Here is a 51,101-nt window from a genome sequence, read left to right as displayed (position 1 = left end):
GAGAGAAAGAGTGTGTGTGTGAGTGTGTGTGTGTGAGAGAGAGAGAGAGATTGTGTGTGTGTGTGAGTGTGCGTGAGAGAGAGAGAGTGTGTGTGTGTGTGTGTGTGTGTGAGAGAGAGAGAGAGAGAGAGTGTGTGTGTGTGTGTGTGTGTGTGTGAGTGTGTGAAAGAGAGAGAGAGAGAGAGTAAGTATGTAACAGCCTGCCACAAACTGGTGTGTGTGTGTGTGTGAACGATAGAAAGAGAGAGAGTTTGTCAGCTAGAGCACAAGATGTGCGGGTGTGATGGTGTGTGTATGTGTTTATATCATAGCTGATTCTGTTTTTCTATAATTATAGATGTGTAGATTGTCCAGCAGTCGGATCTCTCTTTAGGTCTTTTGGCAAGATGTCTCTCCCACAAGACTACAATTTCCTCAGAACTGTCTGGTCTGTTTGTTTGTTCTCAGACTTGCCTCCATATGCCCTAAATGGAGGATCATCAGCCGCGGACCTTTTTTTCTTTGACAGGTGAGAAACAAATAGACATTATAGAGGATGCATCCATGATTAGAACACAGAACTAACATGAAAAGTTAGTTTGTAATTGACTACAGCGCTTGCTAACAGGTACTATATGTGCCTGAAGACAACGCGTAACTTAGTACTCGATTTCCAAGAAACAACGTTATCAAAGATGCTGTGATCCATTTTACAGCTGTTGTACTCTTATTTATTTAGTGGGATACAGATAAATGGCCCTGAATCATTCAGTATAGACGAGAGCATACATAGCATTACAATCTTTGCAGCGAGTTACGCTGTAACTAGCGTAAAAGTGTAGGAACTAATGAATAATCATATTCACATAAGAGACTACTAGTATTACTATATGTGATTATTCAGAGTAGAGCATGGCTCATCAATTAAATAGTGTTATGCAGTATCTGTTGATTGTCCATTAAGGAAGATCAAACTTATTTACTAGTGCTTTAGTCATATAACAAATAGAGCAATACAGTTACAGGTGCGAGCGAGATAGTGGAATAAAAATTGAACATTATCATTAACTGTAATAAGAACATTCTATAAGTGTAATTTCATTCAGAACTCGATCGCCGCGTGTTACATCCACCTAGATTTATCCATTAGGAAGTATAAATCTAGTTGGATGATTATCATACATGTCTAGTATAATTATATGAACAGATCTGCAGTCGGCGAATTACAATTCTCACTTCAACGATTACGTTTCAAAGAATGCTGTTCAACTACTCGACTAAAGAGTATTAAAGTCTGTCGCTACACCCGCCCACTGTCATGTCCATAGGAATGCAGGCAGCGCAGGATCGCGGATCAAAGCTGTTGTAACCAGTTACTCCAATTTTAAGGCTGTGCACCAACATTTAACAGCTACGTCAGTCTAGCAGCTGAACCAAACAACATGCACACGCCATACTGATCACTCTAAATCTTTGCGAGATAACCACAATGCCCAGTCCCGAACAGACTAGAGAATGTACTTTCTTACAACATTGCATAAGATGCATCGTTATTCACTAAGAAGTGTCTTTGCCATTTCTTCTTGTTCTGGCAATTAAAGAGTAAATTGTAATGCTCTCCCCAAAAAAGGTTTTGTCAATTAAACATACGGTTTCATCAAACGGCCTGTTTGTAAATGTTCTCAGACGTGTTTGTAAATTTCCAGACACTGATATTAACTCTTCAGTTGCACCTGTATTGATATATTTGCATACAGTTGTAATTGTTCCTCCTCTTTTGTAAGTAGCTTTGTAAAATAATAAATAGTGCTTATCACATCCCAAAGGTTTCTGTAAGAAACACACATTTGGCTCTTGGCTGCTCATAAATGAATCCGGATCGGCTAACAGTAGGTCATTTTAGTCATTTGAACAGAAAGCGAGGGGTTAAATGAAGAAGAGAGGGGGGGGAATGCAAGCAAATTGATTTGTTTTTTTGATTGGGTTTGTTTATAAGAAGCCAGAAGCGGGACAGGGACACACACAAAAAAAAAATACACTCTCTCTTTATATTAAATAATTCAGCCTCATTACATTTGCATAAACAAGACATTTACAAGTTCTGTGTGTGTGTGTGTGTGTGTGTGTGTGTGTGTGCATCTCATTCTAACATACTTTCATGTCTTATTTTTTTATCTAAAGTTAGTGGCTGCAAAATTATAGTGTGTGTGTATGGATTGCATACTTATTGAAGTCTTTGATTCATTATTTGTTTTTAAGACATTATGTGGTTGTGTTTTGTGTTTGGTTTGCACGGTTCCTTGTTCATATTTTCTGGTTCTTTGCTCCATCGATTTGGTGATTTGTTGTGTATGTAAAAAAAATAACCTCTTATTGAGGTTGCCGTGGATACTAACAGCATCGGTGTGTTTGTGTTATGGATGCAGAGGGTGATGTTGATGTTTCTAAAGTGATGTTTTTGTTTTTTAAATGTGGATTTGGTGTATTTTGTTATTGAGTTTAATGAACTGCTGTTGCTGCAGAAGCACTTAAGAACATACACACACACAATCAAAGCACACTTCCCTACAAACACACACACACACACACACACACAACACACACACACAGCCACACCACACAAAACACACCTGATAGCTAAAGGACAAAAGTCCATTAGCTAAAGCGGAAGCAATCAAATTGATTGACTGACTTAAAGGGATAGTTCACCCAAAAGTGAAAATTCTGTCATTAATTACTCACCCTCATGTCGTTCCCAAGCCATAAGACCTATGTTCATCTTCGAAACACAAGATATTTTTGAAGAAATCTGAGAGCTTTCTGACCCTGCATAGACAGCAACGCAACTGACACGTTCAAGGCCCAGAAACACAGTAAGGGCATCGTTAAAATAGTCAATGTGACAACAGAAGTCTTACAAGTTAGTTAATGACACAATTTTCATTTTTGGTGTGACAACAGAAGTCTTACAAGTTAGTCACCAGCAAGTTATTACCCTCGTCTCGCTAACTGAAACTAAAACTGTGAAAATAAAAAAATTAATAAACTTTAATTGCTATAAAATATGAATATAAAAAAACTTTTCAGCAAGTTGCTAAAGCAACATGTCTCATTTTTATTTAGTTTAAATTGAATAAAAAAAATAAAAAAAAATTAAATACTATAGCTATTTAGGGTTAGGGTTTACTATAGTTATTTAAAAAAAATGCTATAGATATTTAAAAAAAAAAATTAGAAAAATTACAGAAAAATTACATAAATTAGGTTTATTTTAGTTATATTAATGTGTGTTAAATGTATTTTAATTGAATATAAAATGAAATAAAAAAAATAATGAAAATTAAAATTTTCGCCTTGGCTAGCTGAAATAAAATAAGTTTAAGTACTAAAATAACAAAAACTAAATAAATGAAAATGAAATACTATATAGACATTCAAAAAAAAAAAAACCTAATACAAATTACCAAAAAATTATAAAAATTACAAAAACACAAAACAAAATGACTAAAGCTTTAAGTTAATTAAAGTGAAAACCCCAATTAATAAATAAAAATGATCTTAAATTAAATGAAAATGAAAAATGTTGCCTTTCCAACCAGCTGAAGTAAAATAAGTTTAAGTACTAAAACAACTAAAACTAAATAAAAAAAAACTTTATAGGCATTAAAAAACTTATAAAAGTGACAACAACACAACAAAAATTAAGTAAATTTTAAATTAAAGTAAAAACTAAATAAAATGTAAACGTATGCATAAAAAATAAAATATGTATTTATATATATCCATTATGTACAATCTTAGAGTTTGCATTGCAAAGTTGAACATGCAATCAAAATATACTCTATTTACACTCTTAATGCATGTTCCTGGTCTTATTGTGCACTTTTCGTTGGTGCTTTTTATCAACTAATTTATCAGTATTTATAAAAGATACTGAGAATGATTTGATTGTCACGACTCTTCACCTGCTGGGGCGAAACACTGTTATAACTGCTATATTCTGTACATAATTTATGTGATTGTCTACATCGTCTTAACTGGTTAGGCAAGTTACAGTGAAATATATTTAAGTGTTACTCAAAATCGTACCAGATATAGTCCAGAATATGAAGTCATGTACAATGCATTAACACTGTGTGTGTGTTTAGAATTGAAAAGAACACTGTGGGTAATTTAGTTGTAAAAATGATGGAAGGCCTTATAGGGAAAGTAGTTCACAAATATTATAAGACTTAATTATATGCTCAGAGTGTTTTTTAAAAGGTTAGAGTTTTTTTAATTTTTTTTATTCTTCTACAGTCTATAAAGTTGCTTTTTTTGTAGTGGCAGAAAAGTAAATTCATTGTGGGTTTTTTTCTTTTTGCACATTGTTGTTAGACTTTTGCTGATTCCTTTTGCTTTTGTGTACTGTAAATTGTAGGTTGTTAGTCATTGCACTGCTGTGGGCATTGTGGGTAATGTAGTCTCTCTCTGTGAAGTCTGTGCAGTGCACTGTCAGCGGTTCCTCATGTCGCGGGTCGGCGAGGACTGGATTTTCCTCATCTTGCTGGGACTCGTCATGGCTCTGGTCAGCTTTGTTATGGATTTCTGCATCGCCCTTCTTCTACAAGGTGAGTCTGTGTAAGGTCAAGTTGTCAGGAATTGTTGTATGATTTTTGGCTGTAAAGGAGTTTTGAGTTGTTATATGGTTCTTTTAGAGGTTCTTTAAGTCAGTATTTTGGTTTTGGATTTCCCTAAAGAACCAAGGACTTTTAGAGGTTCTTTAAGTCAGTATTTTGGTTTTGGTTCTTTTCTAAAGAACTTAAAATAGTTTTAGTTACTCCAAATAATACAATTTCTTAGTCAAATTAAATGTCTATATCAAAGGTATAAGTAGTTTAGTACAGTTTTATTTTTTTATTCTGCATTTTCAGTTACTTTTGTATTGGCAGAAAAGTGTAATCATGTTGTTTTGTCCTTGTGCACATTACTGTTTCCTTTCTTAGGTGTGCAGATTCTTGTTTTTTTTGTGTGTTGTGTAGTCAGAATATTTTCAAACCTCAAATTTAGATCAATACAGAGTTTGGATTTTTTTTTTAACCTTTCTAAGTTTGAAGAAAAAAAAACTTAGAAAGATTCAACGTTTTTTTTTCCAAACTTATAAAGGTTCAAGGTTTTTTTTGACACACACACACAAAAAAAACTTTGACCATTTCTTAGTTTGGAAGAAAAAAATGTAACATTTCTAAGTTTATGAAAAACTTAAACCATTTCTAAGTTTGGAAAAAAACTTTGAACATTTCTAAGTTTGAATTTTTTTTTTTTTTACATTTCTACATTTGAAAAAACTTTTAACCTTTTTAAGTTTGGGAAAAAAAAATGTAACATTTCTAAGTTTGAAAAAACTTTGGAACCTTTCTAGGCGTTTGGAAAAACTTTGGGATCGCTTTCTGAAGATTGAAGAAAAAAAAATTGACATTTCTTAAGGTTTGGAAAAACTTGAATCTCTTTTCTAAGTTTGGAAAAACGTGGACCTTTCTACATTTGGAAAACTTTGAAACCGTTCTAAGTTTGGAAAAAACACTTTGAAACTTTTCTAAAAAAAATTTTTTACACGTAAAAAAAAATTAACATTTCTAAGTTTGGAAAAACTTTGAACCTTTCTAAGTTTGGAAAAAACTTTGGACCTTTCTACATTTGGAAAAACTTTGAACCTTTCTAAGTTTGGAAAAAAAAAATAACATTTCTAAGTTTGGAAAAACTTTGAACCTTTCTAAGTTTGGAAAAAACTTAGAACTTTTCTTTGTTTGGTTTGGAAATGGATGGTTTATTTATTTGGATTTGGAATTTGATTTGAACATTTCTACGTTTGGAAAAACTTTGAACCTTTCTAAGTTTGGAAAATCTTCTAACCTTTCTAAGTTTGGGAAAACTTTGAACCTTTCTAAGTTTGGGGAAAAAAAATTAACATTTCTACGTTTGGAATAACTTCAAACCTTTCTAAGTTTGGAAAAACTGAACCTTTCTAAGTTTGGAAAAAAACTTTAAACATTCTTAGTTTGGAAAAACTTTGACCATGTCTAAGTTTGGAAAAACTTTGAACATTTCTACGCTTGGAAAATCTTCGAACCTTTCTAAGTTTGGGAAAACTTTGAACCTTTCTAAATTTGGGGGAAAAAAAATTTAACATTTCTACGCTTGGAAAAACTTTGACCATTTCTACGTTTGGAATTTGTTTTTATTTTATGTTTTTAAGTTTTTTTAAAACTTTTAAATGTTTAGAGTTTTTTATTGTTATAATATTTTTAGGAAACTGTTTGGTTTTTGTTGTTTAAAGTTACTTTTAATAAGAAAATCTTATTGTCTTTTAAATTTATCAGTTAAATTTTAGAAGCGTACAAATAAATGTACTTAAGTACAATATAAATATGCTGACTTGTACTTTGACTAAAGTATGTTTTTGTCTAGATTATTTAAAATTTTGTAGTACATACACCCTGTAATTGTTTTGTGTGTTTTCTCTCTACAGCACAGAAGTGGATGTACGGTGGTTTGGACAGTAACGTAATCCTGCAGTATTTAGCTTGGGTCACTTATCCTGTGGTTCTCATCAGTTTCTCTGCAGGCTTCACACACATAGTAGCACCTCAGGCCGCTGGTGAGACACGCTTACATTCACACACTCACAAAAGATTTGTGCATTTCTTCATTATTTAGCAATGGTTCCCCGGGTTTCTCTCTCATCCAGGGTCTGGTATACCTGAAATGAAGACGATTCTCAGAGGAGTGGTGCTGAAGGAGTATCTCACGTTAAAAACATTTGTGGCCAAAGTCGTTGGACTGACCTGTGCGCTGGGCAGTGGGCTGCCTCTGGGCAAGGAGGTGAACACACGGATTAACCCTTGAATCTCATTAAGAAACTCTAAACACCTTTCGCATTCTCGGGTCAATTTTGACCCGGTGAAACATAAGCTTATATAACAGTTATAACTTAACATTTTTCAACTAAAATTATATTGTATCTGATCAGTAACTTGTCATTATTGAGGAAATGCGTAAAGATTTCAAAGTTTTGAATGTTACCGTGTTTGACTGTTATTACTATATTTATCTCCTTTTTGTTAATTAAAAATATGAGAAATTTTTTACAATTTTCAAATTTTGCAAGACAAAACCCATTTGGGCTGTAGGTTATTAGTTGTAGTTTATTTGTTTTGTTAGTTACATATTTTGTCTTTTTAAAGTGTCTTTGTGTGTACATATTCAAATTTACCAACAAAATCCAGTGTGTGTGAGATACCGGAAAAAAGCTGAATGTATTTTAGAGAAGTAATTTGAGACAAATCTAACTAATAGATGTAAAAAATCAGTATAATTTCATGTGTAAAGCAAACCCGAATGCGAAAGGTTCAACAGTTTAGTTTCAATTGTTATATTTCTTTTAAAAAAATCTGAAAACTATAAATGTGTATTTTTGTATTTCTTAATCCATATGCAATTTTTATAAACTATGCATTTTGGCGTTTTTTTATGTACCGCTTCCCGGTCTAAACTGTTTCACATGATTCAGTGCTGTTGTAATGTCTTTAAAGAATCCTTACTTAGTTTTAATTAATCATAAGCCTTGTGTGTGTGTTTTCTATCCTGTAGGGTCCGTTTGTGCACATTGCCAGTTTGTGTGCTGCTCTTCTCTGCAAATTCATGTCATTCTTTGGTGGAATTTATGAGGTAATTATAACCTGCACTTTTAAGCAGACTCCACTAATTATGCAAAATACATGACAATCTCTGTCAAGATCTTGGGTCATATGGGGTTAGGGTTAGGTTAGGGTTAGGGGCCAAGTATTTATGCATTATATTTTTTACTGTCTTTTATCTATTCTAAAAATACAGTACAGTGTTTTTTACTGTTATACAGTAAGCACTGTTTTACAGTAATGAGAAAAAGCTGTTTGAGAATGAGAATTACAAGAAAACTATTAGTTGAAAACTATTTTGGTGTAAGAAACTTTAACATTATGAGGAAAACAAAAGATTACAAAAGATTGTGTGTGTGTGTGTGTGTGTGTGTGTGTGTTTCCATCTTAAACCAAAATGATTCCTTTTTTTGTTATTGAGTGAAAATGAAGCTTGAGTAAATTTGATCTCTGGTCAAATTTTATTATTTAAGTGAATAATGAACAGATCCATGGAAGTCAAATGTTCTTGTTATTTGTTATTTTCATTTTGGATTTATAAACATGTTTTTTTGCAGAAACATTTAATTTATATCAAGTATTGTGCATCAGGAAACAAATGGGGAAAAAAGCATCAGCTAAATGCATAATTGTAAATTGTAAACCCGATAATTTTTCTTCCTGGGCAGAGTTTTAGCTGAGCGTAAGTGTGTATGTGTGTGTTAACAAAATCAAATCATGTGTATTTTTGCATTTCTCTTGATGAAGTTTTCCTTTTGTGAGGATAAAACTAACAGCGATAACCATCTTTAAATAGATTTACCAAACACAGGTGTGTGTCTGTGTTTGTGTGTGTATTTGTTTGTAGATAGCGTGATAGATGGTGTGTGTTTTCTATAATTTGTGAGTCTGTACAAGTGGATTTTTATTGTGCTTGATTGTGTTGGTGTATTGGACAGTCCTGGATTGTGCTAGTGTGTTTGTACTTCTGCTTTTTGGTTCTGTGTGTGTTTGTGTGGAAATAGGCTAGGTTGTCTGCTGTTGTATATTACATTTTCTCTTGTGTGTGTTGAACAGAATGAGTCCAGAAACATCGAGATGCTTGCGGCTGCCTGTGCTGTTGGGGTCGGATGCTGCTTTGCTGCTCCAATTGGAGGTGAGAAGTGTGTGTTCATTTGGGATAACATTTGCAAAGAGAAACTGAACAACAAGAACCAAACAACCTTGTATGGATATTCAAAATTTAACAGTTTTCAATTCATGAGTGTAACTCGTTTTCTAATTAGACACATTTCTCTGAACTAAGATCAAAACTGTCTAAACAGTAAACGGCCTAAAAAACAATTCAGTTTTGCCATGCAACACTTCTAATTATTTCAGACAGTTTTATGTCAGAGAATATCTGTAATCTATAAGGTATTTTGTAAATTACAGCTTTTTGGGAAATGTTCATCCGCCATGATTATATAGTCTAAATTTCTTTTTGCATTTTAATTCTAAAAAAAAAATTTGGGTTAAAAAAATTTAATTCCATGAAATTAAATAGAACATTTCTGAGTTTGAAAGTACTTAGAAAATTTCTATATTTGAAAAAACTAAAATGTCTGTATTTGAATATGCTTAGAACATTTTTTTATATGTTTAAGTTTGAATTTTTTTTGAACATTTCTAAATTTGAAAATTAACTTAGAAAAGTTCTGTAAATTAAAAATAATTAAATAGTCTGTATTTGAATACACAGAAAATTTCTGTATAAAAACATAAAATTTTTAAGTTTGGAAAAAATGTAGAACATTTCTAAATTTGAAAAAACTAAAATGTCTGTATTTGAATATGCTTAGAACATTTTTTATTAAAAAAAAGTATGTTTAAGTTTGAAAAAAACTTAGAACATTTCTAAATTTGAAAATAAACTTAGAAAAGTAATAATTAAAGAAAATAATTAAATAGTCTGTGTTTTTTTAATAATAGTAGAAAATTTTTGTATAAAAATTATTTTTTTTTTGTTTTTTGAAAATTTTTTTAGATCACTAAATTTGAAAAAACTAAAATGTCTGTATTTGAATATGGTTAGAACATTTTTTATTAAAAAAGTATGTTTAAGTTTAAAAACTTAGAACATTTCTACATTTGAAAATAAACTTAGAAAAGTAATAATTAAAGAAAATAATTAAATAGTCTGTATTTGAATTCACATAGAAAATTTCTGTATTAAAAACATTACATTTTTAAGTTTGAAAAAAATGTAGAACATTTCTAAATTTGAAAAAAACAAAAATGTCTGTATTTGAATACAATTAGAATTCTTTTATTAAAAAATTACATATTTAAGTTTGAAATAAAACATTTCTAAATTTAAAAAAAAAAAAATGTAAATGTCTCTATTTGAATACATGTAGAAAATTTATATATAAAAACAGAAAATTTCTAAATTTGAAAATAAACTTAGAAAATTTCTATAAATTGAAAATATTTAAATAGTCTGTATTTTGAATACACTTCCATATTAAAAACATTAAATTTTTAAGTTTGAAAAAATGCAGAACATTTCTAAATTTGAAAAAAAACTAAAATGTCTGTATTTGAATACACTTAGAATTCTTTTAAAATACATATTTAGGTTTGAATTTTTTTTTTCTAAATTTGAAAATAAAAAAATAAAAAAATGTAAATGTCTTTATTTAAATACACTTAGAAAATTTATATATAAAAAAAACAGAAAATTTCTAAATTTGAAAATAAACCTTGAAAATTTCTATAAATTGAAAAGATTTAAATAGTCTGTATTTTGAATACACTTAGAAAATTTCCGTATTATAAACATAAATTTTTTTTAAAGTTTTTGAAAATGCAGAACATTTTTAAATTTGAAAAACAAATTGTTGATTTTTTTTATTATGATATTTTTTTTTTTTTATTTATTTTGTGTTTTTTATTTATCGAGGTCACCTCCACGTTTTTCTTTAGAGTTTGGAAATTATGTGGTGTGTTCTTTGCTGCTACGTTTAGTGCCTTTATCTTCAGAGTTCTGGCCGTGTGGAACAGAGATGAAGGTCTGTGTGCATTAATACGCTTTAGAAAACACATGATGTGTATGTTGAGAGTTAAAGGAATCCCTTCTCTCTCTCTCAGAGACGATCACAGCTCTCTTTAAAACGCGCTTCAGACTGGACTTCCCATTTGACCTCCAAGAGCTTCCAGCTTTTGCTGTGATCGGGTCAGTTCTGCTTTGTTTATTTTCCTCTGGTTTCTTTGCATTTGTCGTGTAACACCTCTCACCAGTGTAAAAATCTTTTTCTTAATGTATTTGTCTTGGTTTCCAGTTAAAATGTCCCCTTTTCCAGGCAAAGTATCTTTTTTTAAGGATATTAAGATATTTTTTATTTGAAAACGAGACAAATTATTGTTTGCATTGAAAAAAATCTTGATTAACTTCTTCTGTTGCTTGCAATATATTTCTGTTGTAGTTTATTTTATTGCTTGCTCATATAATAAACGTCTCCAGTTAATTTATTTTAGACACTTTGTACCCAGCAGATATTTGATGAGAGAACAAACAAAATCATCTAATGAACTGTATCATGAATAATTTATTCATGAGCGTTTTTATCCCACTCATAATAAATATGCATGATGTCACTCTCTCTGCAGAATCGCCAGCGGGTTTGGTGGCGCCTTATTTGTGTATTTAAACAGGCTTATTGTGCAGTTTATGCGGAGAAAGAAGAATATTATTAAGTTGTTTCTTGTGGAGGTAGTTGTTGTTAGATTTATAATTGTTATAGTTAAATTAAAATGAAATTTTTTTTTTTACTTGAAGTAAAAGAAAGATTAACTGAATAAATAAAATTGTACATTTATTTTATTTATTGAGAAATATTTCTCATTTTTATTTAAACTTATACACTGCAAAAAAAATATTTTCTTACTGTTTTTGTATTTTTTTTTTAGTATAAATATATAAACATTCTTTAATCAAAATAAATTTACTTGAGAAGCAAATTGACTTATAAGATATTAAGTCTTGTTTTCTGAAAAATAATCAAAATTTTGTTAGTTTTTGCTTAAAACAAAAAAAATATATTTCCCAATGGTGTAAGAAAAATAATCTTAATTCTTAATAATTCTTAAGGGAAAACTAGATAATTTTTCTTACCCCATTAGCAGATTTGTTTTCTTGTTTTAAGCAAAAACTAAAAATTTGACTAAACTAAAAAACTAAAAAACTTCACTAAAATTAGATGTGTTTAAAAAAATACAAAACACAACAAAATTGCTAAAACTAAATTTAAAATAAAAATGGAAAATAAAAAAATAAAAACTAATCACAATCCTGTCTCAATGATACTGAAATAACACAGATGTGTACTTTCTGAGTTTCTCTGCAACTGACAAAAATATATATTCTGGGATGATTTTAATCCCTTTTTTAATTAAGAATGTAGCTAAAACTCTTAAAATGATATTATTTTGTACTACTTTAAAAAAAGTTTTTAAAAAAATGGGCCAAACAATATCTTAATTGAAATCTAAAAACCCCCAAAGGTTTCTGAAAGCAATTGAGTACTTAAATATTATTTTACATGTAACTTAATTTCAAACACTGTTGTCTGTTGGCAAATTTAGGTCTATTCACATGTTTAATGTGTCTGATTGTGTTTCAGGCGTCTGTTGTATCCTGCACTGGTGACTGTACTGATCTCAACACTCTCTTTCCCTCCGGGCTTTGGGCAGTTCATGGCCGGACAGGTAACACACACACACACACACACACACACACACACACACACACACACACACACCACACCACACACTCACTCACTCACCTCACTCACACTCACTCACTCACCCAGCACACACACACACACACACACACACACACACACACTCACTCACTCACACTCACTCAAAATCAAACACACACACACACACACACACACACACACACCACCTCACTCTCACTCACACTCAACACACACACACACACACACACACACACACACACTCACTCACTCACACTCAAACACACACACACACACACACACACACTCACGTCACTCACACACACACACACACACACCCCTCACTCACTCACCTCAAACACACACACACACACACACACACACACACTCACAACTCAAACACACCCACACACACACACCTCACACACACACACACACACACACACACTCACTCACACTCACACACACACACACACACACACACTCAAACACTCACACTCACACACACACACACATACACACACACACACACACACACACACACACACACACACACACACACACACACACACACACACCACACACTCACTCACTCACAAACACACACAACACACATCACACACTCAAACACTCACTACTCACACACACAACACCCAATACACACACACACACACACACACACACACACACATACACAACACACACACATACACACACATACACACATACACAACACACACACCACATCACACACACACACACACACACACACACATAACACACACAATAACACACACACACACACACACACATACACACATACACACACACACACATACACACACACACACACATAAACACACACACACAAAACACACACACACATACACACACACACACAACAACACACCACACAACAAAGAACACATCACGACACATCTCGTTTTTCTTTAATCAGTGACTCAGAACGAGGCAATAAAAGCTCCATTAGCAGCGTATGACGGCACTCTTGTGCAACACTGCAACTAATCCTTTCTTAATCAGTGTTTTTATCTTGTTTTGTTGTAAAAAAACATCTTAACATCTCTAAAAAGGATGTTTACTTGAAATTCACATCATGTTAATGTTCGTCATTTCAATAGAGCTTAACACAACATAGATTGTTTCAAAGCAGCTTTATATTAATAAACAATCAAATAACTGTTAATGTTGGACAATTCATCAATTAAGAAACAAATTCAATTAAATTCCATACAATTCAGCTGTAAAGCAGCTCTGAATAAGATAATGCTGTCATTTATTCAGCTCAGTTCAGTTCAGTGTTGTTTTTATTCACTTTAAAGTTGTCAAAGTTCATTTTTATTGTGAATTTTTTTTGTTTTAATTATAGTTCAATTTCACTATAAACAGCTCTATGTAATTATTTAGTTGTTTAATTTTTTTGATTTAAATAATTTAACAACACGTATGCATGTTCATATCATTATTGTTATATATATATATAAACAAAAAATGACAAAAACATTACCAAAAAGAAGCTGTTAAAATTATAACCAAAATGAAAATGAAACCTGAAAATTTAATTTTTTTTGGAAAGATTATTAAAATAGAGTAATAGAATCTCAATTTTCTTTTTAGTAAGTGTTTTTTTTTTTTTTTTTTTTTTTTTTTTTTTTTTTAATTATTTTAATTTGACATTTTTATGATTAATTAATTATCAGCTTTTTATTAACTCACAAGTGTTAATTTGGAAATCCTGGTGTAGGATAATGATAATTTTTTTTTATATCGTACATTATATATCATGATTTTTTTTTCTTGCCTGTATACCCTATTAACAATTTATTTATTTTTTTCAACATAAAACTAACAAAATATTGAGAGGTTTATGTTTAAATTAAGAAAATAAATACCAGATTTTCTTGTTATAATATGTATTTTTTTTTTATAAAGCTTACACAGAAGGAGACCCTGGTTTCATTTTTTGACAATCGCACTTGGACGAAGCAAGGAATGACGGAAGACTTTAATTATGACATTCACTCGGCCGCCTGGAAACATCCGCAGGCTAACGTCTTCGTGATCCTCGTCATCTTCATCGTTATGAAGGTAAATAAACACACACACACACACACACAAACATACACAACAAAATATATAATAGCATATATTTAATTTTGTGTATTTTTTTTTTTTGTTTTTTTTGTTTGGTGTATTAGGTTGAAGTTTTATGTTCTGTGTTTGATTTTCTGTCGTTTTCTTTTAATGTTCAGTCACTTACTGTTTTCCCTCCAGAGCATTTATTTAAAACATGAGCTCATTCACATTTGCATATCAACATCTGTCCAGTATTTACAGCTTCATCTTGTCAGATGAATGAATGAATGACATCGTGAAGGCCTCAAAAAACAAAACAAACCCAGCTCTTTAAGTCACTGGTTGAGGAAAATAAGTGTGTGTGTGTGTGTGTGTGTGTGTTACCTGCATGAGTGTGTTGCCCTGGCAACCTCATCAGAACCCGTTCAAGACCTGTCACTGCACAGGAAGTGATGTCGTCAGTGTTGCCATGGGGACAAGTGCCCTGCGTGTCCTTTTGCTGGTGTGTGTGTGTTTTGATGTTATGGGGTAATTTGTGTGTTATTTGTTTTTGTTTAACTTGATTATGTTTGTGGGGTAATTTGTCCCCGGAATCAAGCTAAATTTGACAAAACCTGGCTTTCGGGATGTCCGGGGATGGAAGTACCATTGATAAGTAGTATGTTTTTTTTTAAAATTTATTGTATTTTCTAATTTTTTTATGGGTTGGGTTAAGCTTATTCAATTATAATTAAAATTAGATTAATTTAAAAATGATAGAAGTCTGTGTTTTTGTTTTGCTATTTTTGTGAGGTTTGAACTGTTCTCACTAATAGTAAAAATGGTTGAACTCTTAAAATGGTCATAACAGGTTTTTAGAAGCACAAATTTTCTAACTAAATTAAATTATATAAATATATTTAACAAAAATATGTGTGTGTGTGTGTGTGACTATATAAATAAATAAATATAATATCATAAATATAAAAAATATATAAATTAATTTAAATTTATTAATGAATTTAGAAAATTATTCATTAATTATTTCTGAATTATTTACATAAATTTTTATAATATAATGCAATGCAATTTATAATATAAAGTATATAAATTAAATATATTCTAAAATTTATTTAATTTTCAAAGATATAGATATATATATATATATTCAATCTTAATTTTATAATATTCATTATATATAAGTGGGCAGGGTGTGTGTGTTTATATATATATATATATATATATATAATCTGAGACATAATAATAGAGAGGTAGTAATTTAAGGAATGATTTTGGGTGGATGGTGGTAGGGTGGAAAGTAGTAGAAGCACAGATTTTGGACGTATCTGTCTGTTTTTCAGTGCCAGGAGAGAGCGAACGAGAGGAAGGAAGGAGAGAATATTATGCAGTGATCTCACTATCCACCCACAGCTTTCAAACACTCTCCAACATAATTCTCATAACACTTACGTAACATTCGCACTGAATCCCACCTCTACGTCCACCAGGAGCCCTTCTGTTCTCTCAGGAACCATCGATTGTACTGTGTGTGTGTGTGTGTGTGTGTGTGTGTGTGTGTGTGTGTGTGTGTGTGTGTTTGCTTTTCTGCGTGACTTTCTTAATTAACTCCTCTTCCTCTTGTGTGATCAACCAATAAAACCACTTCACTAATTACGCACAGTTCATTTCAGGATTCACCTCACATTCAATACCAAGTGACAAGTGGGTGTGTGTTTTAGCTTTCTTTATGTGTGTGTGTTCATGTGTCTAATTATCAAATAAACAGAAATGCTATTTCCAGATTTATTCAGACTTGTGCATTTGTGATGCCATTTGCTTAATATTAATTTACTTCAAATAAAAAGAGGGAATGGAAATCTGACTTTATATTTTCTTGTGTTGTTCACTAATGAGATCTCTCTCTCTCTCTCAGCACTCGCACACCCACCCCACACACACACACACCACACACCACACACACACACGTACCACACACACCACACTACACACAAACACACACACACACACACACACACACAAATACACACTTTTATTATTTTGTTTTGCTTGCTTTTTACAAAGAAGTTTTGTCAAACTTCTTATTAAATGTATTTGGAGTTTTATTAGTTGTATTAGTTTTTCTGTTATTGTAATTTGCAATTCTAATTATAAACAATACTTTATCATTCTAAATAAGAATTTAGAAATTATATTTAGAATTTTTAATAACATATTAAGAATTTATAATTATAAGAATTTTAATAAATGTATTAATATTTATGAATATATTTATATAATTTATATAAACCTAAATTTAATTATTATTTATTTCTCAATTTCTTTTTATTCTTGTAATGTGCCAAATAGTTGATTGTGGATGAAATTGTCAGAAGGTAGCTTTTGGTGGACATGAAACTGTTGTTTTCATGCTTATTTTTATATTTACACATTCATGTCTGACATTTATTTAATTTTCTGTTTTAGTCTGATGAGGAAATTGCAAAGTCTAAGCATAAAATGTCATGCAGATGACTGGCGTGACAGATTTTAGCGCTGATCTGTGCGGATATTTGGGGATTTTGATGTGTTGTGACGCACACATATGAATATCACACCCCTCTGGTTTGTCATATGCCAGGCTGTTTTGTGTGGAGAGACAGGCAGCTGCAGACTCGCAGAAAGGCCTGTTGCGTGAGCTACCCATCTCACATAGTCACTGCCATAAACAAATGATACTATATGTATGTAAATTATCTTTGAATCTTTGAATCTGTTACTATTAAACCCTTTTTTTTGGTCTTAGCTGTTTTTTAATTTTACTTTCATACAGGTGTGTCCCTGCTATTGTTCTGTAATAACCAGCAATGTAATTTTTTCACACTACACCACAAAATAGCTTGTTACTGGAAAATTCCTGTCATGCTACTGAAAAATGAATTCTATCGAGTAAATAAATCCCTCAACACTGATGATATTATTGGTTAATATTGTTTTTCTCCTTTCTCCTTGGTTATATAAGAAGAGAAGTTGTTGCAGGGGTAGAGCAAGCTATTAGATTTTGATGAAATATTACGAAAATGGTTTTGTTAATGTTTAAATGAGTGTTTCTGTTGTCTTTTGTGCAGTTCTGGATGTCTGCTTTAGCCACAACTCTTCCTGTACCATGTGGAGCCTTTATGCCTGTTTTCGTCATTGGTAAGTGTTTGCATGTTTATTATCTTAAAAAAATTTTTTTAAGGTGAATTCGGTCAAATATTTAACTGATATATATCACAATGCTTCCGCAGTTCATTAATTACAGTACATTAAATTACAGTACAATTGTATTACAAGTTTTCTGAAATGTTATGTTTAAAATGAATTAAATTTGCAATAATTTACATACATTTCCAGAGTATAAATCTGAACTTTGGAAAAAGCCAGGTTTGAAATTTTTATTTGATTTTGTTGGTATATTAGAGTTAAAGTTTTTTACAGAAGGGATTTTGAATTTGTCTTTTTAACACTTCATAAATCAGAAAATAGTCAACAACCAGAAAAAAAAAAAAAAAAAAAACATTTTCGCCATGTTTTTTAGGAATAAAATGTTATATAAATCATTGTGAATGATATATGAGCAAACCCCTCAACAAAACTCTTCAGAATATAGAGAGGAATAAAACTCTAAGTTTTGGTGTATGCAAATGTTGCTGAAGTGGAGAAACAAACTTTTAAAGATGCGTATTGTAATTGAAATCTAAAGACGCAAATAGACAAAGTGCCTTAATAAAACCTTGTGAATGATAATCAAACCCTTCAGTAAAAACCTTCAGAATATAGAGAAGTATAAAACTCTAAGTTTTGGTGTATGTAAGTGCTGCTGATAAAACCTTGTGAATGATGACCAACAAACAGTTCGATATGTAATTGCTGCTGAAGTTGAGAAACAAACTCATTTTCACAAAACTTCCTTTTAAATATATGTTTATTTTAATTGATATATACTTGTGAATAATAGTTTGAGTGCAATAATATAAGTCTTAAACCTTCAGAATATAGATAGGAATAAAACTCTAAGTTTTGGTGTATGTAAGTGCTGCTGAAGTGGAGAAACAAATGGACACACATAGATAAAGTATAATAAAATAATCACTTAAATGCTTATTTTGGATAGTTTCTGTCCACTTTTCTGAAACAAGACATGTTATATGAGCAAAATAGTCCTGAAGCTCAAAATTGGCAAGTGCATGAAAAAAACAATAGTTTTTCCCGTAGTGTACTGCCTACGTGTTAAAAATATTTTATGTAACGTATTCATTAAAATGTGAACCTGTGTGTGTTTCAGGTGCTGCATTTGGCCGCTTGGTGGGTGAAAGTATGGCGGCGTGGTTTCGGGGGTGGGCAGAGTTTTTTGGCATTAATATGGGTTGAAGGGAACGGAACCATCTATCCCATAGTTCCCGGAGGATACGCTGTTGTGGGTAAGAGACAGATGTTCTCATACACCTGAAGAGCTTCACACACATACGTTCATCACAGCTGATTACCTTTTATGGCAATTGCTTCAGTGTTCCCATAGTGATTTTGAGAGGCATTGATTTAGTTTTGTTGTGTTAGGTCGTGGATTGTTTTCATTGTTAGTCTTTGATTAGTAGCCACTGGATTTAATTATGATTAGTAGCCACTGGATTTAATTATGATGTATTTATTTATGATTTTGATTTATAATTTTTTTTTTTTTATTTTTTTGTTTATTGTTTTGTGGGGTTTATAGTGAAGGGTTTAGAAAAGTGTATGTTTTTATTAAATATTTTAATTATTTAAAAAAAAGTATGTAAAAAATGAAATATTTTTAAATATTGTTTATATTTTAAAATATTAAATACGTTTTTGTAAATATTTTACATAATTTGATACATTTTATAAATGTATAAAAGGTATTTAAAAAATTGTAATTTAAAAAAAAATATATAAATTTGTTCAATATGATCAGTTCATTTTTACATACTATTTAATTATATTTAATGCACATCTAAGTAGCCATGTGACCATGTTTCACAGAAAATTTAAGTTCGTAAATAACAAATAAATCTTGAATCATAAAAAACAGTAATACTAAAAAAAACGAAGTGTGGATATCAATTTCTTTCATTTTTACTGTGTAGATATGTTTTTTGTTTTTGTTTAAATGATTACATCAGTGTTGAGCACCATTGATTTTGATCTGTGCGACTAAATTGCAATTGGGTAAATATCTCTTCTTGTCAAATCATGACTTTTGAATCGGCCCAATAGTTTGTGTTCCTTTAGTATTTTGTTTTTCCCTTTGGTTCATTAATTTCTAATGAACCAATGTGAAGTGTTTTTAATGTGTTTTTTTTTATTTTGTCTCTCTGCAGGAGCGGCGGCGTTATCCGGAGCGGTCACACATACGGTTTCCACAGCCGTGATCGTGTTTGAATTGACGGGTCAGATCAGTCACATTCTGCCCATCATGATCGCTGTGATTCTTGCCAACGCCGTTGCTCAGAGTCTTCAGCCGTCCATCTACGACTCCATAATCCGCATTAAGAAACTGCCTTACCTCCCCGAGCTCGGTTGGGGCCACCATGAGTGAGTCTCTCTATCTGTCTATATAGGTGTACATCTTATATTGTTTTTCTTCCTCAGCACAGTCTGCTTTGAAGGGGTGTTCATCTTATATTCTTTGCAAGACACTCTATATAGGTGTACATCTTATATTGTTTTTCTTCCTCAGCACTTTCTTCTTTTAAGATTAATTTTTTTTTGTAACTTTTAACATTTACATTTTACAACATGTTTAAGGTTTGTGTAACTCATTTAATACTTGAGTAATATTCGCCACGGTTCGTATTTTTACTTGTAAAACTAAATCCTCACATCGAACAACTCACTGGAACCATGGTTATTATAGTTATCTGAATCTAAAACTAAAACTGAAACTAAAATTTAAGCCATTAAAACATGTCAGTTACTTAAAAATTATATAAATAAAATAAAAGATAGGGAACTTTATTTTTGCTAGCAGCCAAGGCAACATATTTAGTTTTAATTTCGTTTAAAATAACTAGACCTAAAACTGAAATAAAAATGAAAAAAACGATGTAGCCATTTAAAAACAACATAAACGACAAAAACACACAACAAAATTACTAAAGCAGAAAATAGTAAAATAAAAACTGAAATATTCATACAAAAATAATAGTATTTCAGTGATGGTAAAATAACGAAGAACTTGAGGCTCAAATGCCGATTCACTTCCAGGTTTCAGGACTAATTACTGAACAGCTGAAGTTGCTAAAGAAATAAAACAATTGGCAAATGCTTATTTAATGCAATTAAAATTTTTAAATGATTTATTATTTTATTGTTGCATTTTTTTTTTTTTAATAAATACATTTTTCCTTCAGTTTATTAAGTAGCACTACACAAAAAAATGCAATTTTCTCTTCATTAGTGTAAATGGACAAGGTCTAAAGTCACACACACACACACACACAGCACACACTGCACCTGTGCTAACATGCTGTGTCCTGTGCAACACATTAGACTAATGGCAAACTGTGCAACACACACATCAATCTTAGTTTCAGATGCTTTCAGATTTTTAGGGTTACGAAGTTTCAGATTTTGTGTGTGTGTGGAGTTTTACGAAGTTGTGTTGTGTGTGTGTGTGTGTGTGTGTGTGTGTGTGTGTGTGTTGGAAGCTAGATTTTTGCTGAGTTAGAATCTGTGGAAAACTCACTTATCAGCAGTGTGAACACGCGCACACACACACACACCACACACACACACAGGCACACTCTCCTCTCTCTCTCTTCTCTCTCGCTCTCAAACACTCTCTCTCTCTCTCTCTTTCTCTCTCTGTCGATTCATTTTTAATTTTATTTTTTTAACACAATGCTGCCAAAATATCAATCAATACTGGAACAAAATATGTTGTGAATGCCAACAAAAAAATAATCATTTAAATTAAAAACAATGGAAAGTCTGTCTTTAACACAATGCTGCCAAAATATCAATCAATACTGGATAGTTATAGTTTGCTAAACTTTTTTAAACCCATAAAGGCAACATTTAACGGGTGATTATAGGTAACTGAATAATACATAAATAAATAAATATACACAAAAGTGGACAGGATTTTATTTTTAGCTAATTGCTACTGCCCAAGGTAACATTTCTTGTTTTAATTACCGTTTAACCTGATGTCCTAAAATAAAACAAAACGTAGCAAACTGAAATAAAAAATAATAAAACTATATTAGACATTACAAAAAAAAATTTACCCAAAATGACAATGGATATATATAGATATATATATATTTTTCACCTATTATTATATTATCTTATATATATAGATATATATCTATAATTATAAATATTAATAAAAACTATATAAATAACGTCTCAACCTAAATACTAAATACACACTGATTTGCAATGTCGCAAATGCTTAAGTCTAGCACAGAAGGTCTAGATTACAGTATGTGTAAAAAAAGGAGCTAATTCATTTTAATTTAATTTAACTTGATTTACTTTATGTATTCAATTTTTTACTAAAATAACAATAGAAAGGGTAAAACTGAAAAAATAAAAAACTATAGACATGTTTAAAAAATAGAAACTTAAAATGGAAAATACAAAACAAAAGCAAGTTAAAAAATTAATGAAAACTATAATAGTGTCTGAATAATTCTAAAATGATATGGAAAACCTGCAAGTCTCATGGCTTCATGTTTTCTGTCTGCAGGAAGTATAATATTCGTGTGGAGGACATCATGGTCAGAAATGTTCGTTACATAAATTTGATCTGAACTTAAAGTGAAGTTAATTTCGTTTGTTTTTTTTGATAGCATAAAAACAGTGGCGCTGGTGGAGTCTGCAGGTAAACACACACGTTTGCTCTATATGGACATCATATAGATACATTTACACATACATGGTTGGTTTGTCTTTTTGGTTTTGACTTTTTCGAAATGTTTATTTTGTGGTAATTAATACATTTATATTTGCTTTAAAAATAAAAAATTCTAAAATGTTAGTGTTTTTAGGAAATATGATCAAACTAATTAAAAAGGTTGTTATTGATGGCTGTGTGTGTAAAAACTGAAAAAACTGAATCTCGTTTTAATAAATATTATAATAATTAGGAGAGGTACAGACATTTGATGTGTTTGAAAAATATATTATGTACACACACACATATATATGTGTGTGTGTTATTTTATTTTAACAAGATGCTATTATAGTTTTTTACAGAAGAAGATTAGGGCCAAGCAATAATAAAAACATAAAACCACCTCAAGATTAAAATCATAATAATGTGAGGTTAAACTTGTTAACTTTAAAGAAAAAAGTAAAAAAAAAAAAAAAAAAAAAAAAAAGTGGTGAGAATAAAATCATTAAATTGTTTAGTTTATTCTCAACATTTTCAAATTTTTTCCTCTAAAATAACAATGAATTTATTCCTGAAATTGAATGAGTTTATTCTCATTTTATTTAGACTATTTTTTCTCAAAAACACGTTGAGTTTAATCTCACAATATAATGACTTTTATTATTGCTTGTCCCTAATCCTCTTCCGTAGTTAATTAAAACATTTTTTTAATTAGGTTTCATTTTTAGAATTTTAATTTTTTTCGTAATTTCAGTTGAAATTTTAGTAATTTTGTTGTGTTTTTGTCATTTTTTTTTTTAATTTTTTTTATTTGTTTGTTTTGTTTTTATTTTTAGTTTTTATTGTTTTTTTTTTTATTTTTAGTTTTTTATTTTAATATTTTAAGAATAGTATAAATGTTGAGTTGGAATGTTGATTTGGAAACTACCTGAATATAATTATATAATATATATAATATAGATATATATGAAAGAAGTATCTTCTGCTCACCAAGGCTGCATTTCTTTTATTTAAACAAACAAACAAAAAACATTAAAAATAGTGAAATATTGTTATCTAAAACAGCTGTTTTCTCTGTGAATCTCTGTTAAAGTGTAATTTATTTCTGTGATGCACAGCTGTATTTTCAGCATCAATTAACCCAGTCTTCAGTGTCACATGATCTTCAGAAATCATTCTAATATTGATGATTTGCTGCTCAAGAAAACATTTCTGCTTATTATCAATGTTGAACACAGTTTGTGCTGCTACATCTTTTTGTGTGGAAACTGTGATACATTTTATTTTTCAGGATTCACAGATGAACAGAAAGTTCAAAAGAACAACATTTATTTGAAATGGAAACCTTATAAATCTCTTTACTGTCACAGTTGTAATCATCCTTGCTGAATTAAAGCATTAATGTCTCTGGTCTCTAGAGTCTATGATCCTGCTGGGCTCTATTGAGCGCGCTCAGTTGCAGGTGCTCCTCTCGCAGCATGTGGGTCGCGAGCGGCGGCTGGAGTTCATACGGGACGCTGAGAGGAAACGCGTGTCTGTCGTCAGCACTCCCAGCAGCGAGGAGGGGGGTCCAAAGGTCAACCACGAGGTTCGCTTCCAGGTCAGAAGGCAAACGTTTACTTGACTCCCTCGTCTTAATTTTTTATACTTAGTTTTGTCAGTTTTTGAGACGTGATCTTGAATGTTTGTGAGTGTAGATCTCCACAGAAGAGTCATCGATCACACCGGCCCGTCCCCTCTCACCTAAACGACATCTCAAACCTGCGGGGGCTGAAGGGGACGGTCTACCCGCGGCCGACGAGAAAAACATCGAGATCCCCACAAGTAATATCACACGTTATATCACAAAGTAATCATTTGTGTACTATTTTTTCGTTGAATTGTGTACTTTGTTGTTTTTTTTTATTGTTTTTATATACATCATATACAGCTTAAACACTCAAAACTCATCCCGTGAAAACCCTTTTGAAATCAGACATTGCGTTACCATGGAAATTGAACTTTTTGTTTTTTTGTGATATCAACTTCAAATTTGGAACATAACTTAGTTAGACATATGGCTTTGATTGCATAGCATTTTTAGATTCCAAAATGTCTTCTAAAATATTTGTTTTATTTTTTCAGTACAATACATTTCCTTTACAGTAAACATATATCAACTTCAATTTATTTTATTTTGTTGCATATTTTGTGACGAGAGATTTTTGCTGTCGTATTTTCACGGTGCAATTTTATTTTATTTTGTTTTATTTTGTGAGAGTTTTCTGTGTTTTTCAGGTCCTCAAGATTCTGGCATTGGCTTGAAGAAATATTTTTTTTGATATGTATTAAGTTTTTTGGTGTGTATGTTATGTTCTCCCTCCCCTTTCCTTACGGAAGAATAATATCATGGAGCACACAGTCGCTCCTGACTTCAGGCCGCTCAAACGCGTCAGGATTTCGGTCTTGGTAAGAAAAAATAATTAAATAAAAAATAAAATGCGGGCATTGGTCACACAGTCGATATCATCGTGTCATTATAATGTGGTATAGTCATTTCTTGTTGTTGCTAGTAATCATATCATAAACGCCTTCCTTGTGCCTGCTCTGACCTTTGACCTGCTGAACCGCTGGATGCACAAATAGAGATTAATTTGATATATTTTTTAATCGTTTGATAAACTTTAAACTCACAGTTTTGTTGCTTTGATCAGTCTGCAAGGGTTCAAAGGTCAGAAACGGAGTAATCTTGGTGGAACATGGGAGGCGACCAAGCATGAGTAGCTGTCAATCATCAGCATGATTTTTTAGATCTGGAAAATTGGTCGTTAGTGTGTGTGTTGAATGTGGGGTGGGCGGGTGAATTGTTTTGTTGTGTAATGTTATTATTATTGTTGTCTGAGTTTAGGTTTTTATATTTTAATTGTTAAAGGACAGTTCACCTAAAAATGATCATTCTGTCATCATTTACTCACCCTCATGTCATTTCAAACCTGTATGACGTTTTCTTTCTTAGGTCTTCATAATAGATTAAAGGTGTAAAAGTGCGTTTGCGTTAAATAGCTAAATATTAAATAGTAAATTATTAATATAATAAATTATTGGTAAATATAATTATTAATTTATCTAAAATATTACCATTACTAGTTATTGTTGCAACTGTTCCAACTTGCTCAGTAACAACATTAACAGTTTTTTTTTTTTTTTTTTTTTTTCAGTTTTTTTGTTTTTTAGTTTTTTATTGTTTTAAAGTATTATGAATTAATGATGATTATTTGTTGTATTTTGTTTTTAAGTAGGAAATCTCAGGGCTGCTCATTTCTACAATAGTGATTACATTACAGTAATTATACATTAAACCTATGATATATTATTTATGCGTATCTCATTATATTTTATGTAAATTAGTTAATTTCTACAATAGTGATTACATTACAGTAATTATACATTAAACCTATGATTACATTTACCTGCATAAGTTCTTTAGTTAAAAGTTAATTTTATACTTTTTTACGTTATTTATGAAATTATACTTAGTGAAATTAACTTTATATTATAATACGAATTAATTAAATCGAATATCTATATTATACATTATATTACAATATCAATAATTAAATTATAGCTTCTATATAATTATATTATACTTATTTTTAAGTGAAAAGTTTTTTCATAAACAGATTTTGGTAGCACTTTACAATAAGGTTTAATTTTGTTTAAATTCAGTTATATTGTTTTTAAAGACATTTTTTAATTTTAAATTCATTTTTTTTTTTTATTTTTTGTTATTTTTTATTTTTTGTTAATAGTTGTATCTCTGTTAATGTTATTTAATGGACCTGAGCTGTGAACTAGCAATGACCAGTTTAATTGTTATTACCATTAACAGCATTGTTAGGTAATCTTAGTTAAAGCTCTAACTAAAGGACCCAGATTTCTGTGTGAATGATGTACGTTTATGGCGTCAGTGAATGCAGCTGTTAAATGACACACATCTTGTGTAAATGAATCCAGACTGTTTGTGCAAATATGATTCTAGTATGTCAGTAGTGATGTCACACAGTTGCTATGGAAATGCACTTGCGTACTTTGTATCATGATGAGCGTATATTAAGAACAGCATAAAGGCTACATAATGATAAACCCGAACCTTCATCATGCAGCTCTGCGACAGCAACAGAAATCCGTATTACTCGGTTCATGCTGATTTTACTGTCAAAATGACTAAATTATGTATGTTTAAAAATATTGTTTTTAAAGAGAGAGAGAGAGAGAGGAGAGAGAGAGAGAGAGAGAGAGAGAGAGACCACAGTGCAATTTTTCCAGTTATTTTGTGCTGACTCTTATGGAAATGGTTAAAAATGAAATTATGCAAGTTTAATAAGATTTGTAAAAAAAAAAAATTATGGAAATGGTTAAAAATGAAATTATGCAAGTTTTTTTAGTTTGTTTCAATAGTAATTTCTATAGTAATATTTTATTTTATTTTTATTTTATTAATTATATGATATTATATTATTAAAGTATTTATTATACAAATGGTCAGTGCAAAGAAAAAAACTGGAAACATTTACATAATTTTTTCCTTTTTTAAATTAATTTTTAACATTATTATATTATATTATATTATATTTATTATATTATTAAAGTATTTAATTTTATATTCTATATTTTGAAACGTAAAAGCTGTTTTCATAAATAGATTTCAGGTAAAAACAAAAAAAAGTACAATAAGGTTCCATTTATTAACATTAGTTAACTACATTAGTTAACATTATATGGTTCTTGCTACTTTAAATTAAAAATTAATTAATAAAAAAAAAGAGAGAAAGCCATGCATTTTTTCAATTGTTATGTTTTTTAAATATTATACTTTTTGTATTATAATATATTATATTATATTATATTCATAAATAGATTTTGGGTAAACTTTTACAGGAAGTTTCAGTTTGTTAACATTAGTTAGCTACATTAGTCAACATCATTTGGTTCTTGCTGCTTTGCTGATTTTGTTGTCAAAAATGACCAGTTTAGTATGTTTAAAAATACTCTTAAGAAGAGAGAAGCATGCATTTTTTTTCATTCATTTTGCACCAACAATTTCTATAGTAATCTAAATAATATACTACAGTTTAGTTTGTTTTTTATTATTTAAAATAGAAAGTCATGCAATTTTTCACTTTTGTTTTTAAATATAAAAAAAGCATTTTTAAATTTATTTTTTTTTATTTATTTTTTTACATTTTTTATTTTATGTTTTATTTTTTTTATTATTGTGTTATTATTGTTTTTATTAAAGTTTTTTTTAGTATTGTTTTAAGTTTTGTTTTATATTTGGTTTTCCGTTTGCTGATTTTGTTGTCAAAAATGACTTAATCACGTGTTAAAAAAAAATAAAAAATAGAGAAAGCAGTACAAATTTTTCCAGTAACAGAGCAACAGGAAAAATGTGCAGGGCTTTCTCGTCTTTAAAAGTCTTTGACGATTGTCAAACATCATCAGGTGTGTCTCTCTCAGGTAGTGGAGCAGTGAAAGGTTGTGTGAGCCGCAGGCCTTCTGTCTGCTCATTACATTACACTCACATTTCTACAGAAACCAGCACTAATGGATGGATGTTTTATTAATGCGTAGAGTGCTGCAAAGATTTATACACCAGTGTGTGTGTATGTGTGTGTGTGATACTTGTACAGAGAAAAGTGCAACTGCAAGCTGATCTCATCGATTAAATTTAGCAAGAGAGAGATGAAGAGGGAGGAAGAGGAACTCGAATCTGTCGACTGCCAAAGCGGCGCTCAGAGATATTGATCAAACCACACAACATATTAACATTACAAATAATAATCACACATCAACTCAGATCTAAGATATATATATAGATAAATTTGGATTTGGAGAATAATGTTGATTTAGTTCAGCGTCTTTTTAGAGGGAGAGCAACAAGAGAGGGCTTTTGTTTTCAGGCATGTCCTGTTTCTTATGTAATGTTACTGCAGAGCACTGTATCTGAGTGACAGCGTGTGTGTGTGTGTGTGTGTGTGTGTGTGTGTGTGTGTGTGTGTGTGTGTGTGTGTGTGTGTGTGTGTGTGTGTGTTTCAGGAGGATCCAGACGCAGAGGATGACATGACTCTTGGCGAGGTGAGGACCACTGCAGCTGTAACAGCACGTAAAATCCTCTCATAAACTAGCTTTACCTTTGCCACATTAAGTTAATCTCCGCTAGTTATTACTGAATTCTGGAATAGATCATCTGTCCAGTTCACGCACCACTGATGACAAGTGGGTGGTGCTAACAATAATGCAGCACTGCTTGTTTCCACCCACAAGGAAAAAATAAAAATAAATAAGAACTAAGAATACAAAAGGTCAATGCAACTTCTTATTTCCCGCTGATTCCGAGATTGTCGTTCTTGCCACTCTCACTGAGTTTTGTTCTTGCAATTTGAGATGATTATATTTCACACTTCAGGACGTTTTTTCTAGCAGTTCTGAGAGCAAGACAGTAAGTATTGAGATATAAACTCAGAATGGAAGCAAAAACTCTGCCTTCGGTGACGAAAAGACAGATCATACACGAAGATCTCTGCATTACACTGACTCCAGTCTTTAGAGAAACACCACCCAGCCTGAGCCTAACCCTTCTTAACTAGGATGACCTAATACATACTTACCGGTAAAATATTGCACGTCTAAAGTACAGTAATAAAAAAAAAAACACACGTTGCATTAATTTTTAATAAATATGTTTATTAATTTTAAATAAATATGTTTTTATGATGTTATTAATGTGAAAAGTCTTTTTCTCTTAATAAGTGATGGACTTCAGATAACAAAACTGGAATTTCAACAAAAATAGCTAGTAATAATGATGAATATTAATTTCATCAGTTATTATCATCAACGGTATATTGATTGATTTATTTACAGAAATGAAAGTTCAGTCTTGAATACATAAAATATGGCATTCTAAATATATATATATATAATGTAATTTGCTATGTTTACTAATAGTGAATATTTGTTATATTTGCATAATACTTATTAATAGTGGAAATTTGTACATTTGTCTACTTAAGAGGAAGATTTTCTATTATATTTATATAATTTTGTATTACTATGATTATTAGTGGCAAATTGCTACTATTTTCTACTAATAGTGACGAATTATTTATTATATTCTTACATTTAACATTTATTTACTATTATTAATAGTGCAAATTTAAGCATTTTCATTTAAATAAAAAATTTGCTATATTTACTAATAGTGAATATTTAATACATTTAATTTTTATTTATTGTGATTTGTTATTTTTTTTAATTGAATAACGAAAAATAGAGTTTCTATATGTACATTAATTAAAAAAGTATTTTTAAGTGCAAGGCTACTTCTAAAAAAAAAAAAAAAAGTGCATTAATTTGGAAACAAATTAAAAAAATCTGTACTTTACATTACATTTTTTTTTTATAATGAAAAGATTTTCAAATAGTGCAAGTGCAAACTGACAGAAATATAAACAGATGACATTAAAGAATTAAGAAGGAAGCCAAGCCAAAAACCATCTACAATAAGGTTTAATTTTGACACAGCTTGACTGAATTTAGCATAGTCTATATAAGATATAATTCAGCATTTTAATAATCTTAAATTCATATTTAATTTAAATTTTTTTTTGCTATCACGTTCTTAAAAGTCAATAGTTTATCTGTAATATTTATTTAATGCCCCCCTTCTTAGGCTAGCAAATAGCCAGCTGCACTTTACTGCGCTTAGCATTTAGGTATCTTGATTCAGCTCCTAGCTAAGGTTGTGTGAAGTTTACGTTTTATATACAGTAGATGTCAGCTGTTAAATGGCCACACATCTTGCTGCCAAATGGATACTGTTTTGGCCTTAAAATATGATTCCTAGTATGCTCAGTAGTGATGCACACACACACTATGGGGAAATGCACTTGCGTGCTTTGTATCACTTTGTTAGGCGTGCTCTAAGAACTCTTCAAGGCTACATAATGGTAAGCCAGACCTTCACATTACCTGCAGCTCTCTGCGTGTAGCAAGAATGCTGTTTACCACACTGGATGCTGATTTTACCTGTCCGAATATTTCATTATGTAAACCTAAGATAATATTTGTGTTTTTTTTACTGAGAGAGAGAGATTAAGACCACAATTACAGTGTATGGCATATAGAATGGTTAAAAAATGAAATTATACGGTTTAATAAGTTTGCCAAAAAAAAAAAATAATAATAATAATAAAATAAAAAGGTTTTCCAAATTTTTTGGTTTGTTTTTAATAAGTAATTTCTATAGTAATATTTTTATTTTTATTTTATTTTTATTTTATTAATTTAATATGATATTATATTTATTAAAATTATTTATTATACGATAGGGTCAGTGCAAAGAAAAAGAAACGATAACAATTTTTTCCTTTTTTGAATTAATTTTTTGTATATATTTATATTTATATTTATGTTATATTTATATTATATTATATTTATAGTATGTTATATTTATATTATAACTATTTTAGACTATATATTATATTATATTATATTATTTGAACATAAAAGTGTTTTCATAAATAGATTTCAGTAAAACATTTTATTAGCACATTTAGTTAGCTACATTTACAAGTTAGCATTATATAGTTCTTGCTACTTTAGAATTAAAAATTAATTAATAAAAAAAAGAGAGAAAGCCATGCATTTTTTCAATTGTTATGTTTTTTAAATATTATACTTTTTTGTATTATAATATATAATATTATATTATATTCATAAATAGATTTCAGGTAAACTTTTACAGGAAGTTTCAGTTCTTTAATTTTTTTTATATATTTTTGTACATCATTTGGTTCTTGCTGCTTTGCTGATTTTGTTGTCAAAAATGACCAGTTTAGTATGTTTAAAAATACTCTTAAGAAGAGAGAAGCATGCCATGCATTTTTTTTTCATTCTTTTTGCACCAACAATTTCTATAGTAATCTAAATAATATACTGCATAAAATTAAAAATTTATTTTTTTCTATAGTAATCTAAATAATATACTATAAAATTTTTTGTTTTTTTTAAATGATGAAAAAAAGCATTTTGTAAATTTTGATTTTTCTACATTTAAAATGTTAAATTATTTAGTTTGTTATATTATGTACTGTATTGTAAGGATTAAAAGGGTTTTTATAATATAGATTTTCAGCGCATGTATTTTAACATTTTAGTTATTATGTGATATGTTGCTGATTTTTGTTGTCAAAAAATGACCTTAATCACGTGCTTTTTTACAAAAAAATTAAAAAAAGAGAGGAACGCCAGTAAAATTTTGTCCAGTAACAGGAGCAAAAGGAACAATGTGCACGGCCTTCTTGTTTTTTAAAAACTTGACGATTGTCAAACATCATCAGGTGTTTGTCTCTTCTCAGGTAGTGGAGCAGTGCATGGTTGTGTGGAGCCAGCAGGGCCTTACTTGTCGACTTTTAAACCATTACACTACTATTTCCCCAACACACCACCTTCTACAGAAACCAGCACTATATGGATGGATGTTTTAATTAATTGCGTAGAGTGCTGCAAAAGATTATTAGCCCAGTGTGTGTGTTATGGGTGTTGTGTGTTGTGTGTGTGGGGTGTGATACTTGTACAGAGCAAAAGTGAAACTGCAAGCGTGATCTCATTGATTTAAATTTAGCAAGAGAGAGATGAAGAGGGAGGAAGAGGAACTCGAATCTGTCGACTGCCAAAGCGGCGCTCAGAGATATCGATCAAACCAACCAACATATTAACATTACAAATCATCAACACACCCTCAGATAACACACTATATAAAGACACATTTGGACAAGCAGAATACTGTAGATTCACTTCAGCGTCTTTTTAGAAGGGAGAGCAACAAGAGAGGGCTTTTGTTTTCAGGCATGTCCTGTTTCTTATTGTAATGTTACTGGCAAGAGCACTGTATCTGAGTGACAACAAGCGTGTGTGTTGTGTGTGTGTGCTTGTGTGTGTGTGGTGTGTGTGTTTTGTGGTGTGGGTTGTTGTGTGTGTGTGTGGTGGGTGTGGGGGTGTGTGTGTGTTTCAGGAGGATCCAGACGCAGAGGATGACATGACTCTTGGCGAGGTGAGGACACTGCAGCTGTAATAGTGTAAATCTCTCATAAACTAGCTTTACATGCACATTAATAATCTGCTAGTTATTATACTGATCCCTGAATCTGAACTTATTTAGATTTTATGTCCAGTTGATTGAACATGTGTGAGTGTAAAATAGATGCGAGGATGCTTTTCAGATGCTTGTTTCCACCACAGAAAAATAAAATAAAATAAAATAAAATAAAAAAGGTCAATGCAACTTCTTATTTCATGATTCGGAATTTGTTCTTGCACTTCTGAGTTTTGTTCTTGCAGTTGAACGATTATATTTCACAATTCAGACTTTTTTCTCGCAGTTCTGAGAGCAAAGTCAGAATTGAGATATAAACTCAGAAATGCAAGAAAAAAATTTGCAATGGGGGGAGGGGGGGGGGGGGGGGGGGGGGGGGGGGGGGGGGGGGGGGGGGTGGGGGGGGGGGGGGGGGGGGGGGGAAAGGGGGGGGGGGGGGGGGGGGGGGGGGGAGGGGGGGGGGGGGGGGGGGGGGGGGGGGGGGGGGGGGGTGAATATTGAGGAAACCCATCACACTGATTGATTATATCCTCAGTTCTTTTAGAAACACCCCCACAGCTAGTTGACTCTTAACTAGGTACTATAACATACTTCATAAAATATTGCATTCTAAATGTACATTAATTTTAAATAAATATGTTTTTATGATGTTATTAATGAGAAAAATTCAAATGTGCAAAGCCTTTTTCTCTTAATAAGTGATGGACTTCAGATAACAAAACTGGAATTTCAACAAAAATAGCTAGTAATAATGATGATAAAAATAATAAAGTGCACAATATAATTTCATCAGTTATTATCATCAACGGTATATCAACAAAAATAGCTAGTAATAATGATGATAAAAATAATAAAGTGCACAAAATATGGCATTCTAAATATATATATATATATATAATGTAATTTGCTATGTTTTGTTTTAGTGATATTTTTGTTTTTTTTATTAATGCATAATACTTATTAATAGTGGAAATTTGCTATATTTAGTTGTATTTTTTTTTTATTTTTATATTATTTTCTTAATTTGTTTTTTTTTTTTTTTTATAAATTGCTATATTTACTATTATTTTTTATTTATTATTTTTAATTGTTTTTTTTTGCTATTTTTGATAGTGCAAATTTGCTATATTTAGTGATAGTTTGTTATTTATTACTTTTGGATAATATTTATTAAGATTTATAATTTTTATAAATAGTGCTAGGCTACATAATATAAATGAATAACGAAAAATAGAGTTTCTATATGTACATTAATTAAAAAAGTATTTTTAAGTGCAAGGCTACTTAAAATAAAAAATGTGCATTAATTGAAACTGAAATTAATAGAAATCTGTATTTACAATTTTTTTTATAATGAATAGATTAAAATAGTGTAACGTGTAATTGACAGAAATATAAAACAGATGACATTAAAGAATAACAATAACAAGTCAAAAACCATCTCTGGCTGTGAGTGCAGATCGAGGAGTGGGAGGAGTCACACGCTGTTCTCCTTTGCACGAGCAGGTCGCGAACTTCAACAACTGCAAGATGACCCCAGCCCCTTCCAGTCGCGTGTCGGGACCTGCGCACCTTTCACTGCACAAGAGTGAGTGTGTGTGTGTGTGCTTGTGTGAGTTATGTGATTTATATACTGAATGCGTCAGCTCGGTCGAATGTCAGCTCTGTTTATGCTTTTAATAAAGGGTTCTGCGCACACACACACACACACACACACACACATACACACTCTCATACAAATGCTGACACTGGATTTATCATCTGCATTTGCAAACTCACTTGTGGCAAGAGCACAGAAGTCTCACACACACACACTGCGCAGTCTGGTGCACACACACACACACACACACACACACACACTCCTGCGGCAGCTGTGAATGTGCTTAATGCAGTCCATTCACTCTCCTCATACATGTTTTGTGTGCATGCATGTGGTCAGAATGTATGCGTTTTCCACTTGCAATCTGTCAACTAAAAACAACACTGTGGATGTTTTTGGTGCATAAAAACGCAGTTTATGTATTATTATTAAACACATTTATTAAACTAATGAATTAGTTTGCATGCTGATTCTCTCGTCTCTCTGACAGACTCACACCATCTTCTCTCTGCTGGGTTTGGATCACGCTTACGTCACCAGCATCGGGAGACTTATCGGAGTAGTTTCACTGAGAGAGGTGAGAGTTCACCCATCACACTTCTGAAAACATCATCTCACTTTATGCTCACTGAGGCTGCATTTATTTGATCATACTGTAACAATTTTGAAATATTATTACTATGTAAAACAGCTGTTTTCTATGTGAGTATCTGTTAAACTGTAATTTATTCCTGTGATGCGCAGCTGTATTTTCAGCATCATTACTCCAGTCTTCAGTGTCTCATGATCTTCAGAAATCATTCTAATATGCTGATTTGCTGCTCAGGAAACATTTTATGCAAGCTTATTTCTACCACAAAATGAAAAATGCATCTGTGCTGAATGACACTAGCGTTCGTCCGTTAACCCGCTCTCGTCTGTGCTGCAGCTGCGTAAAGCCATCGAGGGCTCGATGACGGTGAAGGGTGTGAAGGTTCGTCCGCCGCTGGCCAGTTTCAGAGACAGTGGCACCAGCGGCACCAGCAGCGAAAGCGAAGCCACTGAACTCCACAAACTGTGGGACCGTCACAGCGGCCTCAGCATTCCCCGAGAACAGCAGCCCAACGCCTCCGACTCGGACGACAAGTCACAGTGACCCCCGACCCCACGCACAGACTGCTTCACGCATCCAAAAATCCTCCAGCTCGCTTTCAGGTCTTCCCACACTAACTCACTTTCCCTTTTGGAGAATCAGGGACTGTCTGGACTTTTTTCTGAGTGTGCGTATGTGTGCATTTATATGTGTGTTTGTTGCTGAAAGAAACAGATAACTTTATTTTGTACGTTGCCTACCATTCCATTTTTCACTTTTTAAGAAATGTGATGCACAGGATCTGTTTGAACGCTTCATCTGTTGTCTTTCGTGCTTTTTATATTGGGGAGTTTATAGCTCACTATTTATTTATTTTTTTTGCAGTTTTTTTCTTGAGTTTATATGCCACAATTCTGTTTTTTTTTTTTCCTTGCAATTCTGGCTTTTTTACTGCAATTATGACTTCTCACAAATATGACTTTTCTTTTCTTTTCTTGCAATTATGACGTGTTTCTCAGTTATGACTTCGTGCAATTATGACTTTTTTTTTTACGATGACTTTTTTTCTCACAATTAGCTTTTTTCGCAATTATGACTTTTTTTCTCACAATTAGCTTTTTTCGCAATTATGACTTTTTTTCTCGCAAATATGACTTTTTTTCACAGTTGAATATTTTTCACAATTATGACTTTTTCTCGCAATTGACTTTTTTTGCAATTATGACTTCTCTTCATACAATTATGACTTATTTTCTCACACTTGGCTTTTTGGTCGCAATTGTGAATTTTTTCTCAATTATCAATTTTTTCTCGCAATTATGACTTTTTCGCAATTCGTTTTTTTTGCAATTATTAATTCTCTTCTTACAATTATGACTTTTCTCACAATTGCCTTTTTTTCACAATTGACTTCTCGCAATTATGACTTTTTTCTCGCAATTATGACTTTTTTCTCGCAATTATGACTTTTTTTTCTTGCAATTATGACTTTTTTCTCAATTGAATGTTTTCTCGCAATTATGACTTTTTTTTCTTGCAATTATGACTTTTCTCAATTGAATGTTTTCTCGCAATTATGACTTTTTTTTCTTGCAATTATGACTTTTTTCTCAATTGAATGTTTTCTCGCAATTATGACTTTTTTTTCTCGCAATTATGACTTTTTTTCTCGCAATTATGACTTTTTTCTTGCAATTATGACTTTTTTCTCAATTGAATGTTTTCTCGCAATTATGACTTTTTTTCTCGCAATTATGACTTTTTTCTCAATTGAATGTTTTCTCGCAATTATGACTTTTTTTCTCGCAATTATGACTTTTTTTCTCGCAATTATAATTTTTTTTCTTGCAATTATGACTTTTTTTCTCACAATTATGACTTTTTTCTCGCAATTGACTTTTTCTCAATTGACTGTTTTTTTTGCAATTATGACTTCTCACAAATATGACTTTTCGCAATTGACTTTTTTCTCGCAATTATGACTTTTTTTCGCAATTGACTGTCAGAGCTGTTCGTCTGTGTTTTTTTTCGCGGCTGGGCATTATATTCCCCTCTATATACAGCGGATCTGTATGCGGACGCAGTAGGTGTCAGAGAGAACAGAGCGATGGAGAGAATGAGACGGAGTGGGAGTGATTTTCTTTTCGCCGTAGTATGTTTTTCTAAACTCTTTCAGAGTTTCTTTTTTGGCTCTTATTGAATCTCCAGCACGAGATTCGGTCGCCGTTTGAAGCCAAACCACTCAAATGTTATCTGGTCAATGTCAGATGAAGCGAATCAGACTCTTATGTAAGGATGTGCACTTTTTATTGCTTTCTCTATTGGAAATGACACTAACGTGCCTTTTTGAGCGATTTGGCACATTGGTTTTTTGCATGTTTGCACTGAGGACGGTTAGATGAAATCAATCACAGTCACCTTTCAGCACAACAACATTTTAATTGACAGTAGTCAAATTATGAAGAAACGAATGGTGAGGTTTTGGAGAATTTAAACATGTTTGCTTTGAAGTAACCACTCTTTTTTGATATTTTGGGAAATCGGATGTCAGTCCTTCCCACTGATGTTTCCACTGATCGAGGAGAACGTGATGTTCTTTTTGATCGGTTTAGCACTTGGGCGTAAAGCTGCAGGAAAACACACACATCAGACAGTAAAATCTCTCTTCTGTCTCTTTCTTTCTCTCTGTTGTTGGATCTTTGGCAGGACCTTTTGTGTTTTTAAAAATGTCTGTGATGACTGATGATGAATTTCACAAAACTTGTCAAGAACTCGGCAAGGTCATATTTAAAATCATTCATTTTGAGCCATCTGAACACTAAGTTTGTTTGATTGTCCTGTTTTTTACATTGTGAAATGGGATTTGAAAAAATATTATATTTTTCTCTAAATTCAAATTAGAATAATGTGTCTTAATGTTTTACCTATGTATATGTTATGTTTATTGTTTTATATATATTTTCAGTATTTTATTCCTCCTGATTATTTTTTAAATTCTCAATTAAAAAAAACTATACTTTTTTTATTGAGAATATAAATGAAATTCATAATTAAGAATAATGAAAAATACAAAAACAACATACAAATGTTGTATATAAATAAAGTTTATCGATATAAATTTAATGCAAGAAATCTTAATGGACCAAAAGTGGGATGCATTTTCTCCAGGCAAAATAATTTTTTTACTACTATATTTTGATTATGATTTTCATTTATATTCTTATTGCAACAAAAACAAAACAACAACAACAAAAAAAATTTTATTATTTCTTTAATGCAATTAAATGCATTTTACTTAAATGCAATTAATGCATATTATTTTTTTTAATGCAAATTTAAATAAATAAACACCATCACTGAGAATAATGGGGGAATTAAAAAAAAAAAAAAAATACAAATTAAATTATTTAAATATATATTTAGTCTAAATATGATGAATTTTCATTTCAAATTTCATTGCCAATTTTTGCCTCTTTATTTTATTTATTTTGTAATGAGAATTTAAATGAAAATCATTATTTTAAAGTAGATAAAAATAAAAACAACTATGCTGTATAAATTAAGTATATCAATATTATTTTAATGTAAAAAATTCTCAACAGTTCTAAAAGATACATTTACTTTAGTCAAAATGTGATTTCTTATTTCTCTATTATGATGATTATGATTTTTTTATTTCAATTATCATAGAAAAAAAAATTGTACACAATAGTATTTGTACTATTTTTATACACTTTGAATTTGTTTGTTTTGTAATTAGAATTTAAATGATATTCATCATTGATAATAATTAAAATTGCAAAAAGAAAAATATTTAACAAATACTTAATTATAAATACTTAAATTAAACATAGTATATCAATATGTTTTTTAATGTAAAAACTCCTAGTAGTACATGTAGTATGCATTTTCTTGAGGCTTAATATTATTACTGGTATAATATGACACAGAAATGTTTTTGACAGGTTTTGTGAGATTCATCTGCAAATGTATTCATGCATTTCTACGAACAACAGCCGAACAGAACAAAAAGTGAAATCTGAGAGTATTTTATTCACTGTTGTAAATGTTTGTTGTGATTTATAAAGGTTTCGTTTCATCAGCTTATAATTTTAATTGGAGCTGAATTGAATTTATTTAATTCTGATTCTAAACTGACAGATTTGACCAATAAGCTTTAATCTGTTCGCTGGCGGAGAAGAGGCTTATTTCTGTTGATTCATGTAGATTTACAGATTTTAATATATTTAAAATATCATATTAACTTAAATATTTTCTTCTTTTTGCCATGTATTTGCCTTGTATTTGTACTTCCAAGTCGTTTTTGACTTCTACAGACAATATCTCTTTTTAGGAATATGTGGAGTTTTTTCTTCTCGCGTCTGGAAACGTTGACCGAACGTTGTGGGAACGTTTTAATTGCATCTCAGAGAACGTTTCGTGTTTTGTGTCCAGAAATGGTGCCAGTATCATCTCTGAAATGACTTTATTAATACTGTAAGATACACTCTGAACGGACCAAAAGAGCAAAATCATGATTGCTTTATTAAATATGTTGTGGCCCATTTCGTGTATTAAAATGTTGTTCTGAGAATCATATTTATTAACAATCTTACATGTGATCACAAAGTAGATCAACCGTGATTTTATTTTGGATATTATTGATATTTTCAGTCATTGGGAGATAATGTATTTGTGCAATAACATTTTGTGTGTGTGTGTGTTTGTTTGTTTGTAACAAGAATTAAAACTATATATGACTTTATGTGGAGATGACCATATTTTTCTAAAGGTATTGATGATCTGCTGACGGTTTCACTGCCGAAAATGATCATCTTTCTCAGATTTTTTAATTCTTTTTTTTTTTTTTTTTTTCAGTATAAATATCTAAACTTTCTTAAATCAAGAAACATTTACTTGAGAACCAAAAGATATTAAGTCTTGTTTTCTGAAGAAAAAAAAAAAAAACAAATAGAATTTTTGCTTAAAACAAGAAAAAAAGGAAGATTTTTTTTTTTTTTGTTTTTGATTATTGTTTTCTGATTTATGACAATAATGTTACCATGTTATTACTGTGTTTTTATTAATTAAAAAACTATAAATTCCTTGAAATTTCAAATTACATGTGGGGGGGGGGTTGTTTATCAATATTGATGAGAAATATTATTTGGCTATATCATTGTAGGAAATTTATTAGAACTTTTAATCTGAGAATTACCATTTGGTGAAATTTATTTCTCAAGATTGCTCAAAAAACAGTCCAAACCTACATTTTTTTTTTTTTTTTTTTTTTGACAAAACAACATAAATATCACTCTAAAAAGTTTCTAAACAAAAAATAAATTCATTTTACTTGCATAACCTTGTTTCACATCCAATCCAAGTTGACTTAATAATAGTGTAAATATATAACCATTCTTCAAATCAAGATAGATTTGCTTTAGATGCAAAATAACAAGATATGAAGTCTCGTTAAAACAAGAAAAGCTGTCTGTCAGTGGGGTCAGAAAAATACACAATTCAAGGAGAAAACAAAAGTGTTTAAAAAAACACACACTCACTAAAACTCAATGAATGAGTGACTTTTTTTTTTTTTTTTTAGAAAATTCATAATATAGTAAGTGATTAAAACTCTATATTGCAAAAAAAAAAAAAAAAAACTTCCTCAGTATTTTTACCTTATTTTACAAATATCCAAACATTGTTAAATGAAGAATGTTTATATTTACACAAAAATAAAATACTTTTCTAAAAAAAAAAAAAAAATCAAGACTTCAAATCTTGTAATTTTGCATCTTAATTAAATGTATCTTGATTTAATAATTTTAGCTATTTGCACTAGAAAACAAGAAAAAAATACTTTTTTTAATAAAAAATTTGAGAAATTCTTTGAAAATTTCAATTGCACATACAACAATTTAAAAAAAAAAACATTACACATTTTTTTGCAATATTGATTTTAAATGTTATTTGAATATATCATTATATGAAATATATAAAAAATATATAATCTGAGCATTACCAGCATTAATCCCATTGGAATGAAGGTGTTGAATTAAATTCCTTCGACTTTATAACTCTTGATTAATCAAAGTCCACATTTATGAAACCTAAATATTAATTCAGAACAAAGAAGATCACTTTGAAATTGTTTTAAACAAAATAAATTGATTTTTACTTGCTTAAACATTTAGTTTCAGATTTAAAAAGTGATCAGTTTTTCATGCTGCGACAATTCAAGAAAATCATTCCTGCAGTGTGTATTTATTGCAATGCAATGTCATCATATTCTCCTGCATCGAGAGTCAGACTCCGTGAACTTCACTGGCAGGACAGTATCATTTACAGTATTGAAATATGCAATACAGAAAATAAAGTGAGATGTGATAAGGAAAGAAATATCAGAAATGGAAGAAAATACAAGGGACAAAACAAAAAAAAAGAGATTAACGACTGGAGTGTTGAGGTCAGAGGTCAGAGGGGATTTGCTGCGACCGACGCTGATGATCAGCCTCTCTGCGGTCAGCGAGCTGCTCACGGATAACGGGTCCATGTCTGCCGGCAGCACAGACTTATGGGTAAAGCGGCCCGCAACACTCCCATCAGCTGCCATCTAAAGCAGAGACCGAAACAACCGACAACGAGTGCGTTTAGACTGAACTCTGTTTTTAAACCTTTCTGAGAGACGTCTCTTCTGCTCAGCACTTACTTGATCAAAAATACAGTAAAAACAGTGAAATATTTTTACAATTCAAAATAGCTGTAAAACCATTTTTACTATTTAAAATAGGTGAATATTTTTGTGGAAACCGTGATGCATTTTATTTTTCAGTATTCAGAGAAGAATAGAAAGTTCAAAAGAACAGCATTTGTTTGAAATAGAAATACTTTGTATCTTTATAAATGTTTTTGATGTCACTTTTGATCAATTTAATGCAGCCTTGATTAATAAAATTAATTTGTTTAAAAAAATTTTTTTAAATGACAGAGAATAAAAACGAAAATTATAATATATGCAAAATAAAATTAAAAATATATATTTTAGCTTGTTGCTTTTCTCATTTTAATTTAGTTTTACTTGATGTACTAAAATAATTAAAACAAACAAAGATGAAAAAAAAAAACTATATAGACTTTTTTTTAAAAAAAAATTAAAAAACGAGTTAAATGACAAAATCACAGCAAATTTACTATACCTAAAATTATATTGAAAACATAAAAATTTATAAAACTACATAGATGTAAAAAAAAAAATACAAAACACAAATTTACTTAAAAATAAAAAATTAAGACAAAATATTAATAAAAACTACAATAGTATCTCATTGACACACACACACATATTTACGATATATATCACATTTATTCTGCACAGTGAACATACTTCATACTGTGTTCCAAAAATAGCAGTCAGTGTGCTGTACTAAATATATCTCATGAGATCACACACACACACCTTCTCTGCGTGAATAACCACACACTGATTATACACCAGCAGCACCACTTCATGAGGCTCGAACCCGCTCACATCTGCAGACAGGAAGTAGCTGTCGCCCGTCGCCCTGACCACGCCCACACCGGACCCCCCGGGAGCTGAAAGAAAATATAATAATAATAATCTATCATCTATAAAACAGTTAGGCGTGGCTCTGGATGCTGATTGGTCAATCCAGTGTTAACACACACAAAATAGTCCGTGTTTGTTAACTCTTTCCCTGCCGTCGACGGAATTTTCCAGCTTTCTGTGTTTTCACTGTTATGCAGCAGGTGGCGCTGTTACGCATCTCCTGAAAGAGCGCTGGATCTCTGCATCAAAACACAGAGAAGAAGCAGAAAAACAGACTGTGTATATGGAAAATAATGCCATCATCAAACTTTAAACAGCATATAAATCTACACCTTTGTTGTAAAATGATGCTTTTTTTAATGAAAAATCATTGAAAAAAAAAAGAATGCAAGAACAAAATGTTGATAAAAAATGCTGGTGGTGACTGGCAACTAAAAAAATATATATATATATATTATAAAGGAATTTTCTGTGTTGTTTTTAAACTGAGTCTCCAGAAACATGACAGAAAAAGCATTACGATTCTCAGAAAATAAATCATGTTTTGATGATGATGATTAAAATGTTTTGTTATAGTAACAGCTTGATATTTAGTAACCCTTTTCTTACAAACATATCCACAAATGAAGACGAGTAAATCTGGGATCATCTTGTGAACTATACATTGTGCACTTAAATCAGCTCTCCTCACTTACCCTGGATGTCGTCGCCGAGGCTCCAGTCCACCTGCTTTTTTTCTTGTTTGTTGTGATGGTGGTCTATGTTGACTTACATAGGAATGTTTCTTTATCACCTTGGTAACCTATAAAACACTTGGTTACTTTTGTAACTTATTAAAGACTCTCAATCACCTTGGAAACCCATAAAAGTGTCTGGATTACCTTGGTAACCTATAAAAGATTCTTGATCGCCTTGGTAACCTATAAAACACCTAATTACCTTGGTAACCCATCAAAGTTTCTAAATCACCATGGAAACCCATAAAAAACTCCTGATCACTTTAGTAACCCACAAAACATATGATTAACCTGATAACAAAAAAAAAATGAAAAATTCTTGATCACCTTGGTAACCTATAAAAGATTTGCCTGCTTAGTTGTGTGCATTCTGTCACTGTTTAAACTGCAATTTATTGACCAAACGTATTATTATAAAAGTTGACAGTGCTGCAGATATAAACTTTATATATTTTTATATTTTATATATTATTCATCAGGTAAGACATTGATTATTTATCACTCAAATCTGTTTATATACCTGTCTGTTGGTCGCGTATATCCGTCATATTTGTAGTTTTTTTAAACACTTTTAATGTGTGCATTTGGTTGTAATTTGGTATTCTTATATGGTTAGATTTGTTGTGTGAAATATTTTCTTTTTGAGTTTGGTAACCTATAAAAGATTTTAAATCACCATGGTAACCTATAAAAGATTCTTGGTCACCATGGTAACCTATAAAAGATTCTTGGCCACCATGGTAACCTATAAAAGATTTTAAATCACCATGGTAACCCATAAAATATTCTTGATCACCTTGGTAACCTATAAAAGATTTTAAATCACCATGGTAACCCATAAAAGATTCTTGATCACCTTGGTAACATTCTTGATCACCTTGGTAACCTAAAAAAAAAAAAAAAGAAAAATTCTTGATCACCTTGGTAACCTATAAAAGATTTTAAATCACCATGGTAACCCATAAAAGATTTTTAAATCACCATGGTAACCTATAAAAGATTCTTGGTCACCATGGTAACCTATAAAGGATTCTTGGTCACCATGGTAACCATAAAAGCTTGATAACCTAAAAAAATTCTTGATCACCTTGGTAACCTATAAAAGATTCTTGATCACCATGGTAACCTATAAAATATTCTTGATCACCTTGGTAACCTATAAAAGATTTTAAATCACCATGGTAACCCATAAAAGATTCTTGATCACCATGGTAACCTATAAAAGATTTTAAATCACCATGGTAACCTATAAAAGATTTTAAATCACCATGGTAACCCATAAAAGATTCTTGATCACCATGGTAACCCATAAAAGATTCTAGATAACCATGGTAACCTATAAAAGATTTTAAATCACCATGGTAACCTATAAAAGATTTTAAATCACCATGGTAACCTATAAAAGATTTTAAATCACCATGGTAACCTATAAAAGATTCTTGATCACCTCAGTGACCTATAAGACACTTTATTACCATGGTAACTTATCAAAGACTCTCATTAACCATGGTGACCTATACCAGATTCTTGGTTACCTTGGCAACCTCCAGCGGACTCAGCCCAGGATGACTCGTCCAGTGTATCACCATGGTAACGGCTGAAGGCGTCAGTGATGGAGCTGATGGATGATTCCTCTCTGAACTGACTGTGCAGTCTGGGCCGGAGCGGAGCGGCGCTGAAGGAGCTGATGGAGCTCGTGCTGTAACGAGACGCCATGAGCTGACGGATGGAGGACAGGAGCGCGCTCTCTGCTGTCATAAAGAGAGCTGCCCCAGTGCATTGTGGGATATCTGGACTCTCTAACCGCTCCATAAAAGGCAGAGCCCCTGGAATCCACTTCTGGAGTAACGGTCAGAGAGATAAGACACGGAAAACTTCTCCAAACGAGTGGGAGACCCCGGCAGAAGTAGTGTTATCAGAGCCTCCCACAGAATCACACTAAGATTAAAAAAAGTTTTTGTTTTATCAAGTCATATATTCATTTATTTATCTTTCTATTGTTATATTTATTTACTTATTTTGCAGGTTTGTTTCTCCATAGTTTCAGTGTTCAGTGGTGAGGACAAGAAACAAGAAAAAAAATGCATGCATAAATAAAAGAAAAATTCAGGTAAAAATAAATACAGAAAATAAAAGGGAAAGAGTAGCACAAAAATCAACTCAGGACTAAATAAATTAAAATATTTACATTTTATTTTATTTTTTCAGGTTTGGTCCATATTTTCACTGCTCAGCGGTGATGATTTGTAACGTTACATTCAAGCAGTAAGATATCCAGACAGAAACTTAATAAATAACACTAATCGCTTTTATTTAGAAACCAAACAAGATGCAGAAACAAACACTCTGATATTAAAATGACCAGCAGTCAAATACTCTTCAAAATGAAAGGAGTCAAAAGTGAAAGGTTCAGAGTCAGTCTGTAACATGTGCGGTTCGTTCACTATCAAGGGACTGAAGAGAGACTAATTAAACACTGAATGAGAGACTTCAGTCCACAGAGAGAGTCACTTCCAGAACACAAACCTCCAGAGAGCCCTGAGCGGATCTAATTAAGAGACAAACGCATGTTTAACACACTCACACACAATCAATGTCGGCTCTGGCCCCGGGAAACTGTCCGCAGAAGGGGGCCTTCACTCGGTCACCGTCCAGCGACGTGATTGGACGGTTAAACGTGCATCACAACGGGCAGCATCCGGCCAATCAGAGCGCGGAGTGACAGATAACTCAAGACGCTTTTTATAGCGTTTAACCTTAAAAAGAGCTAATTACACACACACACAGAGAGCGAGAGAGAGAGAGAGAGAGAGAGAGAGAGAGAGAGAGAGAGCGAGAGCGAAGAGAGAGAGAACGCGAGAGAGAGAGAGAGAGAGGAGAAGAGGTAGAGAGAGAGGAGAGAGGAGAGAGAGAAGAGAGAGAGGATAAAAGGACACAACACAAGGAGAGGAAAGAGTGAGACTGAAAGTGAAATGCAAATGAGTAGTGCCTTATGCAACTTTCTTATTATAAAAATGTAATTATTTTGCCTATTTTCTAACTACTAAATACTTTTAAGGACAAATTATTTATTTATTTGTTCATTTAAAATGTTGCAGGTTTGTGTCTTCATGGTTTCAATGGTGATTATTTGTAACTTTTCTTTTTCAAGCTTTATAAATAACATTAATTGATTTTATTGAGAACCCAAACAAGAAAGAAATGCAAATAAATAAACAAACAAACGAAAGAATAAAAATGAAAGTTAAAAATAAATACAGAAAATAATTTAAAAAAAAAGTGAAAACAAGGGGGAAAAAAGAGAGTAATACAAAAAAAAAATAATAACTCAAGAATAAATATAAATAAATTTAAATGATTAGAAATTAGATATATATCATTGAAATTTTTATATATTTCTGTATTGTCGAAATATTTAGTTTCAAACTTCATAAAAAAATAATAACTCACGGGGCAAGATATATAATATAATAATAATAATAATAATAATAATAATGTTATATATATATATGCATAATAACAATAATAGTAAAATATATATATATATTATATATATATATATATATATTATCTTTATAATTTATTATTATTATATTATTATTATTATTATTATTATGCATATATATAACATTATTATATATCTTGCCCCGAATGAATAAATAAAATAAATATATATATTATATAATCTATATATATTATATATATATATATATATATATATATATATATATATATTACTATATAACACACACGACAGTATATTATTCTTTAACTTAATTTTTATTCTTTTTTATTTGTTTTTTTATTAGTTTATTTACTATGCATACATAGTAATTAATTAATTAATTAATTTTTTGTTACATTGTTGTGAAGTATGTTCCATGACTTTTCTTCAAATGTGATCTGTTTTCTTGCACTGAAATATGTGGAGGGCAAAATATATTTTAAGTGCTTTTTTAAAAAAATACATTTTTCAAAAAAAAAAAATGATAAATGATAATAATAAATATATATATTTTGCCAAAATTTGAAAATAATTCTTTCTGAAGTATAGGAATAGAGGACGAAATGGGAAAACAGGACGACACTTGTTGTGTTTGAAATGGAGTCCAAGAGATGAATCATAATCAGACTGTAAGCGGCTGTTGGCAAAAGCAGCATCAGAGCGTTACATAAACGACTCTGTAGAGACACTTTTGATCATCAACCAGAAACAAAACTGCAGAAAACACACACCAGCTGAACTCACTACATTCACACAACCGTGTGGACCACAGAATGCGGTTGCTAAGGTGTTTTCAGTGCGTTGCTATGGTGCGACTCTCACCACAGAGATTACTATAGCAACTGCGTGGCAACATGAGAAACATTTCAAACACTTACATGCTTTCTTAACAAGCAAAAAATATATTTTAATTTTTTATTTTTTATTTCAAAAAGGCCAATAAATATATTTCCTATGTGTTTCAAAATAGATATTATTATTATTATTATTATTATTATTATTATTATTATTGATACCAATTTGTTTTGTATATTTTTTGGGGGAAAAATGAATGAATAAATAATAATAATAATAATAATAATAATAATAATTCCATCCACATTTGCTTTTAGACCAAATGGAGGCTAATGTTGTAAGACTGGAAATGTTTTGAATTGCCTCTGAAATATATTTTGGTATATAAAGTTCAAAAATGTATTTAATTGAGCTTCACTGTTTACAACATATACTTAGCACATATTTAAAATATTGTTTAGAAGTGATGTATGGGAAATGCGATGAAAACTAATAAATCCAACAATCAGTTTAATGAAAATCAAGACAAATATCATTCTTAAAATCAAACGTACGACATCTTCAGCTGGTAATAATCTTGTCTGCAAATGAGCAGCTGTGTCTCTCTGTACGACTGCTGTTGCTATGGAAACACTGGATGAGACAGGAAGTGGCTGGGCTGTAGGGGGGAAGTGATGTAGCATGCTTAAGATGGTGCAGTCTAGCATTTGGACATTATTTACAGCTAATGCAACAGAATCCATTCAGTGTGAGACAACTGTGGCCAGATCTTTGATTCTCACATGTCTCACATCTTTTCAGAAAAGTGTTTGAGTGTGAATTTTATCATTCAAAAATAAAAAAAGACCCCCCCCCCCCCAAAAAAAATGATAATTCAGTCATCTTCAGCTCGTCCTCATGTTGTTCCAAACCTGTATGAGTTCTCCATAATTTCTCAGTGGATCACCATGGTAACACTGGAACGTCGGAGAACAAAAGCGGCCCTCGTAGAAAAACAGAGAGTGCTTGACATTTACCGAACGCAAAGAACAAAACCAGGACGCAATTACAGCGCACACAAGAGACAGAGAAATAAAAGGGCAATTTGTTTTTGTTTTGACATTAGTATTATTTTTTCCTGATGTAGACAATATCACACAGTGATAATTCAGAGACAGAAAGAGAGAGAGAAGGCGAAAAACAAGCATCTTGTGAACAAACCACACGCGTTACTCACATACTCCAAATTCACCGCAAAACCACCATGTACAAAAATAGAGCAACTCTCCCAAAGTCCTTCTAAAACTGACCCACATTCACGATTCAACAACACTGGAGCAACTCCTAAACATTCATCGTGTTCGTCCGAGGACGATAATGCTTTAAAACATTCCATTTAATAATATAATCAAAATTTATAATAATAATAATAATAATAATAATAATAATAATAATAATAATAGAAAAACAGCATAACTTGATCGTCAGTATTCTTACGCATTCTATGTTTTAAACCGTAACGGTTTAAACGTAAACATTCGGCATTCGCACGTCACTTTGTAAAGTTTTGACGTAATCAGCAAGCCATGCCAACCGGGGACCAGGGGACCAGGCGTCATGTGATCAAGACCCAGAAATGCGAGATGGGGCCTGACGTCACACGAGGAGCAGGGTTACACAACAGCCAAACAAAATCCAGAAAACCGTGCTAAAAAGACTGGAGTCCCCAGATCCAAACACTTAGGACTTTACGTTCAGTTCGGGGACTCGCGCGGACACATGCGTGATAAATGCGGTCGACGTCAGTCTATGCGAAGCTTCCTCCGTTTAGTTCGTCAAGATGCATTTTTTTACGTTAGCCATGAGAACGAAAGTTCAGTGTTTTCGCAAACACAGAATTAAAACGAGAGCAACTGGCGCCCAAAATGCAAATAAGTGAGCGGAGTCCGAAATGCAAATCAGTGGGCGGAGTCCGAATGCAAATTAGCGGACGGAGTCCGAAATAAACATGCACGTATGGCTGAGAGGCGTCACTGTTCTTCTCGCTCTTCTCCCTCGTCGAGCGAAACGACGCCGGATGAAGCCACGTCGGACTCCTTTCTGCGTGTGGAATATTCCGGCGGGAGGCAGACTCCGCCTCCACAGTCCTTACAAGGCATGTCCTCGTCTTCGAATGTCTCGGAAAAAAATTCCAAGCAACAGGGGGAGTGGCCTCTTCGGTGCCCCGCCCTGTGTTGGCGGGCTAACAGTAGCTCCTCCCCTCCCTGAAGAGCGCTGAGGATCTTGGCGGTGAGGTCGGCGGAGGGTGCATCTGTGTGACGCCCAAGATCCCGAAGCAACGGGTGTCTCTCGTCCAAACTGCACGTGCTGGAGCAGAGCGTGTCCAACGGCGACCCCATGGGAGGTGAAAGGTCAGCGCCCACGCCGCTCTCTGCCTCACACAGGCCACGCCCCCGCAGGTGAGCCTGACACACCTGAGTGTGCAAGAGATCCCGCAGGTAATGAGGATACGTGGACAGATCTGAGAGGAGACCACAAGTGCGTTAGAATCACAGCGCTGCAACAAATCAATACTTCAATCAATATCGTTAAGGATGTTTATTAATACTTTTACTGAAAAACAAGATAAATGTACATGGGAAGCAACACAGTAAGACAGATAATCTATTTTTAGTGTTTTTTTTTTCCCCTCACCCAACTGGCGAATGGTTTTTTTCTTGTTTCAACCACACTTAAGTGTATGTAGGCCTTAAAATTAGATAAGTGTAATCTGAGAATATATGAATACAGCAAAAAATAAATACAAACAAAAAGTACATATGAATATAGCAGGATAAAGAGGCTGAAAATAGACTCGGATAGAAATATAAAAAACTGATAAATATAAAAATTAATATACTATAGAAAATTTCAGTGATACTTAGTTTGTTCACAAATCGTTATTCACCTCTTTAGAGATGAAGAAGAATATATTAGAAGCAGAGATGTCCTGAATTGAGAGACCTGATAGAGAGACAGCAGAGTTTAGCCATCAAGAGAAGAGATAGAAGCTAGAGAGAGAGACCGGTGAGAAGCAGAAGAGTGTGGCAGAAAGAGAGTTCAGAAGAGTAGAGCGCGTAGAATTAGAAGACGAAAGGAGGAACTCTAGCTGCACAAGAGAGGAAGAAACTTCGCATTCCCTTCACTCTCTACGGTCTGCCAGCAGCAGAAACAGAGGAAACTTGCAGGAGAAACAGAAAGAAGAAGACGGGATAGACAAATGAGCGGCGGAGAGCAAAACGAGGGAGGAAGAGAGACCAGAGCGAGATGTTTTCTGGAATGAAAGTAGGGCAACTAGGAACAGTAAACGTCTGTGCAGCATTTCTGTGATTACGATTTTTGTTTTTTTTGGTGAGGAGCGAGCAAACGAAAAACAGATACAGGAGGATGGAAGAAATAACAACATATACAGAGAAGCTGCAAACCAATCGATCTGCGGACGCAAAAAATAATGTTTTGAGAAGACACTGTGTATGTTTTTTTTCGGGCTACCTTAAGCTCAACTCAATAATATAAAACTTACATTTGTATGTGAACATTAATGATTTTTTGTCTTGATTTGGTTTGCTATATATTATTTACACTATATATATATATTCACAGATTTTAAACAATTTCAGTTTAAAACAAATAAATGATGAATAAAATTTTGATAAAAAATTATTAAAATAATTAAATAAAAAATTAAAATAAATTATTTTACAATAACTATCGGACTATTATAATATAATCCAAATATTTATATCATATTTCTAGGATTATAATTTAAAAATTTATTATAACAAATTAATAAGTTACAATATTATTGAAATAATTTAGGT

At 31.6% G+C, this 51,101-nt stretch overlaps 1 protein-coding gene and 2 pseudogenes across 1 annotated transcript; 1 reads left to right on the top strand and 2 right to left on the bottom strand.

Annotated features, from left to right (window-relative positions):
* The first annotated feature begins 4,300 nt into the window (after positions 1–4,300).
* On the top strand, positions 4,301–35,988 carry LOC109108282 (annotated as a pseudogene).
* A 4,918-nt stretch (positions 35,989–40,906) lies between these two features.
* LOC109056511 (alpha-crystallin B chain-like) lies at positions 40,907–42,978 on the bottom strand (the record flags this gene model as incomplete). The annotated part of the gene is made up of 3 exons (XM_019073706.2): positions 40,907–41,271; positions 42,115–42,251; positions 42,921–42,978. Coding segments are annotated over 3 exons (525 nt in total), but the record flags the coding sequence as incomplete, so codon positions are not given.
* Positions 42,979–49,091: 6,113 nt separating this feature from the next.
* Positions 49,092–51,101, bottom strand: part of LOC109056510 — a 15,775-nt pseudogene continuing 13,765 nt past the window's right edge.

Source organism: Cyprinus carpio, chromosome A15 (assembly GCF_018340385.1).
Source record: "Cyprinus carpio isolate SPL01 chromosome A15, ASM1834038v1, whole genome shotgun sequence".
Lineage (NCBI taxonomy): Eukaryota > Metazoa > Chordata > Actinopteri > Cypriniformes > Cyprinidae > Cyprinus > Cyprinus carpio.
This window is presented reverse-complemented; position numbering and strand designations above follow the sequence as displayed.